The sequence below is a fragment of the Nesoenas mayeri genome (genome assembly GCF_963082525.1).
Source record: "Nesoenas mayeri genome assembly, chromosome: 26".
Classification (NCBI taxonomy): Eukaryota; Metazoa; Chordata; class Aves; order Columbiformes; family Columbidae; genus Nesoenas; species Nesoenas mayeri.
The window spans coordinates 4797954-4868760 of NC_137552.1; the positions used below are offsets into that span (position 1 = coordinate 4797954).

The 70807-nt window shown below is 46.1% G+C and overlaps 5 protein-coding genes across 5 annotated transcripts; all 5 read right to left on the bottom strand.

Moving 5' to 3' along the window:
* Window positions 1-733: 733 nt before the first annotated feature.
* LOC308049873 (uncharacterized protein) lies at window positions 734-13971 on the bottom strand (the record flags this gene model as incomplete). The annotated part of the gene is made up of 14 exons (XM_080359743.1): window positions 734-958; window positions 1775-1900; window positions 2053-2214; window positions 2461-2617; window positions 2886-2968; window positions 4004-4492; window positions 5097-5119; window positions 10742-10833; window positions 11392-11618; window positions 11713-11838; window positions 12007-12168; window positions 12345-12501; window positions 12654-12736; window positions 13513-13971. 14 exons carry the CDS (start codon window positions 13969-13971, stop codon window positions 734-736), a joined length of 2571 nt encoding a protein of 856 aa, XP_080215869.1.
* Window positions 13972-18070: 4099 nt separating this feature from the next.
* LOC308049874 (uncharacterized protein) lies at window positions 18071-28330 on the bottom strand (the record flags this gene model as incomplete). The annotated part of the gene is made up of 15 exons (XM_080359744.1): window positions 18071-18090; window positions 18520-18611; window positions 18756-18982; window positions 19077-19202; window positions 19371-19532; window positions 19681-19837; window positions 19979-20061; window positions 20800-21302; window positions 24310-24662; window positions 25005-25231; window positions 25341-25466; window positions 25824-25985; window positions 26332-26488; window positions 26879-26961; window positions 27596-28330. The coding sequence occupies 15 exons, from the start codon at window positions 28328-28330 to the stop codon at window positions 18071-18073; spliced, it is 3213 nt and encodes a 1070-aa protein (XP_080215870.1).
* Window positions 28331-31831: 3501 nt separating this feature from the next.
* On the bottom strand, window positions 31832-39089 carry LOC308049875 (keratin, type I cytoskeletal 19-like; the record flags this gene model as incomplete). The annotated part of the gene is made up of 9 exons (XM_080359745.1): window positions 31832-31887; window positions 35558-35659; window positions 36137-36444; window positions 36836-37062; window positions 37231-37356; window positions 37671-37832; window positions 38027-38183; window positions 38336-38418; window positions 38505-39089. 9 exons carry the CDS (start codon window positions 39087-39089, stop codon window positions 31832-31834), a joined length of 1806 nt encoding a protein of 601 aa, XP_080215871.1.
* A 7252-nt stretch (window positions 39090-46341) lies between these two features.
* LOC308049876 (uncharacterized protein) lies at window positions 46342-59317 on the bottom strand (the record flags this gene model as incomplete). Its single annotated transcript, XM_080359746.1, has 12 exons — window positions 46342-46584; window positions 46743-46868; window positions 47282-47443; window positions 47835-47991; window positions 48424-48506; window positions 49378-49897; window positions 55801-56027; window positions 56124-56249; window positions 56673-56834; window positions 57066-57222; window positions 57905-57987; window positions 58733-59317. The coding sequence occupies 12 exons, from the start codon at window positions 59315-59317 to the stop codon at window positions 46342-46344; spliced, it is 2631 nt and encodes an 876-aa protein (XP_080215872.1).
* A 6275-nt stretch (window positions 59318-65592) lies between these two features.
* LOC308049877 (keratin, type I cytoskeletal 19-like) lies at window positions 65593-69643 on the bottom strand (the record flags this gene model as incomplete). Its single annotated transcript, XM_080359747.1, has 8 exons — window positions 65593-65605; window positions 66174-66277; window positions 67188-67424; window positions 67562-67687; window positions 67985-68146; window positions 68242-68398; window positions 68661-68743; window positions 69110-69643. The coding sequence occupies 8 exons, from the start codon at window positions 69641-69643 to the stop codon at window positions 65593-65595; spliced, it is 1416 nt and encodes a 471-aa protein (XP_080215873.1).
* Window positions 69644-70807: the final 1164 nt, after the last annotated feature.

The following is a 70807-nucleotide window of genomic DNA, read 5'->3' on the forward strand; positions in this document are numbered from 1 at the left end:
GAAGTGTAACACATATGAGACCACTCTGCAACAGGCACTGAGCTTAGTTTATGTCTTGTCTCATTCTCCTCTCTCAGGCTTCTTCATAGCCCTGATTTGAATCATACATCTCTTTTACAATACATCTGACCTTTAAAAGCTCAAGGCAAGTTTTACTTGCATGTTCATGCAATTCCCCTGAGCTGGCCAAGCTTAAATTTCTTGTACCCTTTTCATCCAGGGAAGTGATTAAGCATTTTGTGCTTTCCTTTGCCTTTCCTGTAGCGTAGTCTGAGATTTTCTCCTGGTGTCTATAGCATCTTGTAATGACTGAACTGTGTGAAATTGTTATCAGAGTGATTATTTGTTACTGATTTTCTGTGACACAAATCAGTGCAGCAGCCCAGCCTCTAGAAGGGACACAACTACCATAGTGCATGCGTATTTCCTTTGAGAAGATAAAACTTCTTTGGCTCCTAAAGATTTCCTGAAAGAGAAAGAATTCTTACCGTCAGTTCCAGAAAGGGAGCCAAACATCCTGTAGAACAAAGAGATAAGGGTTGAAATGAGGCGTAACACAACAAATGCTGCATGACATGAGCATGTATAAAAGCAAATTCTCTATTGGGTACATTTTGTATATAGTATAGAAGGGATGGTCATATCCTTGCTCTCCCTCTCAGCTCAGGAGGGGGAATTGTGGTGCTGGGGTCAGACTTCATGACGCTAAGCAAAGGGGTTTTCACACAGTTACTTACTGGGACTCCTGGCCCTCCAGGAGCTGTCGGTAAGTAGTGATCTCTTGCTCCAGCCGAGTCTTGATATCCATGAGGATCTTGTACTCGCTGTTCTGGCGCTCCATGTCGGCGCGCAGCTCGGCCAGCTGCGCCTCTAGGTTGCTGATGAGGCCCTGGAACTGCGCCAGCTGCGCCTCGTAACGCCCTTTGGTGTCGGCCAGGGTGCCTTCCAGCGCCTCTCTCTGAGAGCACAGCGAAACCACAAAAACATGCGGGGCTGAGGGAAATACCTCAGGTTCCAGTGTAAGTTGGGGAATGACCTATTAGAGAGGAGCGTAGGGGAAAGGGACCTGGGGGTCCTGGGGACAGCAGGGTGACCATGAGCCAGCACTGGGCCCTTGTGGCCAGGAAGCCAATGGGACCTGGGGTGGGTGAGAAGGGGGTGGTCAGTAGGTCAGAGAGGTTCTCCTGCCCCTCTGCTCTGCCCTGGGGAGACCACACCTGGAATCTTGTGTCCAGCTGTGGCCCCTCAGCTCCAGCAGGACAGGGAACTGCTGGAGAGAGTCCAGCGCAGCCACCAAGATGCTGCAGGGAGTGGAGCATCTCCCGTGTGAGGAAAGGCTGAGGGAGCTGGGGCTCTGGAGCTGGACAAGAGGACACTGAGGGGGGACTCATTCATGTTCACAGATATCTAAAGGGGGAGTGTCATGAGGAAGGAGCCAGGCTCTTCTGGTGACAACCAGTGACAGGACAAGGGGCAATGGGTGCAAACTGGAACACAAAAGGTTACACTTAAATCTGAGAAGAAACTTGTTCCCGGTGAGGGTGGCAGAGCCTGGCCCAGGCTGCCCAGGGGGTTGTGGAGTCTCCTTCTGTGCAGACATTCCAACCCGCCTGGACACCTTCCTGTGTAACCTCATCTGGGTGTTCCTGCTCCATGGGGGGATTGCACTGGGTGAGCTTTCCAGGGCCCTTCAACCCCTGACATTCTGGGATTCTGTGAATATACACCCATTTCAGTGCGGGGCGGGGTTCTCGCAGCGCAAATTTCATCGTACCATGCTGAGCTGGGACTGAAGTTCTATTTCCAGCCCTTGGAGGGTGCGTTTCAGGTCGGTGACTTCGGACTTGCTGCTCTGGAGTTGTTCGGTGCTGACAGCTACTTCACGGTTCAGCTCTTCGGTCTGAAACAGGAAAACATCACATGAGAAATATGGGGCTTCTAAGTAGAGGTCATACAGCTTTCACAGAAGTCTTCTGAGTGTTTTAATAATTATTTTGTTTCCCTCATGGTTTTTTTTTGGTTATTATCTGTACAGCATGGACTTTCTTCTACCTTGTTGTTGAACCAGGCTTCAGCATCCTTCCTGTTCTTCTCAGCCATATGTTCATACTGGTCTCTCATTTCAGCCAGGATCTTGGTCAGGTCGATGCCTGGAGCAGAATCCAGTTCAACATTGACCTGGCCGGTTACTTGCCCTCCCAGGGCGCTCATTTCCTATGTGGACAGGGCAGAGGAACACAAAAGAGGGTATGATCATGAACTGAAAACATTGCCAACCTTCCGTTCTTTCTTTGAGGGCCAAGTTCTGACTGGCTCCCCTTAAATACTTGCAGGGGTATCTTTACTTTCCCAGCCTGCACAGAAATCTTTTCTTCACTGTTGGAGCGCCCAGGGCAATTGTGAGGGACTCCATATTTCCAAATGTCGTTTTCAAATGTGTTTCTTGGGTTTTTTTTTTACCTCCTCGTGGTTTTTCTTCAGATAAGCCAGCTCCTCCTTTAAGCTTTCGATCTGCAGCTCCAGGTCCGTCCTGGCCAGGGTGAGCTCATCCAGGACCTTGCGCAGGCCGTTGATATCGGCCTCCACGCTCATGCGGAGACCTTGCTCTGTCTCAAACCTTAACAAAGCAAAACAGAATTCAGGTTAGCTGAATTAGTCCAGGACTTCACTTTCCTCCACATATTTTACATGACACAAAATTTTCTGTGGTGCAGGTGGTGCCTTCAGCAAATACATAAAGGGTTGAACTGCAACGACAGGCTCAAACTAGTTTTCTTAAGGTGATTTTATAGGCATTTCTTTATTTTCCCAACAGCTACTGGCTTTTGGCTCAACAAGGACTTTTGCCTGCTCAAGGGACCTTTTTCCTTTCAGGAATTACTCACTTGGTTTTGAAGTCGTCAGCAGCCAGCCGGGCATTGTCAATCTGCAGGACAATCCTGGAGTTGTCGATAGTGGCATCAAGGATCTACAAACAAGGAGAGTTCATTGCTGAGGCTGATACCACTGTTATCTTCTTTCACAAGCTGAAGATAAAAGAGTTAAGATTCTTTTTCATCTGTAGCTGCACCAATTAAAAGTGTATTTCATTTGGTTCTCAGTAGGGAAGGGAAAAAATACTAAAAGGAGAAAATCTAATTGCTGGTTCTGCCTTTACTGGAGCTCAGTTTTTCCGATCAGTAGAGAATGTGAATGGGTTGAATGAGGAGACAGTAAATGCATGGGAGCGGTTGTGAACTCTGAGCTGAACTGTGAAAACTGAACCTAAAGTTTTCTTTCATTGATTTACATGGTTTAATCAGCTCCTCCCGATGTGCTCCGGGGTGTGTATCATCCCAAAGTGATCTGTTATCAGGTACCACTGGGGCAAATCTGCATTAATAGATGGGATTGATTACTTCATGTCTGCTGCTTCCTTCTTCCAGAAGCCAAAAGTTTAATCACTCTTATTTCGATACCAAGATCAAGTAAATGAAACGTAGTAGATAAATAAATGTGTGGTGATGAAATCTTGAGCTGCTATTTTCACATTTACAAAATCGTACTTAACCAGCTTTTAATTTTACTATTAAAGATGTGTGTATGTCCCTCTGAAGTATTTCAAGCCATATGGCAGGTAACATATTACAGAGTTGGGTAGGTTGCTGTCATTGTTTGACTGTCTTTATACTTATCAGTATATATATGGTCATATATATATATAATCTGGTCATATATATGCTTTATTAAAAGCAAATGTTATCAGAGAATTAAATACTTAGGCATCTCAGACTAATTGTTTTGTACATTCTCTTACCTAACATTTTAAAAAGTAGCTAATTCCATACTGATAAATTACTTTATCCACACCGCCCAATCATTGCACATTAATTTCATCTTCCTCTCCTTTCCATAAGCTGCAATACCCTCTGGGTGTTCTCCTACTGAAGTTTTTCTCTTTAGGTTTTTGTGCTTCCTTCTTAAGTGCAAATCTAAGATAATTTTATTAGATATTAACACCTACCTGGTCTCGAAGGTCTTCAATAGTCTTGTAATAAGGACTGTAGTCCCGAGCTGGGCCCGGTCCTTGTTTTTGGTACCAGTTTCGGATTTTAATCTCGAGATCAGAGTTGGCCTCTTCCAGCGCCCGCACTTTGTCCAGGTAGGATGCCAGTCGCTCGTTCAGACTTTGCATCGTTGCCTTTTCATTTCCGGAGAGGAGCCCATCGCTGCCCCCCAAACCAGCACTGAAGCCGCCACTAAAGCTGCTAAAACCACTTCCATATCCACCACCCAGGACACCTCCTGGGCCAGAAGAGACAAATCTGGCAGAAGAGACTGACACACCCCTGCCACCAGACCCCCCGTGGATGCTCGGAGCCCTAAAGCATCCCCCCCCAAAGCGGAGCGAGGAGACCCCAGGGCCCCCTGCCCCAGAGAAGCTGCTTTGCCTGAAGCTGTAACTGGCCATGGCAGGAACACCAAGGACCCAACCCAAGCTGCGCTGGTGATCCTGAGGCAGGAGTGTGCGCTCCGTCCCCCACCCCACCTTTTTTATCCCTCTGACAATGGGAGTTGTCTCCAGAATGTGTTATCTGAGACCCATGGAATTTATCTGCCGTAAACCTGCCAACACGGCGATTCCTGTTATTGGTCACTCGCTCTCAAGTGGGCTGTTTCCTTCCCAAATACCTTCACCCGCAGGAGCTCATTCTGCCCCCCCCCAACCACTGCCTTTTGAAGCAGAAGGTGGGATTCAGAGACGTCGCCCTGCTAAGGGGAACATTCACTAACCTAGTTATAGTTTAGCTACTGGAAACTAAAGTGCTAGGAGCGCACAGCCCCACTGCAAACAACACTGTGGCCACGGCGTCTCATGTAATCTCATGAAAGCGTTTAATACTGACTGAATTAGTAATTGGTAGACTGATAACAGAGCTTGAAAGGAGCCCAGATGGTGACCAATATGTGTGTACCTTGACAAAACCAGTTCCCACCTTTTCCTATTTCCCTTGAGAAAAATTCTTCTTCCAGAAGTATCATTTTCACAATTTCTTTCTTTGCTTTTAGTTCCTTTTGGGCTGGCAGTAGAAGGGAGAGTCTGGCAGAGAACATACCTTGTCTAAAATAGTCTGGTTTTCTAAAGAAACAAGAATCCTTTTCAGGAACTGTAGCTGTATTGGAGCATTAAACTTCCCTGCGTACCTGGGGGGTGAGCAACAACAGAAACAACAGCGAGCCCTTTCATTGCTTCTAAAAGAGGGAAGTAAACATAAGAAACACAATCACGCAGTTGTCTGGTCTCGGAGATTTGTGAAAATCTTCTTTCTAAATGTTTAAGTCCTCTGTTATCCAAGATGCATTTTCCAAAGCGATGCTGCTTTTGTTACTGCAAGCTCCTCCATGAGCATCCCTACCAAAGGAGTGGATGCGCACAGCTTTTCTTCCACCCTCTTTCTTCCTCTTGCCACCCCTTGCTCCCTCCAAACCTCTGGGACTCCCCAGAATGGTTTCAAGGAAAGAAAAGCATTTACAGCTTGCAAGGAGCAACCAGACCTGGGCACAAGGAACCACCTGCAAGTGGTTCCCCTGAACAGAACTTTTGGAGCACAAGGTGCACATTGTGATGTTTGAATGAGAAATCCATTTAATACCAAAACAAAGAATTAAAGATAAGCCAAAGGAAATGTGTGCTCTGTACGAGGGCCTGTCTGGTCTTTTTATACCCATAAAAATGCACCAGGTATTTCAGACCACACATGAGCTCTTTGTGAAGAGAGGAATGTCAAACTTGAGGGCAAATGCAGGGAGAGTGAAAGAACAAATACACCGGCTGGAAGGCGGCCAAGGCACCTGTATCAACAGCCCCATTGCTCTGGGTCTAATTAGGAGGTTGTATCAGAAAGAGGAATTCTGCAGTGGCTCAGGTACGAAATACATCACTTGATATAGACAATGTATGTTCCATATGTGGCCTGGCTGTGATGCTGCGGTCCAGGGGCAACCCAGATGAGTTCTTTCTGCATTCACAGTCAACCATACAGCCTTTTCCGGGAGGTATGGAGGACACTTCTGCCTGCCAAGACACGCTGGTCGTTCCTGCTGTAGATCACAATGTCCCGTTCAGCCCTGGGTAGGAAAAACCTGCCCAGCAGGTAACTGTTCCCAGCCCTGTCAACAGGGGAAATAATACTATCAGAAAGTTACAGTCTACCTGCAGACAGAAAGCTGCAGACGAGCAGTTATTTGATTGTTAAATGTTAAATTCTGTAGTTAGAGCATAAAAAACCTAAGTCCATGTGCTTTTCTTCACTGAACAGAAGTGCAAGTGGCTTAAAGGAGAACAAATACCAATATGTTCTGATTTGTCTCCTGCTGCAAACCTGAATCTGCACTCTGCGTTTCCAGAAAGGTTTTGATTTTCTTTTGACTTCACATCTTTCTTCCACCTCAGTGGCCGCATGTGTTTGGTATATTGCTCCCAGTTATTTAAGTCTTTGAGGTCTTCATGAGCTTTTCATGAGCTTTTATGGGTTTTCTTCACATTAATATATTCAAATATCATGTAAATAAAGAACATTTGGAAAGTAAATGTCCCGGTATCACTAAGGAGGCTTGGAGCTGAACAGGAATCTGTCTTTCAGGCTCAGCTCAAATCACTGAATCACCATTTCTTTCTTGCTATGAAAGAAATAGAGCCCTGGAAAAAACGAGTTGCCCTGAGTCTTATTATTCTCATAAAACTGAGCCCTTACATGAGCTTATTTCCCATCTCCTTCAATGCAGAAATGGGAGAACCTCTTAACCAAATCACATTCCCTCTACTTCGCAAAAATAGCAATTTTGAGAGTGATCAGTGCTGCTCTCTGCTCTTATCTCCCCACTTTTCAACCGGTAACAGCTGTGTGGGCACGTCAGGACCTGCCTTCCCAGCACATAAACATTCTTGTCTTTCCATCTGCTGGCACATTCAGGGAATATGTGGCAAGGTTTGTGAGGATTTAAAAAAACCAATTAATGATAGGATATAAAAGCAAGACCAAACCTGTCCCGGCCCAGAGGAACCACGTACACCTTGAACATTTGCCATCCAGCTCCGCAGCGGAAAATTCCTCCTCAAAAATATCCCAGACCAGGTAGAAATAAAACAGGCGAGTTTCAAAGCACAGGGAGAGATGAACTGTTTAATTTGGTTCATGTCTGTAAAACATTTGAAGAGCATGTTTGTATGTGCAGTATTTATGTGCTCACATATTCATATGCACATGTTTATATATTTGTATTGTACTTACACATTATTATTTCTCCAGCTAATTTTATAAGAATATTTTCTGATCATAGTGACAAGCCACAGCTTCCGACAAGGGTGGGGGCTTTACCGTGCAAGCTTTAAATACATAAATACATATTCTTTAAATTAGAAAACAAGGAGCTCTCTTTGTACCTATCAGCCAGATCTGGGCTTTCCTGACCCTACGAGTGGTTTCATTCTGGTTTTGATTGAGATGAATTCTCAGAGCCTCCAGGTCTCTGAGAAAATCAAACTGTTTGCTCTGCGAGGGCAAGTCCTGCAGCCCCTGCCAGGAGGTGTTTGTCAAACAGGTTGTTCTCATAGCAACTATCTCTTCCCAGGAACCACTTTCTGCAACCCCAGCTTTGCCCTGCACACCCTTGGGAAGGGTATTTCTAATTACTCGAACAGTTTGCTTCATTTTCATGGTCATACTTCATAGGCAAATTGCGCAGTATTTGTGTGCATCAGGTACGTTGCCTTGCTGGACAGTCCTGGCTGTTAATTGTAACTGAGAACTGTGGCTTTCCACTAGTCTCTGGCACTTGTATTCAGCTTTAAATCCTCTTTAATTAAACATTAAGGTCCGCGCTGTCTGCATAGATATTTGGGGCAGCCCACCACCTCATCAAGCTGACCGAAATACTAATTGATTCAGCTTTACTAACTAATAAAACTGGTAAGATTCTGATGACTGTTTTCTGACAGTGTTTTCAACAGAAAGGACTTTTGAGAATCTGGTTAAAATCTTAGCAAGTGTGCAATCCCTACGAACATTCCAGTACTGCCGTAATTTTTCACAGCCTGACATGAGGCTGTGGGAAAGAACTGAAATAGGGCTAGAAACGGTGTAAGGAAATGTTGGTGAATAAGGCTGTGAGTGCCCTGGGTGCGCAGGAGCGAGCGGCAGCGAAAGGTGTTCCCCGCAGCCAGGATGCGAGCGTGGGCTCCCAAACACGGGCTTATTAGGAGTAATTGCAGGGCAGAAACTGCTCTTGAGGCTGTACTAAATAAATTACGAGAGTCAGCACCTGGAATCGCGTGTTCACTGTGTTAGCCCTGAGAGAGCCTTTGGGATGAATGTATCTCCACAGTCCCCCCTACAGGCCTGGTTTTTAAACACAGCAACGTTTCATTGAACGTCATTTGTAATAAAATTCTTCCCCTCTTCACTGTCGCTATTCAATGACTTGAAAACAGAGAAGAAACAACTTCAAGGTGAGTTAAACACGTGCAAGAACAATCCAGGTTTTGACTTAATCTGAATTTGCTGGAATTATCTCAAAACCTTCAGGCAGAATTGCGTGAAACAGACACTTGCTCTTTTTCTCTTCCCTGTCCTCCATAACGAATTAATTTCTAACCTTTTAACTGTCTGTTAATTTGGTTTATTACCCTATCTGGTATCACGGTGTTACCTCGGCGAGAAACGTTTTATTATTGTTTAAGCTGTGCTTTCCTTGGCCAGACCATTTTCCAGGTCCGAGGCTTAATTTTGAGGCTGTATCAACCAGTTTCGGTCACAAATCCCTGTGTATATTTTCTGAATTTGCCACTAGAGGGTGGTGTGCAATATTTCCTTGCACTCACCCTGCAAATGTAGATTGATTTCAGCTCATTCCATCTTGTTTTCATGGGCTTTGATATTACAATGGGCAGATTATGCTCCAGTAAGTCCTGTTGTGACTCAGGGAGAGGTAGTTTTGCTTTGACTATACAAATCTCACTTGTTTTCTATGGAGTTTCTCTGCCTCCTCTCCTTTTTTCACTGCTATGCTGAGAATTCAGTTTAGGATTGTAACACGTACGAAGTTTGATGCCTTTTGAAGTGACGCGTTGTTATCCAAACCCACGACGTTTTACCTGCCCTGAACCTGTTTGCAAACCAAAGTGCAGGTGCGAAGCTGTTTGACAGAGTAGAAAACGCCGGTGATTTATGTGCTGGTCAGAGAACAATGGGAGACCCACCCTGACGTGTTTCAGGGCAGCGGTTGAGTCAGTCACCCGATATGTGGTAGACCCTGTTCAGCCGCTTTCTCAGCCCACTGCAAATCAGACCGAAATGCAGATTTGGAAGGTTTAAATGAGATAGTTCACCATTTTTTCTTCCTCTCTCTACCATAAGTGTGTAACACGAAGTGGAGCAGTTTAGTAAGAAAGACTGAACCTTCTTTCCATGCCACCACCCTCCACCCATCCATCCAGAGCGCTGTACTACTATGGATCTATTAATACTGGCTTATGAGATAAAAGTACATGTTTCCTTTATTTTGAACCATCAGACAAAAGGCCTGAGCCCGGATCTTCCACCATGTCAGGAGGAATAATCCTAACAACTGAATTTTTGTGTTACAAGGAGAACTTCTTTGCATACTCAACATTTATTTCCTGATCTAGTCCTTTGCTTTTATTGAACTAAATTAGGTAGAGCCCCCATCTGAAAGCTGAGAGGGCTACCTGAAGATAGTTGATTTCTCACTCAGTGAGCCAATGGCAAATGGTTTTGATTTGCCAAAATTTTCATGGAATATTGAGTTTAATTAACCCTGATTGTTTCAGTCCAGCTGCTGAACTGGCAGATCTTGCACGTCCCTTGCAATTGATGCTACAAAAAAGGGCTTCACCCATCCTGCCTTCTTTCCTATAGGTGTCGCTCTCGAGTTTAATGTTGGTATTTCATTCGTCTCACAGAATCACAGAATCAGTATTTTATCTGGACATCATCCGATCAAGTTAGGATATACAATTTTCTTTGGGGCCATATTACATAATACTCCCAACTTTAACTCCTCGTTTGTTCCACCTAAATTTAAATACAATATAAATATACCAAATAGATTGTTGGACACACGGTTTTCTTTGCATTGCAGTAAAGTAAAGTTTTATTAGAGGCATTGTTATCAGCAGGAAGGTGATAATCAATTACATTGCACCTGAGTGCATGTAGATACATCGGTTGCAGATGAAGAACAATATAAAAAGGAAGAAACAGATAATTTTAAGAGGGTCCTAGACATTATTAATCTTGACTTGATAATATTTGCAGCGCAGTCTGTGCATCAGGTGGGTGTCCTGTGTATTATCGCATTGTATTGGCTGCTGGGATGGCAGTGGGAACCATCGGGGTATCTTAACACACTCGGGACTGCCCTGTGGAATGACAGAAGAAACCATTAGTGTGATGGGGAAACCAAACATCTCTTGCGGCATTGACATTTCAGGTGTCTCTATGGTTTAAATGTCCGTCTGTTTTAGCAAGAGCATGGAAAGGAGCTTAGTCTGCTTCTGTAACTGAAGCTAAGACACCTCGAAATGAAGAGATTCAATGGTGAATAGTTTATTCTCTTTTGCAACTGCAAATGTGGAGGCTGTAACACAGGGGATAGTGCTAACAGGAAAAGAGATGAGACACAAAACGGGAAAGCCGCGGGACAGGGTAAATTAGGGTCCTCTTTGGAAGATCTTTCTTACCTGTCTTCTCACCAGATTGACCGTGAGAGTAGGAAGTGGAAGAATAAGAGTGGGAGGATATTCCCCCTCCTTGGAGAGCTCCCTGAGAATTTCTGTGCAAGGAAAGGAGTGTTAATGAAGGTAATGATACTATAAATGCATTCATAAAGAGACATACTGTGACATAATGTGTAGTGCAGGTAGCAGCTCAGCTTTTCCTGGACCTTGCAAATATTTCTTTATATTGTTTTCGTTTCACGCCCTTAAGCTGTGTTTTCCAGCAAGGCTGTAAAATCAGAAATAACAAGGCTGTAGAAGTGTAATTGTTCTGCTCTCAGTGCAGCTGTGCCGGTTCATCTGCTGATGAGGGCAGAACGCTGCAGTCTGGTTCTGCACAGTGATTCCTCTCATGGAATTGTCTGCACAAACAGACCGAGAGGAACTGATAAACTGAAAATAAGTCAGAAACTATATGCTTTCTGTATCCCTCTGTGTTTGATACGCTTATTAACTTTATGATATATACATTTCAGCGTAGATACTGTGAAAAAAATCCGTTGTATTTAGATTTCAACTACAGACTGGTAAAACATTCTACTCTGCTTTCGATCAGTCCCAATAGAATAGACCGTGATAGAATTTATGCCCTTACTTGCAAACCGAATACGTACCCAATGTCCTGCTGCCCCTCCTGCAGCAGCGCCCGGTACTGAGCGATCTCCTGCTCCAGGCGGGTCTTGATGCCCAGGAGCATCTTGTACTCCTGGTTCTGACCCTCCATCTCGCAGCGGATACTGGCCAGCTCCTCCTCCACACAGTTAATCTGCGCCTGGATCTGCTGCAGCAGGAAGGCGTAGCGGGATTCGGTTTCTGCCAAGGAGTTTTCCAGGGAGGATTTCTGCAAGGGCAGACGCGGGAGTTGAGGAGCAGGGCTCTCCCCTCGCTGCCCCTTGCAAGGAGGGACGTGCCCTCGGCGCTCCTGCCCCAGGTACCGTGCTGAGCTGCGCCTGCAGTTCGATCTCCAGGTTCTGCGTTTCGCGTTTCAGTTCAGTGAGCTGGTGGCTGCTGGTCTGCATGTCCTGGCTGCTCGAGGTGACCTGGCGATTGACTTCTTCAATCTGTACAAGTCAAAGCCCAAGACACTTTGTGAGTTATAAAACATCCTCAGGGAGCAGATTTGCTGGCTGAGAATGAAGATCACCATTTAGCAAGGGCTTTGCACACCCATCGCAGGGTGTCTGTGCTTTCCCCCAGGAGGAGCCCCCACCTGGTGCATTGCTCCGTACCTTGACTTCATACCACTGCTCAACCTCTCTGCGGTTCTTCTCGATGATCTGCTCGTATTCGTTCCTCAGGTCATTCAGGATCTTGGTCAAGTCTTGGCCAGGGGCAGCATTGACCTCCACACTCACATCACCCGTAGTTTGAGACTGGAGCTGCCTGAGCTCCTGCAAAGGGAGAAACAAAGAGCCAGGGTCATTTCTTGTCTTGGGGACAGTGGGCAGAGCAGTATCAATGTACAAAGGATGACAGAGACATGACATGAGGCTGAATGGACTTGATATGTAACTTGGGGGACTCTGAAGAATCCAAGTACTGTGTGATGGACATCATGGGATCGTACCTCCTCATGGTTTCTCTTAAGAGCAATCAGCTCATCCTTCAAGGACTCCAGCTCAGATTCCAGTGAAGAACGAGTGTGAGTGAGCTCATCCAGGAGGTTTCTCAAGCCATTGATATCAGACTCCACAGTCTGACGAAGGACCAGCTCATTCTCATACCTGTACCAGAGAAAAGAGAAGCATTACACATGGATTTCATTACACTGCCTGGGTGTGGTTATACCACTTAGGACAGGGTATCATCACCTACATTTGTGAGCCATGTAAAATTCATGAAATGAAAGATGTAAGGTTCACAGAGCGGTACTCACTTCACTCGGAAGTCATCAGCAGTCATCTTGCTGTTATCGATGTCCAGAAGCAGTCGGTTATTGTCCACAGTGGCAGAAATGATCTGAAAAGGGGCAAGTTGGAGAGGGATCTTTGTTTGAGACATCCAAGATAAGAAGAAAGAAATCACAAATCTTTGGTAGGGCTTTTTTTGTGGGTCTTAGAATTGTTTCCTGCAGTAATGCAGGGGCCATAGAAAGTTATTGAAATGCCATGCCACAGGAATTGGTGTGTGCAAGATTTCTGCTTCCCCAGCATTCTGATGAAAGAATATTTTGATGGTGGAAAGGAGAACATTCATACTGGGAGATCACCAACACCTATAGGTTTCTGCACCTGGTGTATAATGAAGCATAGTCTTTTCCCTGATGAGATAATTATCATCTCGCTATAAAAAAAGATGATTGTTGTAAGGGAAGCCCTTGGTCCTACCATCTGGAATATGTGGGAGTTCAGATCTTGCAGTCCAGGTGCTTTGGCTTTGTGCTGCCTCCAGCTGAGCTGGGTGGGAGCAGAGGGAGCGACTGGAAACCACAGCTGGCTGGTTTGGAGCCACCGTGCACCGTGGGGTTTGAGTTCCGTGTGGCAGCACGTTTGGGGCTGGGAGAGCCCTCCCTGGTGCCTCAGGCTGTGTCCCCAATACACATTCCTTTCACTTGTGGGGTGCTATGGGGCTTTGCTTAGCCCAGAGGTAGGAGGTGCAGCTCAGCAGGTCTCTGCCCATGGTGCCACCAGCAAGGTGTCCAGCAGCTCCTTCCCACCCCCTTGGAACCCTTGGAACCCCTTCCAGGTGGGAATAGCATGAGGGAGATGAGAACACGATAGATAGGGCTGTCCTACCTGATTTTGGAGTTGCTCGATGGTCTGGTAGTAGGAGGTGTAGTCCTTGGAGATGCTGGGCGCTTGTTTCCTGTACCACTCGCGGATGTGGAGCTCGAGCTGAGCGTTTTCCTCCTCCAACCTGCGCACTTTGTCCAAATAAGCAGCCAGGCGGTCATTGAGGTTCTGCATGGTGACCTTCTCATTGCCGCTCAAGAGGACGTCCCCTCCAGCACCAAAGCCACCACCAAAGCCACTACCAAAGCCACCGGCAAAGCCACCAGCAAGGCTGCCGGCGCTCATGCCTCCTCCATAGCCGATGCTGCAAGCTCCCCCCCCATAGCTCCCACCGCCTATGACCGAGGAGGCGTATCGCCGGCAGGAGACGGAGGAACTCCTGCCGCTGCCGCCAGCGCAGCCCCCTGCGCCTCCACCGCTCCGGTAAGAGGTGCTGGACGTTCTCTTGATGCTGCAGCTCATGGTGTCACGAATCAGGTCAGCAGCCCCAAATGCAAAGCCCACGGCACAGCTTGGAACTGCAAATCCAAGTGGGGCTCCTCTCCTTGCTTGTGGCTCTTTATACCTGCGGGTGGGTGTCACCTCCCAGCAGTCCAGCTTCCCATGGGCTTTGCCAGCCCTGGTGCTCATCCCAAAAGTGATGTGCTAAGGGGAATTTCTTTTGGGGCTTGGGACAGCCCTCCCCTTGGGTATTGTGTTTGCATGCTGATTCACTCGAAGCATGCACTATAATTTCGGGTGGGTGGCTGTGTGTTAGATTTTGTTTCAGATAGTACGTTGCTGGCTACTTAGAGAGTGAAACTCATTTTAATAGTTCCTCTTTGTAGTCATTTTTTATCCTGAAAACGGGTGGTGAAAGCACCACCTAGTTACTCTGGTTTCATTTCAGAGTTGAAGAAATATGAACTCAGGCACCCTGTGTGTGAGCCTTGTGTCATTTCACCTGCAGAACTGCCAGTAACTGGCACTTTTGGAAACAGAATCTCTAAGAATTTAGGTCCTTCCCCCCAAAGCAAGCTCAGCCTGGGCACTTTCAGAATGCTTAGTGGTAAATCTCAATAGAATAACCTTGGAAGAAGCAATGCTATTTCTGCTATCACCAAACTCTGGTAAAATCACTGCCAGGAGGGAATACTATGTCTTGCTCATGCAGATGGAAGTGCAATAATGTGCTTTTAAACTTGTGATCTTTAAAGATTTTGTGCAATTTTTCAGTAACTCATAGATGATTTTGAACTGAAAGACAGGTGTAAGGCATCGCTTAGTCTGCCTTGGGGGAGGACAGCAAAAGGATTCAGCTTTTCAACTGAGAAAAACGCAGGCTAAGATGATTATCAGCTTGCCCTCAAGGAAGGAGATACCAGGGCTATTTAAAATAAAGGACAATGCTGTTGGTCACGTAGGAAAGGACGTAATTTGGGTTTGAGTATGTTGGGGCTGCAAATGGAGAGGAGGTTTTGATCTACAGGACGGGTAAGGGTCTGGAATGTGCTTCCATTGCAGGAGCTTTGGATGGAGAAGAGGAACAGTTTTGAGACTGATCGTGGTAGGGACATTATCCACATTTGGTGGAGGCAGCTGGGATGACCCTTTACATTCCCCTTCTCTTCTGTCCTTTGTCTGATGCTGCTGCACAGTTGTGGTACTTCTGTAGGAGAACAGGATGCAATGAACCCTTCTTTGGAAAAGAAATCTTGCCTTTAAATACCTTTTGGAAAACAAAAACATTAAGCCTGAAGGACATGGAGCCTTTTTATGTGAGAGTTAAACTTTGATAGGAATTAATCTCTATTTGAGAGTTAAAAATTACCAGTTCGTTTTGTTGTTGGTTTCTTCATTTACTATCTCACTTGTACACATCTCGCAGTGGTGGCTGAAGCAACATTTTCTCTCTTCACCACAACGATCATGAGACGCTTAAACGTTACCGATGCTCGTTATGGTTGATGGAAGAATCATGGCAAGCCATTTACCCTCTTTCTTGATACCCCTACAGACATTTTCATAGATATTCCAAAGATAGTGTAACACTTTGATCTTCTTAATTATGATTGTTTTTTTATTGGTAGCTCTCTAATTATCTGCAGGTCAGAACCAGTTGCTTTGCATATGTTACTGAGACTGAATCATCATTATTAAAAAATAACCATTATTTTCTCACAGGGTGTGATTCCTTAGTCATATTTTCCTCATTAGACTGGTGAAATGCACCTTTATTCTTCCCTATGAGATGTTTATTGCTGAATGGCGGTAATGCCAGAGGTGTTGATTTTATATCTCCTTCTCGGCAATGTTGCATCATAACATCTGACCCAACGATTTCAAACATTTCCCAATGCTGTAATTTCACACCATTAACAGACACATTTATCTGTCTCTCTGTCCTTCTCTTCTTCTTTTTTTTTGGTTTGAATAGCTGATCTAACTGGTTACTGCTATAACTGTATGACACAAGACTTAAACTTTAGACTTTTGACTCTGTAACTCAGGGTTATTTACGTGTCTCCTGTGCCTTCTCCTCAGCCATTTGAAGAGACTTGGAGCTTTGAAATCCTATCCTCCCCTGGAAGAATTTTCTCTCATAATGTGCCTTATGAACCTTTGTAAATCAGAAAAGAAATATGTTTGGAGTAACAGTGTTATGAAGCCTTTCCAAGTGCTGTTTACTCGCTGGTGGAGTTGGATACAGAGCCACAAACAGATACTCCAAGTTGGCAAAAGAACCCAAGGTAGTCAGAGGTTCTCACAGAAGATCTGATGCCATTACTGTATTTATGGCTTTAGTCACACAAGAGGGAGAGGACAACCTCAGAACCAATTACTGGTAATTAATTGTTCTCAAAAAAATGAGTCAGCTGTGGTCTTGGGCAGAACAGTGCTGCTCCCATGAGTTTCATCAGGGACTCCATCTGTGCATTCCTCATCCGTCACCCATCACCTTCAGCATCGCATTTCTTCAGTTTGTTCAGAGATTAATTATTTCCATAGCTCCAGATTCTGTTCTTATTTTTCTCTTGTGTGACTCCCTGGGATGGACCTTTATTCCTTGCACACATGTAGACTTACAAAGAATCCTGTTAAATGTGATCTATATTGATTGTACAGTCTATCTACGTTGTTATTTCAGTTGCCTTCCTACAACTGAAAGAGGAAAGGTTTAAAAGTAATTCCCAAGGGAAATCAACCTCTTCCAGCCCAGCAATCCTCTCCTGTTCTCTTCCTCTCTACCTGCTAGAATATGCTGTTGTTATCAATGAAGTACAACTGAGACTTGAATCCGCAGCCTTTGGAGATGAAAGTCATATTTGCATTTGCTTTACATCACTTTTTGTACTGTTGAAACCCGAAATGAACTTTGTTCCCTTTGGAGAAGGGCTTTTGTTAGTTCAATTTCCTGATGCTGCACTGAAAAAAAAGGCAGTTCGGAAACCAGATTTTTCAACATTAATAGAAAGTATCTGTTCTTTGTGGATACCGACTGCAGACCGCAGTTACGGTACTGTGATGGCAGCACCAAGCCACTGAGTGTGCTGACAAGAACTGGGTTCTTACTCTTATGTTAGTATTTAAATTGAAATTTCTATCATAAAACATAGGAATGTTTTTGGTGCATGACACCAAGGAAAGCGGCACATTGCCTTGCTGGCTGTATTTCCCAACAGAAGTTAGCACTACGGAATTCTTGACGTAGCCAAAGGTGTAGAAATCCTTGATGTCAAGAAACCCGTATGTGCTGGAACAGCCCCCACTGAGTCACACCTTCCACAGCTGAGATGGGCTGAGGAAAGCCAAGGATTAATGGACTCAGGTTCGTCATAGTAGTGGCACTTAAGTTCATTAACAGTTAATTGGTCTTCAGAGAGTTGCCTGTCATTGGTATTTTCTTTCTCTTTTCACTCCCATCATTCAGAGCGTCTTTAGTAAAAAGCAGCGAGCCAAAGGGCCAGGGAACAATCCGTTAGCAGCCATTAGAAAACAACACGTGGTTCGTAGTTTCACAGGAAGAAGAAAAACTGTGTCAAGAATGGATTTGTGTTCTCAGCCCTGTACCTCTGGCTCTGGAGCAGAGGGTTCTGGAGTCCCTCCCGACTGGGAATGTCATACTTCACACCACCATGCTCACCTTGGCGACACCTCCCTTTTCTCAGTGATATGATCTCGGCATGGTGTCTGTTTTCTCAGTGCAAAATAAGTTGTTCTGAGACTCTTACAAAGTGCGACGGGACAACCTGTGTTTGATTGGCTAGCCTGATAAACACCCATTCAAAGTGTGTTAAATTAAATTTCTCAGACACGCTGATTTTATTTGTGTTGCAGAAGTAAAGATTTATTAGAGGCAAGGTTATTGGCAGAATTTAAGCCCTTAAACAACGAATTGACAGAGACAAGTTGAGTAAGGCGAGCATTGCAGGATGGTGGGGGGATGACGGGGCAGGGACTAGATGCTCCTTCCAGGCTGGTCCAGTTGCATTGGCGGTGCTGCAGAAGCGCTTGGTTCCAACTCTTGCTGTCCGTGCTCGATGTGACCCGGTTGGGGGACACCAGCGTCATTGCTGGTGCTCTAGCACACTCGGGGCTGTCCTGTGTAAAGACAGAGCAGATTGTTGCCTTTCGGGGACACTGGATCTTTCCTCCTGGGCTGGTTTCTTTCCCCTAACACGCTGTGTTAGCAAGAGAGCCGTGGGAGACGCTTGGAGGCTCCAAACCCAGCAATACTCTGGGCACTTTCTTATAACTGTATTTCATCTTCTATTCCAGTGAGAAAAAAACCATATCCTATCCTGTAGAGCTTATAATCGGTGTTTTATATGTAAGTAGAAGGAAGGGTAATGTTTACTGTATTTTGAACCCATATTCCTCTGTGACATAGTCAATGAGATCCTCTCACCTCTGTGCTACCTGACCTGGGAATCTCACCCAGCCCAAAACCTTTTTCTGACAAAATATATTGTAGTCATTGGGGTAGATGTAGCCCACTAATAAAGATAACCTTACAAAGAGTTTTCTTACCTGCCACGTCGCCACACTGCGCATGAGAGTAGGAAGTAGAAGAATATGAGTGGGAGGATTTACCACCTCCTTGGAAAGCTGCTTGGGCGGCACTGTAAAAGAAGAGTAATTAATTCACAAAAAAACGCCTAACCACTGGATATTCAGTCAAAAAGATGTTGATGTAGCTCCATGGACAAGCAATTAAGTACACAAGGATTTCTTTTTATTCCCTTGCTCTAATATGGAATACGTACGCGATGTCTTGCTGCCCCTCCTGCAGCAGCGCCCGGTACTGAGCGATCTCCTGCTCCAGGCGGGTCTTGATGCCCAGGAGCATCTTGTACTCCTGGTTCTGACCCTCCATCTCGCAGCGGATACTGGCCAGCTCCTCCTCCACACAGTTAATCTGCGCCTGGATCTGCTGCAGCAGGAAGGCGTAGCGGGATTCGGTTTCTGCCAAGGAGTTTTCCAGGGAGGATTTCTGCAAGGGGAGACGCGGGAGTTGAGGAGCAGGGCTCTCCCCTCGCTGCCCCTTGCAAGGAGGGACGTGCCCTCGGCGCTCCTGCCCCAGGTACCGTGCTGAGCTGCGCCTGCAGTTCGATCTCCAGGTTCTGCGTTTCGCGTTTCAGTTCAGTGAGCTGGTGGCTGCTGGTCTGCATGTCCTGGCTGCTCGAGGTGACCTGGCGATTGACTTCTTCAATCTGTACAAGTCAAAGCCCAAGACACTTTGTGAGTTATAAAACATCCTCAGGGAGCAGATTTGCTGGCTAAGAATGAAGATCACCACTTAGCAAGGGCTTTGCACACCCATCGCAGGGTGTCTGTGCTTTCCCCCAGGAGGAGCCCCCACCTGGTGCATTGCTCCGTACCTTGACTTCATACCACTGCTCAACCTCTCTGCGGTTCTTCTCGATGATCTGCTCGTATTCGTTCCTCAGGTCATTCAGGATCTTGGTCAAGTCTTGGCCAGGGGCAGCATTGACCTCCACACTCACGTCACCCGTAGTTTGAGACTGGAGCTGCCTGAGCTCCTGCAAAGGGAGAAACAAAGAGCCAGGGTCATTTCTTGTCTTGGGGACAGTGGGCAGATCAAGGTACAAAGGCTAAATGAACTTGATATGTAACTTGGGGGACTCTAAAGCATCCAAGTGCTGTGTGGTGGACATCATGGGATCGTACCTCTTCATGGTTTCTCTTAAGAGCAATCAGCTCATCCTTCAAGGACTCCAGCTCAGATTCCAGTGAAGATCTAACCAGAGTCAAGTCATCCAGGAGGTTTCTCAAGCCATTGATATCAGACTCCACAGTCTGACGGATGACCAGCTCGTTCTCGTACCTGTACCACAGAAAAGAGAGACAGAAACAGGGAGATGAGTTGATGAAGACTCAGTAACAGCACTCAGGGCAGTGCTACCTTGTCTTCTGAGATGATGAGCAGAACCTGAAAGACATGCAAGGTTCACAGAGCGGTACTCACTTCATTCGGAAGTCCTCAGCAGTCATCTTGCTGTTATCGATGTCCAGAAGCAGTCGGTTGTTGTCCACAGTGGCAGAAATGATCTGAAAAAGAGCAAGTTGGAGGGGGGTCTTTCTGTGTTTGAGACATTTAAGACAAGAAGAAAGAAGACCCAAATCTTTGGTAGGACTTTGTTGCGGGTCTTGGCATTGTTTCCTGCGGTAATGCAGGAGCCATATGAGAGGGTCATGCTCCAAAGTTACTTTTCAAGGAAACTCAGTCTATTAGATAACATCCCCCCAAATCCCAACTCTTTGCTTCTCTTTCTCAAGTTAGAGAGAGTTCTCCGTGTATCTCAAGGAATGTATTCCCACCCTTTCCTGCAATGTACTTCTTCACAGTCTGCTTATTCTATTTTCTGGGTACCTATGGTTGTAAGGGAAGACCTTGGTCCTTCCATCTGGAATACATGGGAGTGTGTGGAGACAAAGGGAGTTCAGATCTTGCAGTCCAGGTGCTTCGGCTTTGTGGCTTTTTGTTCCCCAGAGAAAATGTAAACCACAGCTGGCTGGTTTGGAGCCACCGTGCACCATGGGGTTTCAGTTGCGTGTGGCAGCAAGTTTGGGGCTGGTGGAGCCCTCCCTGGTGCCTCGGCTGTGTCCCAAGCGCACGTCCCTTTCACTTGTGGGGTGCTCGAAGGTGGGAGGCGCAGCTCAGCAGGTGATGCCTGTGGTGCCACCAGCAGCTCCTTCCCACCCCCTTGGAGCCAGATGGCAGAGGAACCCCTTCCAAGTGGGAATAGCGTGAGGGACGTGAGAACACGATAGATAGGGCTGTCCTACCTGATTTTGGAGTTGCTCGATGGTCTGGTAGTAGGAGGTGTAGTCCTTGGAGACGCTGGGCGCTTGTTTCCTGTACCACTCGCGGATGTGGAGCTCGAGCTGAGCGTTTTCCTCCTCCAACCTGCGCACTTTGTCCAGATAAGCAGCCAGGCGGTCATTGAGGTTCTGCATGGTGACCTTCTCATTGCCGCTCAAGAGGACGTCCCCTCCAACACCAAAGCCACCACCAAAGCCACCGGCAAAGCCACCAGCAAGGCTGCTGGCGCTCATGCCTCCTCCGTAGCCGATGCTGCAAGCTCCCCCCCCATAGCTCCCACCGCCTATGACCGAGGAGGCGTATCGCCGGCAGGAGACGGAGGAACTCCTGCCGCTGCCGCCAGCGCAGCCCCCTGCGCCTCCACCGCTCCGGTAAGAGGTGCTGGACGTTCTCTTGATGCTGCAGCTCATGGTGTCACGAATCAGGTCAGCAGCCCCAAATGCAAAGCCCACGGCACAGCTTGGAACTGCAAATCCAAGTGGGGCTCCTCTCCTTGCTTGTGGCTCTTTATACCTGCGGGTGGGTGTCACCTCCCAGCAGGCCAGCTTCCCATGGGCTTTGCCAGCCCTGGTGCTCCTGCCAAAAGTGATGTGCTAAGGGAATTTTGTCTGGGCTTAGGAAAACGCATTACCATTGTGTTCAAGTATGTCTGTGTTGATTCATACAAAGTATGCACTATAATTTTATGTGGGCGTCTCTTTGTTTTATAGTTTGTTGGATAATGTATCTCATAGGTTCTATTAATCTGGCAATATATCGCTGGTAATAGGCGTTAATGAAGACTCCACCTTGGTTGTCTGTCTCCTTGTCTTCTGTGTGGCGAAATTCGGTATTTCAGGTTTCGTTTTCCTCCTGTGATCACAGACAGTGATTCGTAAGACCAGCAACCTCTAAGGGACTCTGTATTCGTTAATTTTTTCAAAATTTACATTAGCTATTTAGAAATCTACTTACATTTACTGCATTCAATTACTAATATTTAGAACTGCATTCCCATGCCTGTTATAGACGAGAACTATAGACTGAGTCTTTTACTCTGTTGTCACTGATTATACTGAGGAAGGTCCTGCTGGTATTTAAGGTTTTCTGAAAGTGCAGGGTGGTTATTGCATCATTTTTATTGTTGAAGAAAACTGGGTGACAGCCACAAAAGTAATATTGTACAAAGGAAATTATACTAAAACTTTACTGTCAAACATTTAGAAGTTTTATTTTAACTGTTTTAAATGGACCTAGAGGAAATTGAGAGGACAAAGGTTTGACATTTCATATTTTCACAATCACATTAAAACCAGTCACTTCTCAGACTATGCCTTTGAATTAAATAAAGCAGCCAAAAATGTTTGATGAAACGATACAGCACCAAAGATTAGATCGTAAAAAATATAATCATTATCTGAACTCATTACAGTGAATTGTATTTGCCAGCGGTGAGAGAGTGTCTTGCAACACAAAACACGGAGTCAGAAACAATTGTGTATATTTTTCCACCGCCTGTGTAATATGGGATGGTCAATGAGTGGCTTTTTCCATCTTTACTAGTCAAGCTTCTGTGAAACTCAGAAAAGCCTTGAACAGAAACAAATTCTGGGGTTTCCAGGTGTGCATTAAATACCAGCACAAAAGCTCCTGCAGAAATTGTGGTGACTTCGCAGTACAGGGGAAGCACAAGGAGCTGATGGAACCTGCTGTGAATTTCCATCCCAAAACCACCTTATCCACAGTGAGGGGGGAATTCAATCTGGAAGTATTTTAGGAAGAGGCTCCATATTACAGAAGAAGAAATAAACCCCTTAAAATTAGCAAAAGAAGAGTGAGAAGGGCTTGAGTCACCTTCCAGCTGAAGGTGCCCAGCAGAGGCGGGAGGGTTGTTGGAACTTGAGGATAGCGTGTAATTTTCTTGGTGCTCAACACTTAGTGCCTCTTGGGCAGCCAGGAAATTATGAGAGGAAAAGAAATACTCTTAATTTAAAGTGTAGATTGACACCTGTGGAGGTAGTTTTAACACAGGAGGTGCAAGAGGTAACAATACCCTCTAGAGGGCCCTGGTGTAAGCACAGTTGGTTACTTTGAAATAACCCCCACACCATTGGATGTCAACATCACTGCTCTTTCTGTATGATGTGTGTAGAACAAGTATCTCAATCAAAGAAATAGAATCTCCTTCTTTCTGTGGTGTGTTGCTGGAAGTGTTCGTGTCACACAAAGTCGGTTTAACAAGTCTGCAAAGTTCACGCAAGCACAACGCAAACGAAACCAGACTTGGCTTTGGGGTCGCTCAAGTGTTTCTGTCTCCCTGAATGGTTTCCAAGTGTTGAGAAAGTTCTCATGGCAACGTGACCTGTGTTTCTGGAGATAAATTTTGCATCTGTTCTCCTGATCCACACCCTGGTGTGTTGATTTGTTTCACCCTTAATTGGTGGTGCCAGTTTCTCTGCCACAAACCCACGTTTGCTTTGGCTGTTTATTCACCACTAGAGGTGCTCCCTGAGCACCAGCACCTTGGCCGCAAGTTCAAGTTCAAGTGAAATCCACCCTCACTTGTGCGGCTCGGGGTAATTGCGGCCCCTCGTTTGCCTAGGATGCTCTGCCAGCCTTTGCAGCCCAGATTTCTGTGTGCCCTGTTTAAAAACTTCACCATCACCATCTTTTCTACGTGAGGACATGTGTTGGCATGGCTTTGAGTTTTCTTTTGAAGTGTTTACACCTGCAGAATGGAAAAAAACCCCTCCAAACGGGATTGTGGTTGCATTGAACAGAAATGAAGTTTTATTAGCGACATTTTCCTGATACAGAACAACCTGAGTAACCAACAGGTTGAATCTGGAAAGCGAGTAGCTCAAGCGCCAGTGGCTGAAGCCGCAGAGCGTTGGGGCAGAAGCAGCGCGGGGCAGGTGGGCAGGTGGCGTCTGAGTGGCTTGGACGGCATCAGCAACACCGAGGAGCTGGTAAAACATCCGTCTTTGCTCGGGACATTGCGTGGGGAACGTAGGGATTTGGGCCGGTTACTGTTTGAAAGATCTTGGGCTGCAGGATCCTCAGATTTTTAGTCCAAAGGTGTTCAATATCCTGTTTGGAAATAAGGAAAGAATTAATCACTGCAGTACTGGCGCTGAATCTCTGACCAAACAGAAAATAAACTTGTTTGTGTGATAGGTGACCATAAGGCTTCCAAAAGCAGCAGTTTTTATGAAGTTCTGCAGAGAATGAGAGAGATGAAGAAAAATAGCTCAGGTTTTTACTATATGATTAGCTGATGTCACCTACAAAACTGAATAGAAATTGGATGTGTGTTTCTTAAGCAGAGTTGATCCTCTGCACACAAATAGGAAAGAATTTTTAATAAAAGTAAATCTAACACTTTCCAGAAATTTTGATTTATCCTGGTACTGTTTCCCTCTGGAAGAGGGTGTTGATATCGTGTATAAATAAGGATGGGACCGAGAACAGTGTGACCATACAACAATTCTCACCTTGGCTTCCACCACCGCTCCTGCAGGACTGAGAATGGGAAGATGAAGCGTAGGAGTGGGAACTGCTGACACCTCCTGAGGTTCTTCCTCCGCATCCTCCGCCTCCTCCTCCTCCTCCTCCACCAACAACAGTGGAGCCGCCGCTGCTTCCTCCTCCTCCTCCGAAGCTTCCTCCTCCCATTCCTCCACCACTGCTGCCTCCTCCTGTTCCACTGCTGGAGGACATTCCACCACCTCCGTAGCCACCACCCATGCTACCACCTCCTCCTCCTCCTCTTCCTCCTCCAGAAGAATAGCCTCCACCTCCTCCTCTACCACCTCCCATGCCTCCTCCTAATCCTCCTCCTGGGATTCTGCAAGGAGAGAGGAAGAAGGAGAAGAAAAGTTAATCAAACGTGGGTTTGCTTTCAGACTGAAATCTATTTACAGGCACTGCCTGTGCTGCTCTCATCTTTACTTCTCTTCAGAACCTGGCACAGATCAGCAAGACAACTGGTGCAGTGCCAAAAATCAACCTCTCTTTCATTTTCAGCTTGAATGCAAGAGTTCTTGCTTTCCCCACATTCTGCCCAGACATTTCTTGCAAGATTTAGCCTTGCTTCTTTTTCGGTGCGTGGTGTTACTGCACTCCAAATTGGACTGATCTAGCAACCCCAGCTTTCACATAGTGCTGTGTTCTTGTAGCAGATACATACACGAGGTCGTGCTGCCCCTCCTCCAGCAGCGCCCGGTACTGAGCGATCTCCTGCTCCAGGCGGGTCTTGATGCCCAGGAGCATCTTGTACTCCTGGTTCTGATTCTCCATCTCGCAGCGGATACTGGCCAGCTCCTCCTCCAAGGGGCTGATCATGCTCTGGATCTGCTGCAGCTGCATGTTGTAGCGACGTTCTGTGTCCTCCAGGTTGGACTGCAAAGAGTCTATCTGCAAATGGAAAACCGAACAGAGGGTTTATGGCAATGTGATGTTTCACCATTCCTTCCTTCTTGTGACACGTGTCACAGGTGAAGCAGAAGCAAATGTCCGTACTTACCATGCTGAGCTGTGACTGCAGCTCAATTTCCAGGCTTTGATATTCACGTCTCAGCTCCGAGATCTGTTGGTTGCTTGATTGTATCTCCTGACCGCTTGTGTGGACTTGTTGATTAACTTCTTCCATCTGGAAAATTCACATAGAGACTTGAGGCATTTTTGATAATAAGAAAACATTGTGGGGTTGTCATAAAAGCATTGAGAAAGCAATTAATAAGAATAAAGACAGATGTGATGTGGACTGTGTCCCACGCGCCTCTCTACCAACTCACACTGTGTAATCCACTTGCTACTGGAACCCAGAGATTCTACATTCTTTACCGCATAAACTTAATACTCCAGAACTGTTACTGTAAACTGCTTAAAGTCCTTTAAATTTAATGTCCCTTAAATACCATGTGATATGTTGCTTTTCCTCTGCTGGATGTAAATAGGTCCAGTTCTTTGTGAGAGACTTGGTAAAAGAACAAAATCCGTGCTTTACCTTGGTTTCATACCAGCTTTCCACCTCTCTCCGGTTGTTCTCAATAAGCTGTTCGTATTCACGGCGCATCTCATTTAATTTTTCCGTCAAATTAACACCAGGAGTAGCGTTGACCTCCACATTAACATCACCACCAGATTGTGTTTGCAGTCCTTTCATTTCCTAAACAAAATAAAAGAAAAATAAAAGATTCACCGGGTTCTCAAAGGGTGAAGGCAAAGAGATTCCTCCATGTATTCTGTATGATTTTCCTCCCTGAGTTCCTCACTTTGTACTGACAGCCACTTATTTTCCTGGGCTCGTTTTGCCACATGCTGAGCTGGATGTCTTACTGCATCAGCTGTGGTCAGCTATGGATGCTACATCCTCCCGAAAATCAAAGCCAGATTGTGTCACTTTGTGTCACCACCGGCCAAAATTCTGTTGCTGCTGGTGGAAGAAATCCACAGGAAATTCTCTGAGTGCTGAGTTCTCCTGAGTTATTATTTTAAAGTGTGGAGAAACTTACCTCTTCATGGTTCTTCTTAAGATAGATCAGCTCCTCTTTTAGGGACTCAAACTGTGTCTCCAAGTCAGATCTGGCCAGAGTCAGTTGATCCAAGAGGGGACGTAATCCATTAATGTCACTTGCCACACTCTGGTGCAGAGTGTATTCAGTTTCATATCTAAACCACAGACAAGAAAGATCAGTGTATCTTTGGTCTTTAATCCCACTGCTCAGTTCTTAAAAGAAAGAACCTAATTCTCTTTCCATCTCCAATAATTCGTTTGATTTCAGTAGAGTTTCTGTCTATGAGATTTATATGATGAGGATTATGCTTATAAATCTACATGCAAGGACAAAGAAACTTAGAATGAGCACTCTTCAATAAGTTGTCTGGAGAAAAAACAATAATGAAAAACTAACAAAATAATTCTCAGAATGCTTTTCCCAACAATTATATCTTCTGTCATGGGAGCCGAGAGGCCGTAGCATCTACAAAGGTTAATTTGCAATATGAACTCATGGGGGTAAAGGGAGGTGAGATGGAATGGGACAGGAGGACAAGACTCACTTCAGTCGGAAATCATCCACTGTCATTCTGGTGTTGTCGATGTCAAGAAGGATCTTGTTGAGGTCCACGTTTGCACCCACAATCTGAAAAGGAGAGGCAGATGTTATTCACTCAGGTGTCTTTCCAGGCTGACACACAGACAGAGGGAAGGAAAACCTGTGCAGAAACACATTGCGGAGTATCTTTGTGGTAATGTCAAGCCTAATCGGTGCTGCAGGAGCTATATATAGAAAGAAGAGTGTATTGCTTCCAGTTAAAGCACCTTTGCTGTCAATTTTGGTTTACAAACATCCATTAAAAATGCAATACCTCATTGGAAAGAATAGCTGAATAAATGTCACATTGCAAAAACAGTGGGACAACATAATTCCCATTGCATTTGGCAACAACCATATTAGTGCTGGAGATATGGGACTATTAAATGGCAGAGGGCTAGAATTGGATTAAATGTGCATGTCTATTAAAAAAAAAGATGCAATCAATATGGGCAGTAGCAGCACCAAACATTGCACTGGCAATGCTGCCATCGCACCAAAAACCACGCCAAAAGGTGCAGAGCACCCATGACAGAGAAGAACCAACTTTGTCCCTACACCACTCCACTTTCAGGCTAAAACATAGTGGGGAATGGATCACCCCAAATGGGGACATCGTGCTGCAGGAGGCAGGTGCCGTTCTAATAAGAATCTGTTCAAAGTCAGTCAAATTGTATCATACCTGGTTTTGCAGTTCATCAATTGTTCTGTAGTAGTGGCTGTAGTCCCTGGTGCCACTGGGACCTTGATTTTTGTACCACTCCCTGATCAAGTGTTCAAGTTGAGTATTTTCCTCCTCCAAGTGTCGCACTTTATCCATGTAAGAAGCCAGGCGATCGTTGAGGTTCTGCATGGTCAGTTTCTCATTTGTGGAGAGCAAACCGCCCTCTTCACCAAACCCTACTCCACCAAAACTACCTCCACCAAAGCCACCACTACCCCCAAAGCCACCACTACCCCCAAACCCACTAAATCCACCTCCACTATATCCACCACCGCCAAAGCTCCCTCCGCCGAGGCCAGATCCATAACCACCTCCCATTCCCCCAAAACCACCTCCGCCTGATCCAAATCCTCCTCCCATGCTTCCACAGCTCATTCCTCCTCCATAACTCCCACCACCTATTCTCCCGTAGCTCCCATGGCTAATCCTTCCACAGCTGCCGCTGCTAAAGCCGCCTCCAAAGCTGCTCCTGGAAGCTCCTCCACCAAAGCTTCTCCCAGAAAAGCCTCCGCTTCCTCCAGACGAGGTGTATCTTCTAGTGGACACTGAGGAGTATCCACCAGATTTACGGACTCCGCAGCTGCTGCCCCCTCCGCCACCGCCACCACCTCCACCACCGCCGCAACCACCACCACCACCGCCTCCGCTGCTCATTCTAGTGATACTAGATGAGGATTTGGTGCCACAGCTCATAGTGGCAGCAGGTCAGAGTCAAACCACAATCCCAAGCTTAGCTACACAGCCTGATAAGATTCAGGACTGCAAATTTTCATCCCCAGCTCTCTCTATTTATACATTTGACAATGGGTGTCACCATCAGGGTGTTTCCTTCTCCCGGGGCATTTACCAACCTTGTTGTTTGTGCCAAGAATAATTTGCTGAACAATATTTTTATGTCGATATCTCCGGCAATCTAGCCCATTGCTGGGTTTATGGTGTTTGTTTAAGACCGAACATTTCATTTCTCTTGGGTGGCATTCTTTTCATATAGCTTTTTCTGAAACAGGTGGACTTTTGCCTCCTGCAACCTGGATCTGCTTTATGATGGAAAAGCCACTTTGTATTGATGAAGCAAATGTTGAGATAATGTGCACCTGATGGAACGATACAGAGAGAATCTTTGTTCTTGGCTTTTCTCTAAAATAAAGAAGAAAAGCCCCAAATCTCAAAGTGATAATGCAGCACACTAGATGGCAAAGTCATAGGAATCAAAGAGACAAAAAATACTGGGTTTTTTTCACCAAAGAGCTGTTGAAGTGAAATGTAGGAAGGTTAAGGATACTTTAGTTGTATTATGACATCAATTGTAGCACTATTAAAAGCTGCATTAATGCAGACAATGACCTACAAACTCCTGTGTGGGAAGACACTTTGTGGTTTAATATAAAATGGCTCATTCTCTCTATTGTTACTGTGGCATATATTATAGGTGGTAGAGAATTATATATACTGCTCTTAATGCAGAGATCCTTGAGGCTCTGTAATAGTATTTTGAGAGAAAAGCTGAAAGGCTTTTTGCACAAATCGGTTGAAATCAGACTGTTGAGACAGAGCCCAAAAGAAATTACTCCATAATTCAGTCTTGTGCTGATCCCCAGCAGTTTGCCTAAGAGGGACTTGTGAATGGGTTTTGGGCTCAGTCGTTGGCGTCAAGGTTCCACAGAGCATCTGAACACAGAATTGCGTCTTTCTGAAAGATCTAAAGAGTCTGAGCTTGATCAAACAGTTCTGACTCTGGTTCCGGATTATTGTCACCTACAAATATAGGCTGGTGTTATAATGGTTCACCTTTGTCCTGGGTGAAAGCGAAATATTCTGGTTCAAATGCAGAACCTCATTTCCTCAGCATCCCCTTAGCCTTGTTCTTACACTGTGAGTTTTTATGAGCAATGTGCATCTTATTTTTTAATATAACAGAGACTTCATTCGTGCAAACAGCCCGGCCCTACTGCTTAACCACAAACAGCAGCAAAACTAGCAGCATTTGTGCCCTTGCTGCCCATGGACCCCAAACTATTATGGTTCTGTGTCTGCTCTCCTTGCAGACCCTGATGTGGCTCAGTCCTTGTGGCCAGAGCTCCATTTGGAAGCCGATTAAATGCTGCTGTTGGTTTTTCCACCCTCTTGTCAGCCTCCATGTGCACGATCCTCTTACAAACCCTTTCTGCCTCTCAACTCCTGGTCTTTTTCGTGTTACATTAAGGATTATTTAACATTTTGTTTCGGAATCCATTGTCCCGTCCTTTGCGCTGTGCTTTTGCCAACATTGCTTTATTGCTTCTTATGCAATCTCTTTCAAAAGCTCTCTGATTTTATCTTGCTATTTGATATACTCAATGCTCAAAGATGATGAAAGATTTCAAGCAGCTCGATGATGTGCTAATTTCTCCTTGACTGACAGCTGGGGGACTGTAGTGTCATCTCAGCAGCACAAACACTTTCTGGGCATGTTCTATTATTGGTGCTGAAAAATGTAGTTTACTATATGCAAAACACTGCTTCTTTTTAGTATAGTTTTACCTTTGTGTCTGAGCAATGTCCTTTTGGTCACAAATTCTGCTGTACTATGTTAAATTGGTTATGACAGCCAAATCTCCATCAGTGATTCCAGCGATATTCACTATAGATGCTTTTCATAGACAATCTCTGGGTGTGTTAGTGACAATGAGCAAAAAAATTATCTGGAATTGTTAAAACGAGAGTAAAAACATTCGCCAAAAGAGTCTCTTCATCTGTGTACTCACTGACAATCTACATTGTTTCCTATATTATTTGTAGGTTGTTTATTTCTATATGTGCTTGGTCACAGGAGGGACTTGTCCATGCTGGGAGGTTGTATGGCTGCTTCATGCTCTTGCATAAATTGAATTCCCTCATGGCATATTTTAATGTATTTATTATTAAATATTTAACTATGCAAATATCTACAAACCAGAGAAGATCCATTCTGTGGACAGGATGAACTTTTCCTTTCTGAGCTCATTTAAAGAGCGTTCAAAAATTGTTGTTCTCTGCTGCTTTCCACTGATGTGTTAAATGGAACCAGCGGGTTTAGGACCTTTTCTCGTCTCTTCCCTATATACGACGCACAGTTTAACTGTTGTTTCTGTGTTGATACAGCACCCAGAGAGCTATATAAACACTTCCAGATCAGCCCAGAATAAGGGCATTTATAACCACAGGAACCAGTGCTGCAGAGCATCCGACTGTCCTGACACCCCGCGCTGCTTCGTGTTGAGCTCAGCGCACACCACGTTTCAAGCAGAGCCGACATTCCTTCACTCTCCCTCTGTTATTGTTTTCCCTTTTAATCAGGCCTCCCTGATTTATATCACAGAACTGATCGCCTGGCACCAGAGTGAAGACAAACCCTGTGAGCAGCCGGCACCGCTGTGTATTTCAGCAAAACTGGGAGGCTCTTACAACAGGCTGGAGCTGCTGCCTTCAAAACAGACCTGGAGAAAACATGCTTACTTTGGTGTCTGTGTGCTGAAAAGTTAAAACATTCACCCTTAATTCACCGTCATTCCGCTGCCATGCCTCAGGCAAGTGCTACGGTTTATTCTCTTCATCTGTTTAACAACCTCCTCCCATCACTCTTAGCAGAAATGTTTGTAAGATGAAAGGATCTGTTTTCACCCAGGAGTCTGTGCTCACTCTTCATTCCCAATTCATCTCACCTTATCCTAGTGAAATCATGATAATTTCCAAAGGGATTTAGATGAGACCCAGCAAAGGAAACAAGGACTGTTAGGGTAGCAGTGAGCTTGCCTGGGAAGTTTCAATCCTCCCGCACTCTTCAAGCAAACACTTTTGTGCAGGATAACTTGGGTCTTCCATGCAAGTAGGTTAAGAACACCTGTTGCATCGATCCTGAAGATGTACAAACCATTTTTGTCCTTTGGACGTGGCAGCTGTGGGTCAAGGCTTTTGTGCCCTACAGCTGACAGGCTGCTAATTACTGCCTGTCAGCTACCAGGTGTCATTTCTGTCGCCTTCTGAGCTACAATCAGACCACTGGCCCTCTGGGATCACCCCCCATCTCCTGCAGGGTGAAGTCAATTCGATTGGAATAATTATATTTTGGTGGTACCAAAATGCAGCAGCATTTTTCTTATTGCCTATAGTGTCTGGAGGACACAATAAGAGCATCTGCCAACTGGATTTCCTGCTTCTCTCCAGAGCTGATGGGGCTCAGTCCATATGGATGAAGCAGCTTGGCTTGGCCATCCCTGTAACAGCTTTGGTTACTGCAAAATGGAACATAGAGATTTGAATCCCAGCCTGCAAAAGCACTAATCCCGGTAATTGTACTTTCTGATACTATAATTAATGTGGTGTGAAAAAGGTGTCCACTCTTGTGTTTTGCAGGAGGAGGGTGATTCTGCTGGGCCGAGCTCTGGAATGATGGACACGCTGCAGGGCCAAGAGCAGAAGCAGCTTAGAGAACATCTTAGTCAAAAGGTAAAAATTAGTGAACATAATAATTCAAGGTGGTTAAATACTCACTGAGGCAGGATTTGGGAATCAGAGCTTTGGGCTTCAGCCGGTCTAAGTGTAGCTAAATCCTGTTGATGCCTCCTGCCTTTGGGGATCTGGCCCCTGCCTGATTGTCCATATAGAAAATTATTATCAGAAAACAACCCCAACACTTTAAGCAAATGACCACCTAAGCAACCAGTGTTACAGCCCTCAAAAGAGTGCAGAAAACCCACTAGGACATTCACATTGAGATGAGCAAACTCTGCAAAGGTTTCCTATTTTCTTCCTCCCCACCAGCGCAGTGCGATGGCATTAGTGCTGCACCAATCCTGTCACCCGTGAATATGGCCGGTGTCGCATTTGACAGTTATTAATAATAAGGCTGACAATTAATGCTAAACAAAAGTCTGATCAGCAGAATATATGCATAGACAATTTTGAAATGGCATCTATGCGTCCAAATGGACAAATGAATTGCTCTGGGAGAACTGAAGCCAAAAACACAGGAGCGTGCGTGTACGTTGATTTTGGCCTGAGGTTGTTCTGAAAGTCTTGTTCCAACACGTACCACAATTTTCTTCTCAGAGCGCTAATAGGAGCCTTAGATAAGTATCCAAGTTGCAACATTTTGTGCTCATAAAATTAAAGCTTATTATGCTGATTAATGCATAACAAAATGAATGCAAATAAAAAGTGCAGGGTTCTCCTCGCTATTCTTAATATTGTTGGAATCTCACTTTAAGCATGTCCTGAGCTTAGATACCTGGCCCTGCAATATTTATTTGTTACTCCTACTTTGCAATATTGTAATTTTGGGTTTTTAGCTCTGTTCCTCCGCATATGTTTTATTTTGCGTCATTGTTATGATTACAAACCTGTTCTCTCAGTAAGCAAATGCCCGTGATAACCTCCATGCAGATTTTGTACATACAAAATGGAAAAGGGAAAAAATGCTTAAACTAGCGCTTTCTTCCAAGGTATGGTAAGAAACCATCTAAATTCGGACCTATTTTTGTCTGTAGTGAGCACTAATGCCATGATTAAGTAGGTATTTTTTTTAAGTTTATTGGTGGTTTTTATTTATGAAGCTTATTTGCGTTATAGATGCAGACTCATTGCATGCAAAGAACTGTATGGGAACACATTGTTAAGGCAAGGAAGAAGACACTACAATCAACGCTGGGTAGTAAAAGCAGTAATAGTAGTGTCGTATTATCTATCCTAATTGCTCAGAAATTTTTCCCTACTTCTGTGTGTGATTAGAGCAATGTAAACATTTAAATCAGCAGCAGCGTTGCGTAGCACATTACACCACGACATATTCTCACATTTGCATGTTCATACTGTAGCCTCATTTCTCCCGACGGTATCGAGCTGCCTCTCACAGCTAATAGATAATTAGATAACTGGCAGTAAAAATACTAGAAGTAAATTATATTTTTGGAGAGAAGCACAGGATGTGATTACAACCTGTAAATCACCCTCTAAAAGCCAAGAGGCTGAGCAGAAACACCTTTGAGGTGAACTGGGCCGGCTCCTGGAGGAGGATTGAGAAGCAGGGCTGATGTATCAGGGATATTCTTTAATTTGGGCTGTCGGTTTTGTATCCCAAATAGCCAGGTCTAGGAAAGAATTGCCACAGCCTGAGAGGGGGGTACAACCAGCAAAGCAAACCGGGATGGTGGGTTTGGGGACAGCGAGCAATAGAGACACGAGTCGGGTTTGATACTTCAAGGGTTTTAGAGGGAGATGGGGGAATCCTTGTGAACATCGACACTGCCTCTGTGCCTGTCAAGTCAGGGATATCGGTGCATGCTTAGGTGTAAAATAGTCCTTTATGAAGATGAGCCAGTTCCTCAGGCCCCCAGAGAGACACTAGATTTTATTATCCTCTTTCAAATACTGATGACATTGGCGGGGAGCCTGGCGTAAGGCAATGCCATGAATCACTGGCTCAGATGTACCTGGAACTAGGGCGCTCAGGATTCCCGTTCCCACGGTCTCCCACCCAACGTGTGTTTCTCAACCTTTCCCAGTGGGCGATGCCTTGAAAACACAAAACTCATGCCTGTAAAGCTGAGGGAGAAGAACTTAGAGGGTGACACTCCTGTCCGGTTCCCTTTGTTTGTGTCTAAGGACATGAGTTAAGTGCAAAGGATAAATAATGTATTTAAAGAATGTATTAGTGACCAGGTGTCATGTGAGAAACCCTCTGAATTATCTTCAAGTGAAAACACAAGTTGGCTTTGGAATCTTTTCTCTCTGGTATCTTTCTTTCCCCTCTCAACCTACCACTGGATTTTGTAAATCACATCCTAAATATGAATAATTTGCCAGTCTTCTTTTTGTCAAATGTATACCTGTCTGTACTTAGTCATGAGACATGAGGACGGGGAAGTTTTATCATGCATTTTAGTGACACCTTAGGAAGACTTTTCTAAGAGACAGTCAGGTCCTTAAAACCACCCTCCCTTGCCTGATGGGAGCAGAAGTGAGTAGGTTTGTTGCCCATTAGTTTTCCCATTGCTGTGTATTCTTCACAGTTTTGCCTGGTTAGTCTTACACGGTGAATATGTCACTGCACACGTTGGGGTCTCGCACATCATCTGACATGTTATTGTGCATTCCACATGTAGGGCTTGATATTTGTAACCGATTCAAACACAAATACCTGCTAAAGGAAATTTCCCCCAGACACAGCTTTCTGGTTGCATCAGAGAGAAGCAAAGATTTATTAGCATTTATTGGTTTGAGGTTTTTTGTGGATTTTTTTTGTATTTTTTGTTTTGTTTTGTTTTTTTTCACAAGAATATCAATCACGGTAGAGATTAACTCAGGTAACAGTGATTAGGCACAGAAATTGAGATGCAAGCAGCAGGTTGGCCATCCAGAGAGTTCCGACGAGTCCCCAGAGTGAACAGCGCTGAGTAACTTGAGCAAGCTTTTGCCCTTTGAAGAGACGCGATGGGACGTGCTTGGGTTGTCCAAACCCACTGTGAGCTCCTGCGGTGGAAGATGTTGGTTTTCCAAATCACTCCTCAACCCTCCTAAGACTCCCTGTTGAGAGAGGAAGGGAAGCAAGAATTTATTTGAAGAAGTGTTATCTAAATCAGTATTTTTCATCTTTTTGTGACTTCATAATTATAGACTGTGTAGTTCTCAGTGGACTCAGATGTTTTCCTCAGCATTCTGGAAGGGTTAGAACAGTGTCAGACTTAGTATTTGTACAACCGTGGGTGTTTATGGCTTTATCATATTAAATACATGGACCTGCTTCTGTTCTCAACTAAGCATAAATCACTCTTTAAATTTAGAGTATAAATCAAATACAGATTACTTCCTCGATAAGAAATAAATGGAACAGAATCTTTCTAAAAACAAAACTTCCCCTTCATGGTCAACATTTTCAGGCACTTGTTTGAGGTGTCGAACCCTTACCCATCCTCATCGTTTTTATGGCTTTGGACACCTCCTCCATGGTCGCTCCTCTCTCCAGTGTTTTATTCCCTTCCAGGCACAGCTTCATGTTTTCTCCACCTCCTGGAACAACAGCCATGAAATCAGACATGGAAAAGACCTTTTGGTCACTCCCCATCTTCTGCTGCTTCAGGATTTTGCAGCTAATACCCCTTATATTTTAAATGTTTTCAGTGTTCCAACTATTTCACCCTCCTTTAACAGTTTTGCCCCAATAATACCAGTTAAATTTCTAACATTTGGCTTTCTTCTGAAGCTACTGACTCCTTGGGATCCCTGATTGGATTGGGCATTATCTTTCCTTTTCCTCCTTCATTCCCTCTTTCTGCACGTCCTGTGATAACATCCCCTTCATTCGTGTCACTTGTGAAAATACTACCCTGTTGATACTTTACTGTAGAAGAACGAATCTCAGAGTGGACTTAAAACACAAAAAATATCTCCAAATTTCCAAATCAGGAAAGGAGTTTTCATATCGTTTCCTGCTATCCAGAGAGTAAAAGTGAATGGGAGGATGAACTCTTGTATTCCAGTTTTTACCTTGGCTTTCACAAGGGCTGCCAGGATGGGACTGGGAGGATGAAGAGCGGGAGAGGCAGGACCTGCCTCCTCCTCCTCCTCCACCTGAGCTGCTCCCAGAGGCTCCACCAGAGGTTCTCCCTCCACTCCCTCCTCCTCCACCTCCGGAATAGGAGGTTCCTTCATGGGATCCTCCAGTTCTTCCTCCACTGCTTCTTCCACCTGAGCACCAGCTGCTTCCTCCATGCCCTCCATGTCCTCCATGCCCTCCATGTCCTCCGTGTCCTCCTCCTCCTGATGATCCACCACCGGCTCCCCCCTGGGAGATGCTGTCAGGAGGAAAGGACGTCTATTATTTATAGATAATGAATGGCTTTAGAAGCCTTTCAAAATATACACCGTGAGTACTTAGAAAAGACAGTAGTTTTCTTGCTAACCTTCCATTTTCATATGGAACTGTACTTCCTGATTGTACTTAGGAGAAGAAATTACAAGTTATAGTTCTAAATACTTTTGCAGATATTTTGTCCGGTTCATAATAAGTCTAGAAAATATAGCTCTGTACACTGCCCGCTAACATTTAGATTCCACATTAGTTCTTGTGAATGTCGTAAATATGTTGATGATGAACCAATTGCACTTGTTCCTAATATAAATATTTCTACTTTCATCTTCACCTGTGTGCATAGGTGACATGATAATGAATCTGACTGTCCGTACCCAATGTCTTGCTGTCCCTCCTCCAGCAGCGCCCGGTACTGAGCGATCTCCTGCTCCAGGCGGGTCTTGATGCCCAGGAGCATCTTGTACTCCTGGTTCTGATTCTCCATCTCGCAGCGGATACTGGCCAGCTCCTCCTCCAAGGGGCTGATCATGCTCTGGATCTGCTGCAGCTGCATGCTGTAGCGGCGTTCTGTGTCCTCCAGGTTCGACTGCAGAGACTGTGCCTGAGAATGAAAGAAAAAAATACACTATAAATGGGGATGTGGAGGGTTTAAATCATTCTCATGCCCCAAATGAGAAAGCTCTTAAATGCATCTTCACTAAATGCAGGGCTACCTATAGCTGATCACGTGTGCTTTGCATGGCAGAGGATCATCTCAGTCATTACCTACCATGCTGAGCTGTGACCGCAGCTCGATTTCCAGGTTCTGGAGTTCACGTCTCAGCTCCGAGATCTGTCGGTTGCTTGATTCCACTTCTTGGCCACTTGACTGGACTTGTTGACTCACTTCCTCCATCTGAAAAATTAATATACGGAATTGGAGGTTTTGAATTTTACTTAGAATGGTAGTTTATCGTGGAAACGTCTGGCAGCACAAGTTGAAGCAGGACCACGTGTAACATGGGCTGTTTAAACTTCCTTCTGTGGCCCTGCCAGTTCAGTTCAAGGCCACTTGTGATTTCCTTTATTTTAGTCAAAAGGCTTCTACCATTATACCCTAAAAGCAATGGATGTTGTTGTTCAAAGTGTCATCCATCTACAGGAAGTTCTTTCCAAAAGTTGATATTGTTTTCCTTTTGTAACGTGAATATGCAAATTCTAACCATTTACCTTGATTTCATACCACCTTTCAACCTCTTCACGGTTTTTCCGAATGAGATTTTCGTATTCTTGCCTCATATCATTCAGTTTTTTCAGCAGATCCTCTCCTGGAGCAGCGTTCACCTCCACGTTCACATCACCACCCGACTGGTTTTGCAGCAGTTTCATTTCCTGCAGAGAAAACCCAGGCCCAAGGCAAATCAACAAAAATGGTGAAGTCACTTTTCTAAAGAGTTTTGAAGTCTTTTAACTTACTCCGACCTCATAAACCATCCTGGATTCTTTTAACAACATATACATGTATGTGTTTTTTCTCGTGTTCTTGTGTTCCTCTGCATTTTGCGTTTCAAGGAGATGGCTCTTACCTCCTCATGGTTCTTCTTGAGGCTAATCATCTCCTCCTTTAGAGACTCAAATTGCATTTCCAGGTCAGACCTGTTCAGAGTCAGATTATCCAACAAGGGTCGCAGGCTATTGATGTCGGCCTCCACATTCTGCCGGAGACCATATTCTGTCTCATACCTGCACCAAGGAGAGTGAGAAACATCAGCCCTGCTCTTGGCTCTCCAGTCCTTCTACTCACTTTATTTATGAAAAAGTTCATGTATTCCAGTATCATAGTGTCTGCTTTTGAATATAAATATATATATATATATATAGGAATATATATTTACTTTATCCTGAAGTCTTCTGCAGTCATCCTTGTGTTATCCAGGTCCAAAAGCACCTTGTTGGTTTCCACAGTCGCAGTCACAAGCTAGAGGAGGATATCCAGGCCTCAACATTTATCTAATCACAAAAAGCCTGTCAATGCTTAAACTTCCGTGACAAAGAACATCCTACCTGATTTTGAAGGTCTTCAATTTCTGCGTAATAGTGGCTGTAGTCCTTTGTACCAGTAGGACCTTGCTTCTGGTACCACTCCCTGATTAATTGCTCAAGCTGAGAATTTTCCCTTTCCAAACTTCTGACTTTATCCAGGTAAGAAGCCAGGCGTTCATTAAGGCTCTGCATGGTCAACTTCTCATCATTGGAGAGAATCCCCATGCTCCCTCCAGGAAAGCCACCGCTGCCAAAGCCACCACCACCTCCACCAAAGCTTCCTCCATAACCACCACCAAACCCGCTCCCGCCTGACCTGAAGCTCACTCCGTACCCACCGCCGCTCATCCCCCCTCCATAATAACCACAGCTCATTCCCCCTCCGTAACTACTGCGTCGCATCGTTCTGTAGCCACCACCGCTGCCTGCTCCACCATAGCTGCTCCTGGAGCTTCCTCCACCACAACTGCCGCCAGAGAACCTGCCACCACCACTTGTCCCACAAGTGCTTCTTCTCGTGGAGACCGAGGAATACGTGCTGCCCATTCCACCACCACCCCTCCTTTCCACACAGCCTATGAAGGACTCCTTGGAGGCCCAGCTCATGGTGACACCAGTGATGCAGGTTCAAACTTAAAAGCTGGTCCTACAGTTGTTGTGGAATCATAGCCCCAGCCGCCACCCCGCCTGCTCCGCATTTATACCCGCACTCGTGGGTGTCACTGTCAAGGCAGGACCTTCTTGCCGGCTGCATTTTCTGCCAACGCTAATTTGCCAAAGAGGGATGTTTGGCAGTGTCGCCCGTACCCAAAGTGTTCATGACCGTTTGTTTATCAACACAAAACATGTAATTTCTCTTGGGTGGCTCTGAATTAGGAAGATATTTTCGGTGATCTAGTCCACTGACTTACAGTCATCTGCAGTAAATTAATCCCACTCACCTCATCCTGTTCACATCCCTTTCAGCACAACAATAAACCGCCGTAATATGGGACGGTAATGACTGGTGCTGTCTCTCTTTAATGTAGTCATTCCTCACACTCTTTCCCCTTGTGGATATTTGTCAAGGAATACCAGCTGATTTTTTCATATTTAGGTGATATTTTAATAGGCTCTGGTTTATGGTTACCTTATGCTGTATACTCGTATTTTTAGCCCTCTATTGCTTTATGCCTTTTGAAACGATACCTCAGGATGTGTTTTGTAGGTAATCTGAACTGCTCCCTGACATCGTTGCAATTTCTCATAAAAACTTAGTGAACATTGGCAAACATCTTATATGTGGGCAACTTATTCCAAACATACAATTCCGTTCTATAAAGAACAGTTATGAAGAATTGTGTGACAACAACTGCAAAGTAGCTCTGTGGAAGGCAGTGAGGAAGGGGAGTGTGACGGGGTGTTGCAGGGATTAATTCTTCATATGCTGGGACCAAATGTTGTTACGGGATGATCGAGAGACCCGGGGAAGCATCTGGCCCTGTGCCAGTCTCTCTGCATGGCTGTGGTGATGGGATGTGATATTCTACCTCCTGAAGGGATTTCAGAGTCAGGATGTTTTCCCTCTGCATTGCAAATACAAACATCCTGACCCGGAGGAGAAAGGTTCAGCTCATGCTTTGGGGATTAAGTCAATAAACTGTACATCAAAATAGCATATTCCTTCCAGTTTTGTTCACCACTCATGAACCAAAGTAGGAAACATTTGCTGCCTTGCATCTACTTCTTTTAAGACTGTACCTTTTCAAACACATGGCAGTGGGTGGTTCAGCTGAGCATCTTCTGAGTTCCTACAGCAACCTGAGCCTGGGTGGCATGTTACACACCACTCGTGTGTCACCCACCTTCCTGCATTGATTTGCTGTGTTATTCTTTTCTCGCTCGGCCTGTTGGTTGTTGCTAATGCAGGGGTTTGTTTGTTATGGCTCAGAGCAGGTGTTTGTGGAAACATCTTTCTGTAAACACCCCCACACGGGACACACCTGCAGTTTCGTCTAAACTTCATTTCTGCAATGGCTGAGGACATGGGGCCCTCTTGGGCTTGCAGAGATTTAAATGGGTCACTACAAAACTTAGTCTCAGTTGTAATTTTAATGTGTTCCAGTGAGAAACCTTTTTCTTTTGAAGTGCATGAAATTTTCTTCCATACTAACAGCTCATAAAATTATTGAGTTACATTCTGTTTAGCTGTTGGCTCCTGGTTGCTGGTGCCTGTGATATAAGGACATGGATACATCTCTATGTTGTCCTATATAATTCTGCAGAAGGATAAGGGGTTTTTTTGTTGCTTATTACACCTTTTGTATGAGTCATTTCTTTCAGGTGGGCTAAACTTTGTGTTTTCTGTTCAGGAAAAGAACATGTTTGGAAAGTTTGAGTATCAGTGAGGATGCTTGCATGCAACATACCTCACAGCTTCATGTTTAATACATGAAAGGAAGGTTTAATGCCATTTTTTACCTGGAGTTTGTGCAGGCAACACATCTCAAGAATGAGAATTGGGTTCTTAAAAATGAAGAAGCCTGGTGGATTCAGTGTATCTGGAAACAAGTGGCCAGAATCAGAGAGAGAAGTTACAGGACAAATGGGTCCTGAAGGGAATGTTTTATTTCCAAGTTTGCCCTAAGGTGGAACCTGTTTTACGAGATGGTGTTTTTTGTCGAGATTGTCCGGGCATTTGCAAGCATACTGAGCTGACTTGATGATCTTAGATTATGTTTCCAGCAAAATCTAGAGATAACACTGCAGAAGAGAACCTGGAGGGCCGGGAAAACCTTAAGAGAGATCCCAATAGACTCTGCAGGAACTGCAAGGAGCCCCTGTGAAATGGGGCAGCGAAACGTTACGAAATCTCGGGCTGGTGCGTTTTATTGCAGCATCGAGCCACTGCTCACAAACACATCCCGGCACGTCCACGTCCGCCCTGCGTCGGTGGCACCTTTGCTGCCACAGCCCCCGGTGCTGCAGGTGCTCAGTGGAGTCTCGGGGTGGTGGTTGTGGGTATTAAAGAGCTCTTGGGGATTCTGTTCTGCTCCAGAGACCTTGGAAGGGTTTCTCCAGGGAAGCTGCGACCATTTGTGCCTCTCACAAAAAGTGTGTGTGTGAATTGAACTGTAAGGCAAGATTTAAAACATGGGACTTGTTTTGAAACTGTTTTTTTAGTGCATTCATTGCATTCATCATTTTGGTTGGAAGAGACCCTCAGGATCATCGAGTCCAACCACAACCCAGCACTAAACTATGTCCCTGCTAAATAGCAGTAAGGGGTGTTTTTATGCCTTTAACTTTGCCCCAGCAAGGCAGAATTCTTTTTTGTTTGTTTGCTTTTTGGGGTTTTTTCACTTCATTTTGTTGTTTGTTTACTTTTGGGTGTTCTTTTGCTTTGCTTTTGGGGTACTTCAGGTCACAGCCAAAACAAGAGGAGGAGGAGGAGGAGGAGGAAGGTGCCTTGGGGGCGGATGATACCGTAATTGTTTGCAATGTGGCCTCTTCCCTTTTCCTGTGATGAAACTGCTGCAACTCCTGCCCAGAAGAGCAGGGTGGACCCTTTAGTGCCTCCGTGGTCATGAATCCCCTTCCATTCTTCCCACCCCTGGTCGGTTCTTGTCAGGAAAATTCAACTTACTTATGTTGCTACAGAGAGAAAAAACTGTGGAAGGTCTATCTGGGGAATATGACTCATCTTTATAATTATACCTTATAACTAACTTCCATTATAAAATCATCAAGCAATTTTATTAACACCGGATAATCCATAGAAAAATATTTCTCCGTAGTAAAGAAGTAACGTGATCCCTGAACAGTGTCTGACACTGTTCTTGTTCTGGGGACATACACACCATTGAGCTCCAGTTGCCTGATGTAGCATGAAACTCTCCTCTCCACTGAAATTTAAATGATGAGGAGTGTTTTCTTGTGTGTTTGAAACCAGAGAAATCTAAGAAAATTGGATCCAGATTAGTCGAAACATATTAGGGCTCAATCATGTTTATAATTTTAGTTTTTAATAGTAGTTTTGAAGGGAGAGATGAAGTCCCCACCTCTCCAGCTCTCTTCTGCAAGACACAGCTGATGTGCTGCCCTCTGCCCAAGGGGAGCCAGTCGTGTCCAACCCAGCAAACATCCCTCCTTTAGGAAAAAAACCCAGTCCTTGCATACATTATACTTGATGTGTTACTCACTCGTTATTGCAGAGACTGATGCAACATTAAAGGGCAGCTTCAAAAGCTCCACCACCCAATGGAACGATGGTGATTATGATAGAAACAGTAATTAGGTGAGTCAGAGCTGCCAGAGACTTTTACAATACAAACCCTTTGGTTGGGAACTTTGTCATTTTGGGTCAAAACAGCCCCTTGCGCAGCTGAGTCTTTGGGGCCTCACCTAATGCTACTTCATTAGCAGGACCTTCATCAGCAAAGGGTCATTGTGACAGAATTACAGCCCTCGGAGAGCCCAGGTTTCACTGTGCTCCTGCCTAATGACATAATGCAAAATACACCTGTGCTGTTTGAAAAACATAAACAGGTTTTGGCAAAGAGACGCAGCACGTTTCAGCCTGAGGTCCATTGTGTGCGCTCACACACAACAGAGAGCAGCTGGGAGGGACCCTGTGTCACCTCCTGCAATGGTCACACTCGCATCAACCTCACTGCAGATGTGACCATTGAATACAGGAGAGTGAGAGGGTGGAAAAGCATCAGGACTGACAGCTTGGTCCGTGTTTTCAGCTCACAGGATCTCCCCAGCATGTACCACAGACACTACTTGGTTTGTTCAGCAGAGTTTTTCTGTTAGGAGAAGCTTAACTGAGCAGTTAAGCTGGGTTTGCCACACACCTCTCCCCCGGCAGCCATCAGCTGCCTCGGTGAGATCCGAGTGCCCTCTAGAGCCAGACTGCACCGGATTGTTCATCTCCTCCTGCATCTCCAAATATCCCACGTGCTGACACACCAAATGGGTCATTTTAATTAAATATTATTTAATTTAGTTTTATAGTCTAACAGCAACTTCTATTTAGCCACAGATAGTATTAGCCAAACATAATTGCATCTCCCGGCCTCTCGGTAAATGTAAGACCCGCTTTAAGCACAGTGTCTGATCTTAGTCTCGCAAACTGCAATAACACGCTGTTTACCCTTCTTGCAAGAACAAGAGAGGACTGTGCCAGCCCAGGCACTCGGGAGCACAGGACTGGCAGGTCTGTTTTGTTTGGATCTCTCGGTTAAGAACAGGTGACACCTTATGGAGAGATCTGGAAAATACCGAGATGTCTGGGCTGCCGGTATTTACCAGGCACTTTCTCCATTTCCTTGTTCTTTGGCACAAGCGGCATTTGCGTGTAAATCCATCAGGGATCAGTTTTGTTGCTCCTCTGCCAAATATCATCCTCCCTTCACCCCCTGTTCCCTTCTCCCTTTGTATTCCAGAGCAGCAGCTGCCCTCGAGCTGAGGCAGAAATGCTTTTCTTCCAGCTCTGTGGGATTTGGAGAAACGCACTCACTTTTATGCTTCAAACATTTTTTAGATTCCCAGAAAAGGACTCAAAAATATTTTACATGTGTGTAGGTGTGAGAAACGTTTGTGTTATGTTATATAAGGTATACAAAGGGCTTTCGGCTCATCTTCTCTTACCGCCCTGTGGGTGTCTCTGCACAGCTACGGGTGTCCAACCACCTCTCTGCTGTCTCAGGAGTGCAGATTCCTGATGAAATGCGAATGCTGTTGTCTCAGCACCTGCTCTGGGCGCTGCTCACAGTCACCGGGAGAGGAGGCACTTGTGCTGCATGGTCCCTGTCCCCAGGCAGCTGTGGGACACACAGGAGGTGGGATCTGCCTGCAGAGCCCCAGCAAACACCTCCTGCAGGTGACTGCACTGCAGATCTGTTGAGACGGGTCTGGCCAACATCATGCTCAGCAGCCAACAGTTTAATGCCTGACACATCTGGAGGGCAGCTGGAGATGTACACCAGGAGTGTCTGCTAAGCCGGCAACTCTATGGATACACACCATCCCGAGCTTGCTTTATCATGGATGTTTCTATCACTGATCTCTCTGTTCTTCTTTCACTGATGACCTCCAGCTCCACTTATTACCCCTTTGTTTGTTCTGCAATGAATTTAAGCAAAATGCTCTGTGGGAAACGCAGAAACATCTGCCTGAGTTGACTCTTCATGTGGATCCTGAGGATCCCATGTAAGAATGGGCAACTTGTGCGGACTCGGGCAGGGAGGAGGATACAAGACCTGCCAGGTCCATGAGACCGTTCTCTGACTCCCACTGGCAAAGCAGCTTTGTTCCCACTGGAATATGACCCTGACCCGTTTATGTGACATCTGTGCATGGATTACCAGCTTTTCCTACTGGGGCCATTGCAGAGGTTAACCAGCCCAGCCTAGGCTGTGATTTGCACCTGGATCCGCACCCAATTTTCTAGAGGAACTCAGTCTCCAGACACAGGTTTCTTGATTGCATCAGGCAGAAGCGAAGTTTTATTAGAGAAATTTTTTCACCAGCAGGTACATTAGTGATCCTGACTAACTCAAGTAGCTTCTAGAGAGCATTACAGAACAGAGCAGACCAGAGAAGGTGGCCCCGAAAGGCCCCTTTGGATACATGGCAAAGCGTTGCTGAGTTACTTCTACTTTCTCGGCAGAGAGGCATGTGGTGAACAGCCAGTGTTCTTGTTTTGTCTGTGGGTTTCTCTCTGTATCATCTTCCACTCCGTTCCTCCTTAATCACAAATTCTTCTGCAGGTCACTGGAGAAAACAAATGTACCAGCATTATTTGATTGGAACAGAGATAAAAGCTTTAAAATGACAAGAATTTGGTCTGGGTAGTGCCCTTGTTTTGCGCATGTGCTGTCAAACTAGAGCAGTTGGCAGACAGCCCAGGGAACCTCAGAAATTCCCTAAATAATTGTGTTTTAATGGGGATTTGCACTTGCAAAGTTACAGACTTGCTCTTCTTTTAGCTAAGCTCTGTTTGCCTGTCCTCTTCTTTACTTCTAGATCTTTCCTTTATGCCCCAATCCCCAGCTTTCTCCTATTAGTCCCACTACTCCCTCTGTCCTCTCATTTACTTTCTCCTACTCCAGTTCGGCCAGAACTCTCTTTAAACCCCTTTCTCAGTGACACAGCCAATTCTGCGCTGTAGTGGATCCACCATAACAGGCCATGCCTGTAGCACAGTGAGTTCTTGAGAAGATACCACTAATGTGTGTTGTCTCCTGGTCTAACTAGAAAGCAACAAACTCCTCCATGGAAAGGCGGCTCTTACCTTGTATATCTCCAGTCTTGCAGGGTGGGACCTGGGGCTGGCAGTGGGACGCTGTAGTTGTAGTGTAGGTGTGACTCGTCCGAATGACGCCTCCTCCTACACCGGTTCCCACTCCGATTCCCCCGCCGTGACTAGTGGAATGAATTGGGTCAAAGAAATAGGGCATGTTAGAACGTTACATGACGCCGACAAAGGGCACAAAGTCTCAAACTATGTCTTTCATAGGGTTAGGGTATTTACATCGCATTCTTTTTTTCATTTTACTTTGCATTTGTGACCTCCTTTGGCATGGGAATGCAATGCAGTTAATTGTTCTTTTGGCAGTTCTCACGTATTTTACTACGGAAGTGAGATTGTTACAAATGTTGACATACCATATAGTAGTTGCAATATTGTAACTAGCAATTAAAAGATTTGGGTTGCCTGCTTTGCAGATCCCAAGGAATGACATTTAGTTCAGATCTGGATGTTCATCACAGCAAAATTCTTATGAGATAACTTTTTCATCTCTAGATGGACTAAAGATTATCTCAGATTCCCAATGTATAACGCAGACCCTTGATACTTTCATTTATTCATTTAGAGATCTACATACATAAGGTCCTGCTGTCCTCCTTCCAACAAGCACCGGTAGGTCTGAATCTCCTGCTCCAGACGGCACTTGACATCCAACAAGGTCTTGTATTCTTGGTTCTGGCACTCGATTTCTGCTCTGATTTCAGCCAATTGCTGCTCCACGCACGTGATCTGGTTCTGCAGCTCACCGAGCAGCGTGTTGTACTGGCACTCGGTCTCAGCCAGAGAGGATTCCAGATTATTTCTCTGATGAACAAGACAATCAAAGAAACAGATTTCATTTAAGTGTCACCCTGGGGTTTATGATTTCCAATGCAAAAATGAAAGAGCTTTTCACCACCATCGCACCGGTTGGCGGATCTGGCTGTAACCACGTCTCCGATGTCAGTCAACTCAGCACCCACCTGGCTGAGCTGAGCTTGCAGATCGATCTCCAGGGCTTGCAATTGGCGTCTCAGTTCCGTAACCTGGTTGTTGCACGTCTCCACCTCCTGACCGCTTGTAATCACCTCCCGATTCACCTCCTCAATCTGAAAATCACCAATCCAGGGTAAAGAGCTTCAGAGAATATCTGACTTGCTTTTACAGAATGCAGTGAGCAGGTGGCAAAAAGAAAAGCAAGCAGGGCAAGTTCTCTGTGTACTGCTTGCTCTTCTTACAAATCACATGAACCTTGTGACTGCTCAGTCTCTTTAATCCAAATGGGGAATATCTCAATTCCAACAACACACCACGGGGCCTTGCGGCAAATGCTGACGCTCCAAAAGGGACATAACAAACTGGTCAGACAGGCCTGTGTCTCCTGTGGAACACAGGCTGGAATGAGTGCTGATCTCGGGCTTCACTGGAAGGGAAGAACTGCTTATTGTCTCCATGTCTGCTTTCTGAAACCCTCCTGAGATATGTGTGACAGTTGTTTTTGCTGCAGATGTGCATCACTTACCTTGCACTCATACCAATCCTCTACTTCCTTGCGGTTGCGTGCTATCAGCGTTTCATACTGGCATCTCAAATCCTCCAAGATTTGCCTGAGATCTGGTCCAGGGCAGGCATTGACCTCCACGCTCACATCTCCAGTTGATTGTTTTCTCAGGCAATTCATTTCCTGCAAACACAACCCCGATCAGATGCACATCGGCTTTTGGAAGCCAAGCAGAAGGTCAGAGCTGGGTGGCCAAGGACAGTGCTCCTGCGTGGGGTCCCTCCCGGTCATGGCTGTAAAAAGCACTGGAAGATTGTGCAAGTTTTTCCCCACAAATCTGTTGGGCAATTTCTTTTCTGATCCACTGGCAGCAGCAACTTTCACCCCCTCCAGCATCCCCGGTGCTGCCTCTACCAGAGCTCCAACACCACCCCCAAGGCAGAAGACGGGTCTGAATCCCAGCAGCGTCTGATGGGAAAGCCGTGCTGTGAAAGGGGTTGCTCTTTTAAATTCAGAGCGTATTTGTGTAAGCAAAGTTTTATGCCAGGTTCTCCTCGGGACAGGCAGGACCTACCTCCTCGTGGTTCTTCTTGAGGCAGCAAAGCTCCTCCCGCAGCGACTCCAGCTGCGCCTCCAGGTCCGACCTGCAGAGCGTCAGCTGGTCCAGGACTTGGCGTAAGCCGTTGATGTCGGCCTCCACGCTCTGGCGAAGGGCCAGCTCCGTCTCGTACCTGGTTCGATGCAAGAAAGCAGAAATTCAGAACGGTAGCCTCACATGTGCTCAGTTTATCCAAAGATCTCCTTTCCTACCTATCCATTCCCAACTGTATCTTGTTGGCTAAGCTGAACACACTGTGCATCACATTTCTGCACTGGTCTGTGGTGGAAATGCACCAACTACACCACTAAGACCACTCCCTCCAGTGCTGGTCCCCAGCCCTCACCAACAAACGCTGTTGGCAAGTGTTTCACCCAAGAATACTAATTAAAAGAGGTTTGGTGACCAAGAGCAAAATGCATTTCATCACTCCGTCCTGTCCTAATGTGGTTTTCTGGGGAGACTTGTCTGAAGTCTCTGTAATTAGTGCACCGAGACTCCACAAGTGAGAAGTGAAGGAGCAGGGAGGAGGCGATGGGGTTCGTGGGTGCCAAGGGACACTCACTTCACTCGGAAGTCATCAGCGGCCATCCTGCTGTTATCGATGTCCAGAATGATCTTGTTGTTGTCGATGGTTGCGCAGACAATCTGGAAAAGAGCAGACCATGAGAGACGTCTCACATCTTTCTGCTCTCCCAGTCTATAGGTGTATCTAGACTGCAGCTAGGTAGTAGGTGCTCATAATTTCCTTTTTTTGTTACCTTCTTGCCTAAGTAACCTTGAGCAGAGTGGTTGCAGGAGGTGTCTTTGCCTTAACTCAGTAAAGAAAAGACGTTGACCGTGTAGAGCTTGGGGCTTGAAGAGTTGTGAGATGGGGCTTCCCAGTTTCAAGGTCTGAAGGTGAGTTCTGAAGATGCTTCACAAAGAAGTGAACCCTTAAGCACCTTCCTTGAGACATGAAGTCTTAGCCCACATTCGGGCTGGGGTGTTCTCAGCTTCAAGCTTAAGGATCTTCAGGGAAGATAGTTGGTGGTTTTGAGCCTTAAGATCAGCCATAACTTTCATTATGGACATTTTAGTATCAGACTCTTTATGCCACTGCAGCAACCCATTTTAAATACTCAGTTTTTCTCACCTAGAATTTGTAATGCTTCATTTGATACAGCGTTTGATGTGGTTTTCTCTTTTTCTATAGTTCTCTTTGCCTTGGTCTCCCTGCTAGGCTGACACCGCTATGTTTCCACACTTGGTAATATCATATTTAGACTTGTATAATGAAAACACACTGGAACAAAGCATCTTTCTCCTTTTGAAGACTATTATCCCACCTGTACCACCTAATAGAATGCATTTTTAATATGCACCCACACTCAACAACATCATAGGGGAACTTGGCAAAATTTCGTTTGCAAAGACATTTCACAGCACCAAAGGTACCTCTAACAATTGCAGTAGGTTACAAATACGAATTCAGAAATAAGCTTTAAATAGAGGAGGAACAACTGACAAAGGGGATTACCTGATTTTGAAGATCTTCGATTTCTTTGTAATAGCAGCTGTAGTCCCGGGGCTCACAGGACAGGCCCTGTGTCGCGTACCACTCTCTGATCCTGCACTCCAGCTCAGCATTTTCCTTCTCCAAGCACTTCACCTTGTCCAGGTAGGAAGCCAGGCGGTCGTTGAGATTTTGCATGGTGACCTTCTCATCGCAGGACGACAGCAAACAGTCGCCACCAAGACCACCAACGACCACACCACCTCCAAGGCCAAAACCAAGGCCATTGCCATAGCAGTTGCCACCTCCATAGCTCCCGCCAGCCAAACTACCAACACTCAGTCCCCCTCCATAATTCACTCCACCGCAGTAGCTCCTTCCAGAAAAACCTCTGCTACTGCCTATCCCATAGGAAGAAATCCGTGCTCCACCACCACCACCAATGATACAGCTGCCACCACTGCTCCTGCCTTTGCTAGACACCGTAATCGTCTCCTTAATGTTGCAACTCATGGCGACAGCAGTTGGAAATGCAAGCAGAAGCCTAAAGCGAGACGCACAGCTTGATATTGAATCAGACTGCGAGGTGTCCACTGCCACAAATCTCTATTTATACCTTCCACAGTGGGTGTCACTGCTGCCGCTTCCCATGTGGCTGGCAACTCCACCCATTGGTGCTGAGAATAATTTCTCAAAAGGAAGTTTCCTTTCAAGAATCCCGGTAGACAGGGAAGATACTTTACATGTCTCTTGCTAATTTCAAAAATACATGAGCAATAATGTTTTATGAGTCATCAGCTTTTTGTTTGTGATGCAAACTTACAACATTAAGCCAGGAAAACACTGTTCTAAATTATATACCAGGAAGAAATCATTAAAGGTTATTGCATCAAAGAGCTCTTTATCTCTCATTAATTTTTTTTCATTTTATTTTGAGTTGAATAAGCAGTTTTCATGCAGGGTGCTGATGCTGGAATAGGCAAGATTAAAAAGAAAGAATAAGCACAAAGTTTGACTCTCGAATGATGTACGAGGAGTGAAGTAAGAACTTTGTGGAAAGATCAGAGACACAGAGATTAACCTGTAAGTCTCTCCATTGGCAAAAGGACAAATCCAGAACGCTCTGCTAACGAGAAGCGAGACCATGGAGCGATCTCTTAATGGCCGAGGATGAAAGGTTCTTTATAAATGGTCCAGTAATTCACAAAGGATTTGTTTCTCTATGTGGAGAGTGTAAAGCGAGGTAAAAGTACTTTAAATATTTCCTGTTGTTCGGTGGAAGATATTTCTGCAGTTTTTCTCATTGTGGACAGGGATTGTGCTGGGGAAGGGTGGGTGTTTTGAGATGGTGGACGAGAGTGGAAAGATCCTGTGGGCAGTTTCTCTGTCATTCTGTGCTGTGTTGTAGTAGAGGTTTGGGACTATTGTCCTAGGAAATGTGGAACAGAATTCCTGGTACAGCTGGCAGAGCAATCGCTGCCCAATACAGTTCTACACTGGCTTGGAGAAGAGGGATTAAGTACAAACTAGAGGTTCTTCTTTATCACTAATGTCTCCACATCTTAACTAGGCAGAGAACTTAAAGTAAGAATCCTTTCACTCTTCTGACATCAAAACTGAGGCTAAGCTCCTTTTCCTGAGATGTTTTGCTGAGACTCAAGAGCAATGGCCTTCTCTGCAGGCAGAACCTGTTTCTGCTGGTCCTAGAGCAGGAGACAGGTGTTCCATGGCTTTCTGACATGAACTGTTCGCTGCAAGATATTCTCCAAACCTGCTTCACCGGAGAACAAGTGAGCGCAAACTCCTGCTCACATCCTCACTCCGTGTCAGGGCCGTGGATTGGAATCACTATCATTGTTGGCAAGTAAACCATCCCACTTAGTGAAAGGCTGAATTATCCCAGAATTCATTGATTGACCCATCATTTTATTGCTCTTATGCTCCTTATTTGTGTTGAAAAGATGCCTCCCCTTATCTTTGCCTCCTTGGACGTTGCTTGTCCAGCATGATGAAAGCCAGCAGCATTCCACCGGTATCTCCAGCAGGCTGGAGACAGAGAGGTTTGCTCAGACTGATTTGCTCAAAGACAACGTGACTGTGGCAGAGTCTGAGGTCACCCAGGTCTGCAGCGCTCAGTGCTGCGCTCCACTCCCTCCCTTCATATGAAAAGCTCAGAATAGGTGAAAACTCTAATAAACTGATTGTACATAGGAAGGAATATGCGGATTTCATTACCAGGACTGGAGAACATAATTGGAGTCAGGGCGTGGTGGTAAGAATGAACCGAAACTGATGTAATGCTGCATGGCTCGAAGCTTTGCCTGCGCTGCGGATGATTCCCCAGCAGTTTCCCAAGAGCTGTCTGCAGCAAGCATCTTTTCTGAAGCGAGCGCACATTCCTTCCCCTGCTCCCCAGTTATCATTTTAGCACATCAGAGCGATGCAGGCAGAAACACGGGATGACTTACTCCTTTGTGGGAGTGGAAGATGTCTACGTGCCGATTGCGGTAATTAGTGCGGAGAGCAGAAAGGATGGGTCCTGCTCTTTGGAGGTACATTGGCCCCCCTGGGACCCTGTAGCTTTATCCATTAGACCCATATCTTTCTGCTGATGGTTTTCAGCAAGCAGCTTTGCCCAGGATCCCCACCTGCCCTCTTTGTTGCTATTTTCCTTTTTTGTCTTCAGGAAATGGATGCACTAGTTAAGCTAAAATAAAGTTAAATAATTGTTCTGAAGACCTTAAAAAATAATTAAGTTTTCCCTCCTATTTTCATCCAATTATTTGAACTCATAAGCTACCTGGGTCTGTCTCATTAGCACAAAGAAATATGGAAATCTCATGGAAATGTATTTTCCAGCCCAAGGTCTGCAGCTCCATAATTTGCGGCTCTTTAATATACAGGTTGTTTCCAGGATGTTTTCTGCTGGGGAGCTGTTTATCACAAGCTCTCTTCTCATGAGCTGCTTTCCAGACGCATCTCCAATCGTAGGTCCACAAACAACATCACAGCGTCTCAAGAGCCGAGTCTGTACGGCCCTGGGGACTTTCCAGAGGCATATTCATAAAGTCTGGATCATTAGAGTCCTCCTGGCCGTGTCATTAGGTCTCTTTCACCTCTCAGGAATTTAGGACAGCTCCTTTGTGAAAGCGCATGCGCTTCAGACCTGGCGGGAAGAGTGGGAAAGGTTTGATAGGAACACAGGGAATCGGCTTCAGGTGTGAGCAGCAGTTTGCAAGAGGAGACGAGCCCAGAGCTGGTGGGAGTGAGCTGGGGCTCCCAAAAGAGATGGGCAAGCTTTTGTATATTGTGGGTAGCCTAGAGCTGAAAGACTGAAAACTGGAAGAGCCTCAGCACTGGTTCTTTGTATTTTCAGAAATGAGAGTGTGGGGACTGGTAGATGGGGAAGGGTTGAGGCCATCAAGGGCAACACAGGGTTCTCTGTCTGTTTTTTCACTAAACAAGGCAGGAGAAGACAATGGGAAAGGAAAAAGGAAAGATTTGCTTTCCAGCTTCTCAGTGAAAGCTCTGAGAACAACTTGGATGTACACAGAGGAGCCCAAACAAGGGCAATGTAAAGAAGACTTGATTTATGGTCTTGGTTTAAAAGCTTCTACCTGTGGCCACTCTTCTGAGTCATTATTGCAGTTGTTCCAGTGCTGCGTTCTCTTATTGTGCTCGAGCCCCTGTTTACTACTGGGTTTAGTGTCTGGTAGATGAAATAGAAGAAATACCACTGAGGCATCTTCTGTCTGTGGGCTTGTACAGCAGGAGAAGGGCAACTTTAACCTGTTCCCTGATAAATTAATGACAGAGCATCTTCAGACACTTGCTATGGGCCTTGGAGATGCTGCTTTCCTGGAAGGCTTCAGGTTGTGTTAAGTCTGTTTCTGTAGTAACAGATAAATTGGTGTCTACGAAAGAGCTGACGCTAGCAAAGTGTGCCTCACTATACTCCATGTATGGTCCTGAAATGTTTTTTATACCCTTTCTACTCCCCCACTGCAAGGCTGGTTGTTCATAACCTCCAGCTTTGGAGGGAAAAGGAATAACCAGTTTTTCTTTACCAGGTCATCATATGACTCTTTCTACAACAACCACATCACAGTGTACCCAAACCAACAGCAGCTGCATCCAACGCTGCGCTGTTAGCTGTGAACGTGCAGGGTGGAGTGGACACGTAAAACCCATCACTACTGGGTTTTCTGGACCAACGGGTGATTTAATCCCCAAAACACCCTCCAGCTCATAATGGCTTTCAAGTGAAAATCCTCCAAGCCCAGACTGACTCTGCCCGCTCACCATGGCCGGTTCCCACGCCTGCACCCACCAGAAGCACCCCAGGGCCCTGAGTTCCCAAACTGCTGCCCTGGCTGCTCTGGGCACGCCGGTGTCAGACACGCACGCAGCACCGTGCCCGTCCCTGCTGACTCGGCACCAGCCACACGGCTGCTGTTGGTCAGGGAAGAATCTTTGCTTTGGTCGGGATGTCTAAGCCCTAATGGCTCTGTGTACCCAACTGCCCTACCTGGCTTTTTGTTCCGTTGTATTCTCTGTTGAGCTGCACTTTTTCAGCTCTCATCCTCTCCAGTTCTCCAAAGAAGGTGTATTTAATCTAAGTGGGATCTTTCAACTGTTCCTGATGTCCAGGTTGAAACTCTTTGAGATAGAGGGATGACCAGTAAATGACTCAGTCATTATGTGCAAACACATAGGAAATAAACTTTTTGCCTCTAGACATTTTTCCCAATGGGAAGATTGCTATAAAATGAAAGAGATAGGTTAGAATATAAACCATGGGCAGATATTTAATCAGCTGTGGAGACCAAGATCCCCTCTTCAACCTAATCCCAGCCCCCAGGCTGGATGAAGTGTGAGAGGGCACAGCCCAGATGTGTCAGCGCTAGGTGGGGGTCATGGCAACTTGTCTCCAGGTGTTCCATCACTGACTTTCAATGTGTATCTAAAATTGTGTTTTAGCACCATGTTCTGTGGGAAGCACACGGGCGTCCGTGTGGATCCTGGAGGATCTTATGACAAAGCAGCTTTGTTCCCAGTGCAGTGTGATCCCAACCAGTCTACGTGACCCTGGACCAACACCTGATTTTCTAAAGGAACTCACTTTCCAGACACAGGTTTCTTGATTGCATCAGGCAGAAGCAAAGTTTTATTAGAGACATTTTTTTCACCAGCAGGCACATTAGTGATTATACTACTGGTTGACTCCAGCAATAGTCATGGTGGTTGGGCACATGCAGAAATACAGACTGGAAAAAAGCAAATAGCAAAATAAAGCAGAATGTGGCCCAACGCTCTGCTTATCCCTCTGACACATTGCTTAGCGGTGCTGAGTAATACGAAAGAGCTCGTTGCTCTTTGCAGACGCGTACAGTAAATATTCTCTCTCTTTATTCGTGGCTCTGCTTCAGGGTTCTCTTGTTGAATATTCTCATTTCTCTGCTTAATCACAAATCCTTCTGCAGGGCACTGGAGAGATCAAAGGAAACATTACTTTGTTTATGGCAAAAATAGATTCTTTCCCACACTGTCATTCCATACACGTGATCATTTCTCAAGCCAATTCAATTAGAATTTCAGATAAATACCATCCCTTCCTGGAAAGGTCTGATTGTTACCTGCCAGTCAGGCAGACGGGATGTGTAGCTGGCTTGAGCGTGGTTTGCCCTGTTCCATAAAAATGCCCAATGGTGGAAGCTGCAGATGTGGCACCAGCTCCATCAGTGAGGGAACAACAATAAGGCCCTTTCCAGAACAAAGCCCCTTCTCGCTCTCATTCTCCTGGACCAACTGCCACTGTATTTCTTTCTTTTTCAGTTTGCTGGAAGTTTCCCCTTGAAATATGCTAGTTTTCTGCCAGTATTCTCAGGATTCCTGCTTTTTCTCCCGATTTCCAGGCACTTTGCTTTCTCTTACTCTTTCCTTTGTCCAAGATTTCATGTCACTCCCTCCTTCCCGTTCCCTGTGCCTTGCCTGCCTGCTGACTGCCCTTCATCCTTCCATCCCTCTTCCCCCTCCCTCCTTACACCCATAAGCTCTGTGGGAAAGGCCTTTGTTGCGTTAGAATAGAGAAAGCTCTTGCAGTTCTTACCTTGTATCTCCGCAGCTGCACAGGTTGGTATCTGGGCAGACGACGTGTAAGTGTGGCTTGTTCTAATGATACCTCCTCCTCCTATTCCACTTGTTCTCGCAACTCCTCCTCCTAGACCCGAAGACTGACCAATTCCTCCTTGCTGACTGAGGGAACAGGAAAATGGCATTTTAGATAAGGAAATGATAGATAAACTAGAACTACAACTTTTTATTGTCCCTGCTGCTCTCAATCTGTTTTCATTTTTGCCTTCACCCGTTGCTCGCTTTGCTTTTACATTAAAACACCCAGGATACATGTATTTTATTGTGCTGTTCGGTGCGTCTTAAGCAACTTACATGAGGTCCTGCTGTCCGCCCTCCAGCAGGCAGCGGTACGTGTGGATCTCCTGCTCCAGACGGCACTTGACGTCCAGCAGGATCTTGTACTCCTGGTTCTGACACTCCATCTCTGCCCGCAGATCCGCCAGCTGCTGCTCCACGCACGTGATCTGGCTCTGGAGCTCAGCCAGGTGGTTGTTGTAGCGACACTCTGTCTCAGCCAGCGAGGATTCCAGGTTGTCCCTCTGAGGAGTGACATGGGGCACAATGCAAATGTTTAAATGACCAATTCTTACATCAAAGCCTAACTGAGCTGAGCTTTGCAGCAGCTCAGCACCCACCTGGCTGAGCTGAGCTTGCAGATCGATCTCCAGGGCTTGCAATTGGCGTCTCAGATCCGTAACCTGGTTGTTGCACGTCTCCACCTCCTGACCGCTTGTAATCACCTCCCGATTCACCTCCTCAATCTGAAAATCACCAATCCAGAGTAAAGAGCTTCAGGGAATGTTTCATGTAAGTCAGATTAAGTATTAAGGAAAGAAGAGAGAAGTCGGCATAAAAGAAGTTGACAGAAATTAGGAAGGTTTGGGTGAGCTCTTTCATCCTAATGGAGCGTAAACCCTGCTCGTCATTCCCCTTGCTCTTCCCATAGTCCAGTTCTCAGTACTTACTGCTTTGCAAAGCTTCAGATCTGACTAACAGAGTCATTCCTGTCACCCCATGGAATGGACACACAGTGGCAGCATCCCCTCTGTCACTTGGCCCATTTAAATCAAAGCTGACCGCTGTTACAGTATATTGTGGTTTTAATTGGTTTTAATGTGTAACCAGTCACTGTGGAAACATTACCTGGGTGTTAGCTGGGGAAAGTCAGGGCTAAATTCACTCACCTTGCACTCATACCAATCCTCAACTTCTTTGCGATTGCGCTCGATCAGCGTTTCATACTGACACCTCATCTCCTCCAGGATCTTTCTGAGGTCTGGGCCGGGACAGGCATTGACCTCCACGCTCACATCTCCAGTCGATTGTTTCCTCAGACAGTTCATTTCCTGGAAACAACATCCAGATCAAGTCATTGTTTTTAAAAAGAAAGGAGAAATTGAGGGAGCACAACCCAGAGAGGGTCTTTGCTGGACACCCACAGCTCCCAATTAACACCTATCATCTCCATCAGCCACTGGCCCCTACTCAGCCAGCATCCCAGCGTGGGGACCACGGACAGGGAGGGCGATGGATGCTGCACAAATTCCATCTGTGGAGACGTGGGGGGCAGGACCTACCTCCTCGTGGTTCTTCTTGAGGCAGCAAAGCTCCTCCCGCAGCGACTCCAGCTGCGCCTCCAGGTCCGACCTGCAGAGCGTCAGCTGGTCCAGGACTTGGCGTAAGCCGTTGATGTCGGCCTCCACGCTCTGGCGAAGGGCCAGCTCCGTCTCGTACCTGGCAGTGAGAAAGAACACAAGGAAGAGTCATCAGCGTCTGACACCACCGTTTGCTCTTTTTTCATTCGACTGCCCGTTTTTCGTGCAGTATTTTCCTCACTAGCCTCACAGAATGCCAAGCAAAGCAGCGTGGGGCTTGCTCCGTTAAAGCTGCTCTCAGTGTTCCTCCTCTGGAGCTTTTGTGCGGGATGGAGGTGCTGCTAACCCAACAAGAATAAACAAATGTTTCCCCTTTGAAAGACACCACGAGCCAGAATGGCAGCTCAGATGAGCCCATGCTGGTCCCTCCTATGGGTCCCTTCTGCTTTCTGAAGAACTCATTCAGAACTAATTCAGAACTCATTCAGAACTCATTCAAAACTCATTCAAACCCGTCTGGACACCTTCCTTATAACCTCATCTGGATGTTCCTGCTCCATGGGAGAACTGCACTGGATGAGCTTTCCAGGTCCCTTCCAACCCCTGACATTCTGGGATTCTGTGATTAACTCTCGTCTCCACCCACAAATACCTTCTTGGCCCAAACTTTCCATCCTGGAACTGCCACTAATTAAGGCAGCTCTAGAGACGGTGGATGAAAGAGTTTATCTGCGTAGCCTCCAGCCTGTCCTGAGCAGGAGCACTGAGAGCTCCTTCTCAGCAGCTCTCAGTGACAAAGGGGACAGCCTGGGGACACTCACTTCACTCGGAAGTCGTCGGCTGTCATCCTGCTGTTATCAATGTTCAGAATGATCTTGTTGTTGTCTATGGTTGCACAGACAATCTGGAAAAAGAGAATATTCACTCTGTCAGTCCTCAAGTCCAGCAGCGGCCACAATCCACCTACTCTTTTAAATCTGAACCTTACTGTCGTGGGTAAGAGATTTAGAAGCTTTGTTTCACTACTTAATTATAAGACTGTCTCATTCTGTCTGCTTCCTGGATTCTTTTCACTTTATTCTTCTCTCTGCATTGGCATCCTAGAATGTTTGCGAAACACACTTTACAAACAAATGTTTTTAATTTTAAATTGCATACTCCAAATGTGTTATGGCAGCGCTCTCTTTGATCTTAATTAGATTAGATGTCAGATGTTTCCCCATTCTGTATGAAAGAGTAAAGTTGTATAAAATGGAATAATGTTCAATTGGAATTCTGCAAGACTGATGACAGAATAGTATAAATTCAGGCAAATCGATGTGATCCATTATTTATTTCTCTTTAAGTTGCTTTCTTGGCATATATCTACTAAACATCCTGGCACAAACCTAATTCAGAAAGACTACTGAGCCAATCCAGATGTGTTCTGTGAGGAGAACATTTTCTCCTTCAGATGTATCTGATGGATAAAAGCAATGGAAACGGTCCAAACACTCGAGGTTTTCACCTCTGAGCTCCAGGGATTAATGGCTGTTTATGAAAAAGCATTTTCCAATAATGAAACGTTACTCTTGGTAACTGCATCAAATTGTGAACCAACAGCGTGGGAGAAGCTTACAAGGGATAAAGCGGCTGAGAAGCGACGTTACCTGGTTTTGCAGATCTTCGATTTCTTTATAATAGCAGCTGTAGTCCCGGGGCTCGCAAAAGGGGCCCTGCTTGGCGTACCACTCCCTGATCCTGCACTCCAGGTCAGCGTTTTCTTGTTCCAGGCATCTCACCTTGTCCAGGTAAGAAGCCAGGCGGTCGTTAAGGTTCTGCATGGTGACCTTTTCGTCACCAGAAAGAAGAATGCCATCACCAGCAAAACCACCTCCACCTACCCCTCCACCAAGCCCGATCCCAAGGCCACCTCCCATGCCACCGCCGAAGCGAGCGCTGCCACCGCTGAATCCCATGCCTGAACATCCTCCGAGGACGGCAGCTCCTAAGCCGCCTCCATAGTTTCCCCCAACCACGCTGCCGGTGCTCAGCCCTCCTCCGTAATTCACACCACCGCAGTAGCTTCTACCAGAGAACCCTCGGCTACCACCTATCCCGCAAGTCGTGTATCTTCCAGAGGAGACCGAGGAGATCCGCGCTCCGCCACCACCACCACCGCCACCGATCACGCAGCTGCCGCCGCTGGTCCTGCCCCTGAGAGAGCCCGTTGTCTGCTTAATACTACAACTCATTTTGAGGCCAGCTGCAGATCCAACCCAAAGCCCAAAGCAAGATGCACAGCTTGATACTGAATCCGACTGCAGGCCGGTGGCTGCGCAGATCTCTATTTATACCTTCCAAAGGGGGTGTCACCTACCGGGTGTTTCTTCTTCCCACGGGGCTGGCTAGTCTCACTGTTTATGCCAAGAATAAATAGCCCATGGGCAGTTTCCCTCTAGAAAACCCAGTTCACAAGGAAGATACTTTACATGTCAGCAGCTTATTCCAAAAAGTAAAATAATGTGTTTTATGAGTCATCAGCTTTTTGTATGATGCAAACTTTACAACAAGTCAAGAAAAAAAGTTGCCCTAGATTATGTACAAAGAAGAAACATTGGTATTTATAACATCAAAGTGCCTTTTATCTTTTATTAACTTATATTTATTTTATTCCGAGTCCAATAAACATTTTTCTATCACATGCTATGGTAGAGTATGTGGAAGAAAAAGGGGAAATTAATATAAATTCTCACTTCTGAAAAATGTGAATGATAGTGACTGTGGTAGTGCAAAGAGCAGGGATGCCGTGGTGTAGATGTCTGTCACCTGGCACAAAGCTTTGCTGTGAGATTTCTTAAACCATTGAGGTAATTTCCCGTGGGTTTAATTCCCTATTTGTGAATTATATTTCTCCGGTCATGCAAACGCAAGAAGTCAACTTGCTCACAGTGTGCAGAGATCAAGCCTGAGACACATTGAGAGTCCCTAAGGAGTATGAAGTACCTCTCTGAAGTTATTTTTCAATGACTTTAATTGATGTCCATGTTGCCTGAGTTTGTGGTGATTGTAGATAAAGAAAGATGGCAGGAAGGGAGCATCCGTGGGCGATATATCCAGGTCCCTGGGTGGAGCGAGATGTGATCCCGCAAGTCTTCGCCATTACTGAGATTGTGTTGAGCACAAAATAAGAAGGAGAAAAGCTTTCTGCATTTCTTAACGGAGTTGGTCAGAGTATTGTTGGGTATTAGCACAGCCTGGCTGGTGCTGGGAGTGTGATCACCAAAACCGGGCAAGCAATTGCCAGAGGAGCCTTCGGAGAACGGGCTCCGGCAGCACCAATACCCATCTCCAGCAGACGGCTGTCACGAGAGGATATTCTGCTCTCCAGGGGACGGAGGCTTCTGTTCCCTACAGGGTGGAATTTCCAAGCGGTTCTTACTCACAGGTGACTTTACACTCAACTATGTCCATATTTACAGGAGCAGTTGTGATAAATCCTCCTTGGCGGTGAGAGTGACACTTGACAGGGAGCCCTGGGAGCAACCTACACTCGCTTGGTCACCTCTCTTTTCCTGGTGGCTTCTGTCACCATGGTCACAGAGGGTCCCCAAGCACATAGAGATGTGCTCGTGTTCCCACCAGCGTAACCCAGGACTCTCAGTGAGATAATTTATTTCTTCGCTTAGATCAGAAATGATAAAAAGACGCCTGGCAGCATCTTAAAATATTCATTATTCCTTTGGTGCAGGGAAACACCTTGCTGGAGTCTCTCAGAGCTCAGATTCCTGGCTGAGACGGTAGTGCCTGAAATACAAGTCCATCCTCCTCCTAGAAACACATCCCCCTGCTCCCCACACAGCCCAGACTCACAGGAGTGGAAATCAGGAGCAAAAAGGAGAATAGGGAGTAACTCTGCCTTTCATCCTTCATTTTGAGGAGTATAATTGAAGACAGGGTGGGGCTGTAAGAGCCAACAGAAATTAATATAATGTCTGGATTGCTTGGAGCTTTGATTCTGCTGTGTAGGTTTTCAGAAAAAGAGTTGCCTAATACTGCACAGAGCTCTGGGCTGACGGGGCCTCTCTTGCCCTTTGGGTTTAGGGGCAGACATTGCAGATATTGGACATTTCTCTGTGGGTGGGCAAGGAGCACCTGCACCTGCTTCTTTCAGCAGTTACCTGAGAAGAAGAAGGAACAGCTCTTGCTCCACAAAACGAGCTTTTTTGCAGCATTGAATAACCTTTTGCACGTCCTGGCTAAAAGTTCCACAGGCTACAGAATCACATTTTGCCAGGGAAGTTTAGAAATGATCATAGAATTCTTCCAAAGTACTTATATTTGGGGTATAATTACATTTTTTGGAGCTTTCCTGGGCTCCTCCCAGTTGCACTGGGACATGGGACTGATACAGCAAATGCATCCAAAAGCCATTCCCGAATGAACCAGCCTGTATTTTCAAGGCAGTTGGTTTTTCCTGCGCTGTGCTGGTGGCTGCAGCTGTTTGCTGCACCCCGTGGTGGCACGTGGGGGTGTCTCAGGGCTCCAGGCTCCACGCTGAGCCCTCACCCCAAAGGATTTCCAACCTCAAGTGTAAGACAGGAGGAAATCATGGAACAGTTTGGGTTGAAGGACCTTCCCAGCTCCCCCAGTGCCCCCCCTGCCATGACAGGGACATCATCACCAGCTCAGGGTGCTCAGAGCCCCGTCCAGCCTGGCCTGGGGTGTCTCAGGGATGGTTCATCCACCACCTCTCTGGACAACCTGTGCACAACACCAGTGCAAAGACTCTTAAGTCTTGCGGGCATTACGGGAAAGAAGGGAGATCTGAAAATGGATGAATGGGTAACACATGTAAATATTGACCCACAGTGACGGGCAGCTCAGGAAGGGGCCGGGAGATGTTACATTTTCAGGTGGTGTTGTGGGCAGTGGAGTTTGGTCCTGTGGGAACTGGGTCTGTCCCGCTGCACGTCCTTTTCGCAAAGTGTCAGCCTGTCTCTTCCAGGCTCTGCTCGCTTTACTTATCAAAGCTGATAATGTTTTCTTGTGTCAACTACAAGAAGGGTGTGTATAATTTGACAGAGCTTTGCTTTCATAAGCATTACTTCAGTGATGTTTGTGCAACCGCACTGGAATATGATTTTATCTTGTCACTTGTAATTACCACTAATAATTTGCATAATAGCCATTAGGCATCACTTATTACACACTTCTTTGATGTGATACAGAGCCGGCTCCAGACCTCAAGCTCCCATCTTTCAAATGCAGACCATTACTTTTTTTCTGGCTAATGACTCATTGGTTTATACCACCATGTTCGGCAAAACTCCTGTAAGGCAAGTGAAATAATTATCACAAAGAGTTTGCTAACAGCATGATCCTAGGTCTTAAATACACCTCAGAGACCAAGCTGATTGCTCCGTTGCAGTGTCTTTCTTGCTGACTGTTCACATCTCCACATTCAGCAGAACACAGAGGTGGACAGAACCAGATCTCTTCCTGCTGAAGCTCACAATCCTCCCTGACTCCTTTTGCGAAGGGTTTTAATTTCCTCCCAGCGCCTGCCAGACGGTGATAGTGCAGCCAGACTCGCCAGCATTTGCATCTCTGGGAGCGCTGCTGATTATCACGGTGAAGAAAAGCGCAAGAGAATTTGTACTGGGACAGATGGGAACACCGATGGGTGAAGGGAACTGCAGCAGTTTCAGTCCTGCGTGGGCAGCTGTGTGCAGGGCAGGATGGGAGTTAAACCAGGCATTAGGATGGGAGGAAAACCAGGTTTTATTCTATGGTCCCTGCTGGCAGAGCTGCTGGTGTCAAAGCAGAACCTGCCAGGTAGAACTGGAGGGTTCAGGTGCTTCCCGCGCTCAGATGCCGTACGGACGGACAGGACAGACAGGCAGCCCCGGTGCAACCAGAGCCTCCCCACAGCATCTTCTTTTTGTCTTTATTTCATACTTGTACTCAAAAGTCTCATAGTTTCAGTGCACTTTCGATATGTGGCTCATATAGGCAGTTTAAATTGTATTATTCGGTGTGCTGAGCTGAGAAATCTCCTGCTTGATTATAGTGGTGGTTTGCTCATCTGTATAATTCCTCATAAATGTTAGACAAGCCGGTAAACACAAACACAAACCCTACAGATAGTTACTGTGGGTGTGGGTGAGACTGTGTTTGTCTGCGTACTTTATAAAATAGACTTTGATAGAGAAATTATGGTTTATACATCACACCAGCCTATGGTCTGCTATTAAAAAGGCGTAGTGCCTGTAATCAGGGAGAGCTCCTTGTGCAGCGCGGTCCTTCGCTCATGGCTGGTTTCCAGCATTGGCGATTCACAAAACCAGTTGTTTTCTTTCTGTTTCTTCACTGGCATCTTAAACCTCTGGTACGTTCGCTCCGCAGGGAATTTTTCTGATGGTGCTGGAGTTAGTGCGTGTCTGCTCTCTGTGCAAGACAGAGCCTGTATCTGCTCGAGCAACCGCAGTTCATCTGCTCAACCCATCTGAGAGGAACAGAACCTTGCTTTTCAAGATTTGTGCGTTAAAAGAGCAAAGAACAGGCTTTTACAAGCTGCAGTGCCCTTGTGCTGGTGTGGCTGTGGATGTGGCACGGGATCCAAGTTTGCCTGCAGTTAGTGTCCCATATCCTCTTGTCCCAGGCGCTTTGTCCTCTGCACTTCATTTATCTTCTCTTCCCCATCTCTCCCTGTGCTGTTTCCACAATCATCACTTCCCATCACTGTCCGGGTTATAAACTCATTGGGAAGGGAAGGCATCTTTTCATTTCTAGGTTGCATTTCGTGTGCTGACCTTAGAGGTGCTGTGTTAGCACTGGGGCAGGTGAAATAATACTGAAATGCAGGGTATAATTAGTGGTGTAGGAGATACAGAACTTGGGAGAGAAAGTATTTAAAACAAACTTTGTGCAGAAGAGCACTTAGAGCAATTACCCCCACAGGGCTAAGCAGTGTCTGTTACTGGGACAGACTGGGGACAGCCCGTCCCCCAAAGCGGGTTTTAGCACACGAGAAGTGACCCATGAGCAGACAAAGTTTTCTACAGGGCGAGAAACAAAAGTCCATCTTTGCTGTGATTTTTGCCACGAGAACAGCTCAGCGTGGTGAAGCTCCGGCTTGTCCCACGTTGTCATTCCAGACACCTCTGAGCTGTTCCTTTCTTTAGAAATGGACATTAATTCGGACTCATCGTGTCCCCTGAAGTACCCTTGTTAGAAGCCTCTGCCTAAGGTTTGTCATCATACCCCATCCGATGTCTCATTACAGAAAAGGACTAAAGAGCCACACGGCGAGGACCGTGAGCACCGTTCACACGTTCATTAGGTGCTGCTGCCAGCCAGAAGGGACGGGCTGGGTCTTGAGTCTTTGCTTGCACAAGCAGCAAAATGCAGTTGTGCTCCTGAATGTGCTTAATGTGCTCATCATTCCTTTCTCTGTGGTAATAAAATACCAGCTTTTTTTTTCTTTCCCTGGCTGTTTATTGTATCTGACTTTTAAAAGAGTTCTCTCCCACATAATCATCTCTCTCACCCTTTTATCTTCCCACATGTTGCCAGCTGGTTCTTCCTGTTCGCCTTTTTTGAAAATCCATTTCGAGGTTCTTTATTTGGCATTTTCTTTGGGAAATGTTTTCCTCCACCACAAGGGTGTGTCAAATCCAGCAGAGCTTTGCTTTCAAAATTACTACTTTGCTATTATTTGGGAAAACGTGTTGTTCTTGATTTTATCCTGTTACTGCCCATTCGTAATAACTCAAAGGTGTTGTGTATTACAATTTATTATATTACATTATATTTTGTTATATTAGCGCACACCTACTTTAATGAAAACTCTGTTTTGGCTCAGAAGTCTCTCTGACTAGAAGATCATCAGTCTGGCTGCATTGACACTCTGTCCATCCTCTCTGGATGTTGTTTTCCTCGTCACCTTCATGTCCCACCTTACGCCTCCTCTTCTGGTCACAAACGTCCCTCTTGGCAGCATCACCGGTCCCTTCCCTCCTCCCTCCTATCCCCATCCCACAGCCAGGGAATTCAGCAGGACCAACACAACAGATGGGATCATTGCTTCTTTTTCTTTTCCCCTTTTAATGATTTCTTTGTGGGGATAGATCAAAGGTGGGTTTCTAACCAAAGGTGTATGATAACTGTAACTATCTGCATAACAATTTTTAAAATATTTGTATAAATATTTACCTGTAGAAATTATTCCTCAGGCTCAAGGCTTTGTCAGTAGTAGCAAAGTTTTATTAGAGACAAGCACTGGTAGTCGTTAGACAACCGATGGCAAAACAGATTAGCCTGAGTGAGAGCAGAGACTGGCCCAGAGCAGCATCGGGGGTGAATTCGGCAGCGTGGGGCGGGAAGGCGACCGGTCCCCAAAGTCCCTTCCCACTGGTGCCACAAGCAGAACTGAGAACTGTCGGGTTACTTTTGCCTGGCTTTTTCTGAACAGTTTGTTCTTCGAGGAGGTCCCGGGGGGCTGTGCCGTGGGGCTGGGGGGAAGCTCTCATCGCGGTGACCTGCCGAGGAGAGCAGGAGCGGTACTTTGTCAGGGGCTTCCTCCATGTACCCCATCGGCTTCATCTTACAGCCCCTTGCTCTTGTACTGACCTTTCTTTCCCCTCTTCTCCCAAGCCTGCTTAATTTTATATACTTGCCAAATTTTACATACTTGATGAATTTTATATACTGGACTGGCTTGGATTCCCCCACCTCATTTTTCTGTCGTGCTGAAGGTCTTTAATTTAAACACATATCCTACTAACCCCCAATATAGAATATATTTTCTATGCTTAGGTTTATAAATACCCCGTAGCTGCATCCCTCCCCACTGCTTTCTACTATAGTCCAATTAATCCCCGTGCTCTACCCACACCATTCACAACCGCGATCCTGCAGAGAATCCTGGAACCACAGAATCGTTTTGGTGCAGGTCTGGCTCCCCGGTTTCCCTCTCTCCGGGAAAAACAAACCATCTCTGGCACCTCTTGATCACCCCGAAAAGCCTGGAGGTCTGTTCTCCTCCTCTTCCCCAGGAACACAGCAGGACTGAATAAGTCGCGGTCGTACTTTGAGAGCACGGCTCACCTTGCGGGTCGGGAGCTCAGGGCAGGCAGGGTGGGCACAGGCTGGCTTTGAGTCCACCGCTTCTTCCAGCAGCTGTCGCGGGGGCTCCTCTGCCCACCGTCCCTCTGCGGAAAGGAAATTGTGCTGGTGAGCAAAGCCCCCGACATTCAAACCCTTGAGACCTGCCCCTGGCCTTGAGCGCTGGCTTTACCTGCATCCCTTCAGCCATCCCCAGCCATTTCCCCTACAAACCGTGAGCAACTATTAGCACATCCTCCCTCCTGCCTGTCGACAGCTGCTGCTTTTCCATCTTGACACACTCGGGGTTACCTGAGGCTCTGAGACAGATTCTGACAGCATCATTTCATCCATTGCAACTGGAATTTTGGAACGAGAACTGATTTTTCATGTATATAGCTTAGGACCGGAGAGCCCACCTCAGGGCAGCACCATTAAAACACGTAGTTTTCCAAACTGATGGAGCAGGTGGGTGCACAGGTCGGTTATGTGTGTGCACAGCCATTTATGAGATTAACAGCATGCCTCGCTGTTTCAAAATCTCAGGCCATGGGAGGCTGGGAAGAGCCAACTGCTTTGCATACAAATTAAATTTCCCCGAACTTTAATTAAAATTGTTGTGTGAAACTGAAATTGTTTAGATAATTTATTATTTCAGTTAACTCAGCTGCCAGTCCCTAATCCTGTTGAGCTGCCACAAAGCCAATAAAGCTCAGGTAAATGACAGCGCTCATAAAACACCTTGCGGTGAAAACCCTTTGGGGAGCTGCGATGCTGCACCCGGTGCCGGGAGGGCTCTGGAGGCCTCTCCTGGCTGCATTCACTGCCCTGAGACCGGAGAACGGTCTCTGGCTCATACTCTGGACATTTATCACAGCCAAATCCTCAAATGCCTCATGACTTGCTAATAAGTCCGACCTGGTAACAGGTCACTACTGGTTCCTCACCACAGTGTTGATTTTACAATGTGTATCCTGAATTTTCATAACCCTGTAAGTCAAAGCGAGGAGGTTTTACTGGCTCGTACATGATGTCCTGCTGTCCGCCCTCCAGCAGGCAGTGGTAGGTCTGAATCTCTTGCTCCAAGCGGCATTTGACGTCCAGGAGGGTCTTGTACTCCTGGTTCTGACACTCCATCTCTGCTCGGATCTCAGCCAGCCGCTGCTCCACGCACGAGATCTGGCTCTGGAGCTCAGACAGGTATTTGTTGTAGCGACATTCGGTTTCCGCCAGCGAGGATTCCAGGTTTTCTTTCTGAGAATGGAAACAAGACAGAGGTACCTGGGTGTGCTGCAGGCTGAGCCCATCCAGCTACAGGTGCAACTTTGGTTGTGTGGCTTTTTAAAGAGAGACGGGGAGTCAGAGATCCGCATCCTCCTGGCATCACCTACCATGGTGAGCTGGGCTTGCACGTTGATTTCCAAGGCCTGCAGCTGACGTCTCAGCTCGGTGACCTGTTTGTTGCTTGACTCGATCTCCTGGCTGCTTGTGACGACCTCCAGATTCACCTCCTCTGCCTGCAAAGTTAGAACAGAGAGGTCCTTTCCTCATCACAGCATCTCGTTGGCTTCACCACCACTCGTGCACACTCTGCAGCACACCCGGCTATTTCCAACCTCCTTCATTCTGCTCTGACCCTGTAACACCGCACAGTGGCATTTCTGCCATGAACAGAAGAGCCCTGACAGCAGCGCAATGAGGTGCTGAGCATATCACAACAGATTTGCTGATATCAAGATATCACCACCAAGCGTTCCTAACCTCTCGTTTTTCCCCAATGGGCAGAGCAGGGCGCAGCTCTGCGCCCGTAGTACCTTGCAGGCGTACCACTGCTCGGTCTCCTTGCGGTTGCGCTCCATCAGCGTTTCATACTGGCACCTCAGGTCCTCCAGGATCTTCCGCAGGTCCGGTCCAGGACACGCATTGACCTCCACACTCACGTCTCCGGTCACCTGTTTCCTCAGACAGCTCATCTCCTGCAGAGAGTACGTGCACCGTATCAGTAATATTCACACTCGAGGGGACTTTCCTTCTTTCTTCTCATTTCTCTAAGGATAAGGGGCAATCTAACCTCCTCGTGGTTCGTCTTGAGACAACACATCTCTTCAGTGAGAGCCTCACACTGGAGCTGCAGGTCGGTCTTGCAGCTGGCCAGCTGATCCAGGACGGGGCGTAAATTGCAAATATCTGCATCCACGTTTTGCCGGAGGCCACATTCGGTCTCGTACCTGAAGCCACGGGCAACAAAGAAAAGTCAGCATGGCAGTAAACTATGGCAAGCCCTTGAGTTGGGTTTGTGGGGAAAAAATTTAGGACCACGTTCTCCTTTAGCTTCGGGCATGCAATGCTATGAACACGGTCACTGGTATCTGTGCCTTTCACGGGGATTTGCATTTTAATGCGGCAGAACAACAAGCGGAGTGTTGGGATTTCCCCGTCACCATCCACAGGCAGCGCGAACCCCTCGGTCCAGAACAGGTGTGTACTCACTTCACTCTGAAATCATCAGCAGTCATCCTGTTGTTATCGATACTCAGAAGGATTTTGTTCGTCTCCATGGCTGCACAGAGGATCTGGAAAAGCAAATGTAGGAGGGAGATTTGGGCTTCCCCTGGCTACAGGAGGCCCTGGAGGAAACATCCACTTGGGGTAACGCAACCCACTTATTTCATGATGATTCCAACTGTTGGGATTATTAATCGGTTAGATGGCATTACAGTGGGGAAACCTGCGTGCCAGCTTGGTGGAGCGGGCTGTGCTGAAACTTCAGCTCTGTAAACACAGTGTCCTTCCTCAAACCACCCATTTCATAGAAATTATTTCTCCCCGGGCACCTCCAGAGACACAGCTGCTGCCTCTGCCGTTTGACACTAATCTATCCACATGAGAAAGCAAAGCCCAAAGAAATACGAGCATTTTCTTGAAAAGTAATGGTTTACCTGGTTTTGAAGGTCTTCGATTTCCTTGTGGAAACAGCTGTAGTCCCGGGGCTCGCAGCTGGGCCCGACCTTGGCGTACCACTCCCTGATCTTGCACTCCAGGTCGGCGTTGTCTCCCTCCAGGAGCCGCACCTTGTCCAGGTAGGAGGCCAAGCGGTCATTGAGGTTCTGCATCGTCGCCTTCTCGTTGTTGGCAAATAAGATCCCATCACCGCAACCAGTGCTGGCCCTGGTGAAACCGCCACCAACGCCTCGAGCGCAGATGCCCCCGCCGCCGAATCCGAGGGTGGAACAAGCCCTCTGCGTAGCTCCGAAGCTCCCACCGGCGGCGCTGCCGGAGCTCAGCTGCTTCCCGAGTAATCCCTCGCTTATACTGCCGCCGGAAAAATTGACGACCGCACCACCGAAGTCATAGGCGGCGTGTCTTCCCGAGGAAGAGGAGGACACCTTCCTTGCGCTGCCGGCCGCCGAGCTGCCCGCGCTGCTCCTGCCCTGCGAGCAGGCGGTGACAACCTGCCTGACGGCACAGCTCATGGCGGGAGCACCGGGATCCAGCTCCGAGCCGCACGGATGGCTGCGGGATGCCAGAGTGATCCCTCTGTCCCCACAACCCTCTATTTATACCGTTCCTCCTGGCTGTTGCCACCGGAGCAGGGTGTTTATTCTTCCGCCTTGTGACCTGGATAGTACTTTTCCTTTTTTTTTTCCGAGCCGGAAATATTTCCCCAAAGGCGTTTGTCTCCTGAAATCCCACAACAGAAAGATGCTTTGGTTAACAGAAGCGTGTTTCAAAACTACATCAAAAATGTTACTTCCTGAATCATCAGGTCTGACTTGTGATGACGACTAAACAGCAGTGGCACAAAATAAAACGATGATACCCAGGAGCGCCTGGGGAATGAAGCAGCATGGCAATTATCCATCCCTGACGTGGGCGAGTCTGCCCGGAAAGTGAAAGCTGTGGGAAAGGCGTCCGATCCGCAGGAGCCTGTTGGACCCCTGGGTGAGCAGAATTGAGGGTGTCCCCGCATTCACCTGCCCCACAGTCCCTACAACCAGAACCTGGAGACCCCCTGGACCTGCTGCCCCCGCACATGTGCCGCTATGAGGGTCCAGCCCATCGTCCCACCTCAAAATGCTCCTTTCTTGGAGCACACGGGAAAATATTAAGCATACCAAGGATTATTTGTTATTTCTCTTTCTGCCTCAAAACATTCCCTTCCAGATGGGAGATCTCGTTGTATTTGTTTTGCTGCTTTCGAGGGCAGACAAAATATTCAAATATTTCTCCAAAATAAAAGAGGAAAGGGTATTTCCTGAGTGTGAAATGTTGCAGTTAACTATGAATATTCACTGCCAAAGAGAAGATTTCTGAAACAGTAATGTGGAGAATTTGAGATCCTGAATAGTTCTAACCCTGGTCCAACCATCACCATGGAAATCGTCCAAATAGAATCTTGGGGAAATGAGTTAAATTTAGAAAAGAGACTAGAAAAGATAACTTTAAAAAGATATTAAACCTAGTTTTGAGTCTTGGAATGCTGAACTGATGAAGAAGTGAAATAATTAAAGTGTTTTGCCATCTGAATCTTTCATTTTATTAATAATATTAATACAACCACGCTAATATTGACTGACTTCCACCCACGTGTTGTTGGGCATTGGCTTGGGCATCCAGGTCACCGGACGCGCCACATA